This window comes from Cryptomeria japonica, chromosome 2 (assembly GCF_030272615.1).
Source record: "Cryptomeria japonica chromosome 2, Sugi_1.0, whole genome shotgun sequence".
NCBI lineage: Eukaryota > Viridiplantae > Streptophyta > Pinopsida > Cupressales > Cupressaceae > Cryptomeria > Cryptomeria japonica.
Genome location: NC_081406.1, coordinates 569,598,743 through 569,670,831, shown reverse-complemented (window position 1 = coordinate 569,670,831; position 72,089 = coordinate 569,598,743). Strand labels below are relative to the sequence as shown.

General features: G+C 35.7%; 1 protein-coding gene across 1 annotated transcript; it reads right to left on the bottom strand.

Moving 5' to 3' along the window:
• Positions 1-27,670: 27,670 nt before the first annotated feature.
• LOC131043538 (tobamovirus multiplication protein 1) lies at positions 27,671-61,371 on the bottom strand. Its single transcript, XM_057976750.1, has 11 exons — positions 60,831-61,371; positions 46,106-46,196; positions 45,967-46,019; positions 40,619-40,711; positions 40,434-40,505; positions 40,269-40,341; positions 40,028-40,073; positions 39,871-39,934; positions 28,848-28,901; positions 28,662-28,739; positions 27,671-28,486 (listed from the first exon to the last, which is right to left on the bottom strand). Exons 1-11 carry the CDS (start codon positions 60,969-60,971, stop codon positions 28,394-28,396), a joined length of 858 nt encoding a protein of 285 aa, XP_057832733.1. The 5' UTR covers positions 60,972-61,371; the 3' UTR covers positions 27,671-28,393.
• Positions 61,372-72,089: the final 10,718 nt, after the last annotated feature.

Here is a 72,089-nt window from a genome sequence, read left to right as displayed (position 1 = left end):
CCGCTGAGATTGGGCATCACGCGCCTACTAATAAGACCTAATAAATATAGCACAAACCTCAAGATTTTTTGCCTCCTCTACATAGTTGGCTCTAATCCCATCCAGGTGTGATCCATAGGTAGATCATTCGTCCAGTATGCGAGCTAAAAATAATACTCTCCATCCTCTAGTTGTTATCATGGAATGACCCCTTTGATGGGAAATCACAAGATCCTCAAGCGTAATGGAGGCCTCTCCTGTAGGTAGATGAAAGGTACAAGTATCGCTATGCCATCTCTCGATCAAGGTTGAAATCATCATGTTGTGTGAATGCACATGCGAACACTCAGATACATAATCAAGTCCCATAACTACGAGCACCATCCACTCTATGAACCGTCATCTTTGTCATAGCATCATGGTCGGCAGGTAGTGCTCATGTGACTCGATCAAAGCTAGTGTCTCTTGCATCCAGAAAAACGCATGCCAATCCGCTCTTTTCTAGCTATTTTCCCTATCATGCCCGATGGGGCATCTCCTTGCTTTCCATTTTCTCTTACCCCTTCTTTCCCTTTCCATTTATCCCTCCTGGGCAGAGACGGTGTTTGGGTTGGTAGAGATGCTGAACCCGCGGTGTATGCATTGTTTTATAGATGAATACATCATTTTGTAATTTTTCCCCTATTCTACCCAATGTAGGTGCCAATCCTTGGACCAGCATTTGACATGCACCCTTCCGCCCTCGCAAACAGTCCACATCTATGCAGGCATGGCTCTCTAGGAAGAGACACTGCTAGAGGGGCACAGATGCCAAACTAGCAATCGACGTCTTCACCCCTCGTTGTTGCCTACCCTAGTATCTAGTATTAAATGCATAATTAATGCATCCAAGCTACCAAATCACAAAGGCAAGATGAGGTACTCACTAGGTCTCTATGCTTAGATGATCGCTACTAGCTCTCCTCGCTGAAGGTGGGGAGGAATGATAGGTATTATGCTCTAAAGGCTCTCTCGCTTGTGAACTAGGTGTGTGAAAGTGACCCTTCCATGGGCCCTATGTGGCCTATATATTCCCTTCCTCCGCCCTTCTAACCCATGTTCTTCGCTTCATTTTCCTTCTTCTTGACTTGTTCTTTCGTCATCCTCCTCTCTTTCTTTTTCCTCCATTTTTCTTCTTTTCGAGAATTTTCTCGTAAAATTTAAAAAAATTTATTAAATTCTTGAGGCGGTATCCCTTGCCCGCACCCTACCTACGGCACTCCATTTTCCTTGTTGGGGCATATTCTTCTTTTACCTGTCACCAATTTATTTCTGCCATATAAAAGAGCGGCAAAATGTAGGCACCTAAATTAATATTTAATTAATTTATCCCTTTTCACATAATTAATTGTATTAATTATGTTAGTCTTCATTCTTCTTGAAATTATTTAAATTTTATTTAATTAATTTTATCCCCCAATGGTATAATTAATTTATCACTTAATTATATTAAATCCATAATTCTTCTAAAATGTGATTTAATCCCCAACCTTAGACAAGTTCTTCAATATTTCTTCTAATCCTAATTAGTTAATTAATGTACAATTAATTAACTAATATCCTGATTCTTACTAATCCTCCATTTAATCTCCTTCATTAAGCCTAATTAACTCAAGCCTAATCATCATTAGCATTTTCCCCAATTTTCAATTCAACCCACCTACCTAGGTCCACATGTGACTCCTCCTCATAAATGAGCTTTCATGCAAGGGTTGCTCTCTTTTCCACCTCATCTTTGACCCAAGGGTGCTCACACATGTGAGAATTCTCTTCCCCATAAGAGCCACCCTACACTTTCCCTTTCCAGCCACATGTCATCTCCTTCAAACTTAGGATTCTTACACTTTTCCAAAAGTCTTTCCACTTGTCATCTCCATGTTCTACCCAAGATGTGCTCATACATGTGTGACCACACCTTTCCCTCTTCCCCATGCCAAGTATTCTTCCCAAGACATTTCACCTTGTGACACGTGTCACACGGCTAAGAGCCCAAATCACCTCACCTCCTCACATTCAATCCCATCCCTCTGTTATCTTTTGATCTCAACCATCCATTTCAAATTCTAAAGTCTATAAATTGGAGTCTCCTTCGTTCACAATTCATCCACTTCATTTGCAATTGCATGTTGTTAGTTGGCATCCATAATCTCCATTTTTCTTTCTCATTGTCCTAATCTCATCACTCAATTTCTCCATTCCATCATCATAATGTTTAATTGCCATTTCCATCCTTCATTGTGATCCATTCATCCCTCACATTCCACATCAAGCTTCCAAAAGATAAAATCAAGTGGAGCTTGGGTGCATCCACTTCTATCTCTATCTGAGGAGCTTGGAAGGTAAAATGTTTAGTTGATTTTGGATGTTTTTGGATTATTTTGTTTATTTAACATGTTCAACTAGCTTCTTACTTTTATTTGCTTTCACTAGAAAAGTATGTTATGTTGTGGGTTCATGGGAGAGAGAGGAAAGAGAAAACATAGACTCCATAGGTTAGAAAGTTACGTTATGCTAGGTGATCCACGAAAAACGTGAATTCTCATGGGAAAACAAGTTGTGTTATGTTTTGTGATCCATGTAGGAAGGTAGAGTAGGAATAGTCTAGCAATTTGTGCTATGCTAGTTCCACTCATCCTAAAAAATTGTGCAACAAGATATCTCAACAATGCATTATGCAAGGAAACATTGGGATTTGAATTGAAAAAGGATAACCAAGCAAATCATTATGCAAGGAAATTTACAACTTGAAAAGGATAACCAGGCAAAGCATTATGCAAGGAAAACTGCAACTTGAAAAGGATAACCAATAAAAGAATTATGCAAGGAAATCCACAACTTGAAAAGGATAACCAAGCAAGGTATTATGCAAGGAAGTCTACAACTTGAAAATGATAACCAAGAAAGGCATTATGGAATTAAATATACAACTTTAAAAATGATAACCAAGCAAGGCATTATGCAAGTAAATTCGCAACTTGAAAAGGATAACTAAGAAAGGCATTATGCAAGAAAATCTACAACTTGAATTGAACATATGTTACAAGGAGGTCATGATGTATTCCCCCCCTTAAGATGTCAACATATCCCTATGTTGATGTCTTAAGGGAGATATAAATAAGGATACACACCTTCATCACCAAGGAGATATCCTTTATGCAACAATGTACATAATTCCAAGCTAAAGAGGCATAACTCGTATGAGCAAGGAAAAAATGGTTGTAGAAGAAATATCTTGTAACAAGCGTAAAGGGATCCTTTTGAGAGATGCATGGTTGACAAAGGATGAAGATATTTTTAGCCAAATACATACACCTTCAAAAATAGAGGGGATCTTTATAAAGATTACATCTTTGAAAGGAGGAGACTAAGAATACACACCTTCTCCACTTCTTAAGAAAAGGTGGATTCTTGTTGAAGGATTGCACACTTTCACTAAGGAGAGATTGTTCATAAAAGATGTATCATTTCAAATAGAGAATAGGTCCTCACCAGGTAACACGCATGTGCTCACATGGAGGATAATTCTATGCAAGAAGTGACATCAAATTATGAAACATGCAACTCAACAAAGAAATGGTGAATTTTTAGAATAAGGAATGATTGAAAAACTATCCTTCCCCCCCAAGCATATAGACAAGGATAACTATCAAGGATTACACACCTTCAAAAGAGAGATTTTTTGTAAAGTATGTACCATTTCAAGCAAGGAATAGTTAATAACCAAGGAACGCACATGTACTTGCATGAAGGATAATTCTATGCAATAAATGACACCAAAATATGAAAGATGCAACTCAACAAAGAAAAGGTGAATCCTTAGAAAGGAAATATGACTGAAAATATTCTTGCCCCCCAAACATGGAGACAAAAAATAAATAGACTATTATTTTTCTCAGCAAGAATGATTGCACATGAAATTGTACCACCATAAATGAAAATAAACCACCCAATAGGTAAGCTAACAATGTCACATAGTGATGAGAAACATAATAAGAACTTGAATATCATTTGAAATGATCATGAGAAATATGTTATTCATTGTTACCTGTTACTTTGGTGATATCGGAATCAATGAATTGTTGAATTTTTGTTTGCAAGATTTGACATTCAATAGTGGAACGGCCATGGATTTGATGATACTTGGAAAAGGTATAATTCTCAAGATGTTGTCTATGTTTGTTTCTTCATTTAGGCCAAATAAGAGAAATCAAGTTAGGCTAAAGAAGATCAAACAAAACATTTTCTTGTTGTAATTCACTATTGGATTTTAAAGACATGGATATACTTGACAATGGGGGAGAGGGTGTTGACAAAGGAAGACGTTGATAACTTCTCTCTTCATTGGAAAAGTGTGATTTCTCATGGTTTTCAAAACTCTATTGCACACATCTCAAAAAATGTCCATTGTATCCATGTGTAAGATTAGATATAGGTGTTGCAATGTCTAGAGGAGAAACCTCAATATTAGGTGGGATTGGATTGAAGTTTGAAGAGGCCCAATCAACATTTAGACATGCATTAGGATAATAATTTTGAGTGTCAAATTCAAGCATCTTATATTTGTTGTGAAAAGAGTGTAAAATATAATATCCCCCAATCATCCTCCAAGAGTTCTTCTTTAGTAATATCTTTAGTAGGAGATGGTGCATTTGTTCAAATTGGAGAAAGGATTGTAGAAACCAGAAGAGTATATTGTGCTTCAATTTGTGTGTTCTTACTGGATTCCAAAGTAATCACTTTGTTGTTATATGTGTCAGTTATTACATGATAATCAGGTCGATGATTCACTACAACTTTAACAATAATTTTTGGTTTTTGTTGAGGATGAGGAACATCTTGACAAAGATAGGCAACAATTTTATCTTCATCTTTGGGAGATAGTTCATAAAGAGGCTTATCAAACATTTCTTCATGAATGGGATTGATCTTAGTTTATATGGAAGGGGAATCTTCATAAAGGGGATTGTTAATAATATTAAACCCTTGTAGCCTAAGAGTGTCCTCTGGTACCAAAGTATCCTTACATGGGAGGTGCATTTTAGGAGAAATATCAACATCATTCATTTTTTGCAACAACAATGAAGGAAAACTAAGAGGTGGGGTGAATCAATTTTCACCAGATTAGACAAATTAAGCACAATCTCAGATCTGATCAACTATAGCAAGAATAGAGATAAACACAATAACAACAACACACATAACACCAATATTTTTTACGTGGAAAACTCAGTTAAGGGAAAAACCATGGTGGGAACCTACCCACAATAAGATGATATTATGTAGTAGTATGTCTAAATATTACAATGGGGAATGCACATGAATTCAGGCACACTACCTAGAGCTCACTGCTCAAAATATAATGACCCGGAAGGCTACAACCCTCAAGGAAAGTTCACTACCTTACAATAATATTTAGAGTACAATCCAGTTTGGATGAACTGAAAGAATAGCATCTACAAATGTCTGATGACAGTTCCGGTTAAGCACAATTTATCTGCCATGCAACACACTCTGCTCTACAATTCACACTATAAGTTAAATTTGTTTGTTCGCTCATACACCACTCTCTGACAATGCAGACACAACACCCATACCCAAACTACATGAATATAACACCTATTTATACAAATCATCAACCTCGACTACAAGGTCGGCTCAACCCTTAACACCTAATTACCACGGGGGCTTCACTAAATAGGCAATATCATATCACATGCGTTCATATTGGGAGTTTAATATCCCAAAAATGAGGGTACAATATATTTCCCATCGGTGAAAATAGGGGGATTTTAATTCGAGCTATGAAAAAAGCAATATTTTGTGCAAATAGGGGGGCTTTTAATTCAGGCTGTGTATTGGGTGGGGTGAGAAAAAATGAGTTTAGGGCAATTTTTTTTTAAATAGGGGGATTCTTTAGTATGTCATGAATGCAGGTGATATAACCCAGGTTCACTAAGTGAAGCCTGTTAGGTCCCAGAGACAACTGAGAGGGGGGGTGAATCAGTTGTCAAATAAATTCAAACCAAAAACAACTTAACCAACCTTAATGCTTAATACCGGTAAACCAAACTTTATGCTGGTAGACAGTTTATCAGTTAATTGCAGTACCAGTAAAGATTAATGCATGAAACAGAAATACAATAACATCCACAACACATAACACCAATATTTGTACGTGGAAACCCTATAAGGGGAAAAACCACGGTGGGAAACCTTACCCACAATCAGATGATACTACTGCAAATAATATGTGTATACAAATGGGATCTGCACATGCAGAAAGGCCAAGCACCTAGAGCTCACTGCTCAAACACAAATAGGAGTCACACTGACTACAATTGGATGGTTAAATCCAATAATGATGTACTGCTCAAAATAGCATCTTCATATGCTGGATTTAGTACTGGTTCAGTTCTGATATGCCTTCACAAAAACCTTGCTTCACCTTCAAATGATGTCTGCATGTATAGCTCTACTTATTCTCATATATACCTTCTTACAATTCCTTTTCCCAATCGCCTATCGATCTTACAACTAAGATCTTACATATATACCATAACCTAAGACCAATTTTAGTAGGTCGGCTCTAAAAAATATTACAATAAAAACAATTTACAAGTAAATCAATAATCAATGCAATATCTGATTCAACATGTCGGCTTAATGCATTTACAATAACAACAAAATCATCTCCAAAGCGTATCGTGCTGATCTGGAATAGATAAGTCTGTCGGTCCTTATTCTGGAGCTATTTGTCGGTAACAGCAAATATGCAGACACAAATATACCAATGAACAAATCTCCAAGACAAAGTATCCAAACGATGTCTTCGACTTAACCAAGTGTTTTCCATATCATTCCAAGTGTCGATGAACAATATCTCCTGTCGATGTACCAGATACTGGTGATTGTGCATAAAGTCACTTGCTTGTCGGTGAATATTGTCAATCCTCCAAAGTGCCAGAGTTGATAAGTGTTAATAGGTGTTGACATCAATGACAAAACCATATCAACATATCCAAAATACCAACAATCTCCCCCTTTGGCATTGATGGCAACACAAGATGGAAAAACCATCAAAGTGCCAAAACAGAAATGTCAAATATCAAAAACCAACAATCTCCCAAAAGAGATCATAACCAGAAATCAAAATTCAGATACAAAGAGTAATCAATCTCTCCTAAAGTAACAATCATGTGTTATCCTTGTGTTTTTCCATATCAATCTCTCCCCCTTTGACATCAAATGCCAAAGCCAATACAAAACCAGGTTCAAATACAAAATACCAACCAATTCAGTATACCAACTACTCCCCCTGAGAAGTAGCTTTCCTCATCAAAGTCGGAGTAAAAGATTTCTCTGTTAATTTTGTCGGTTGATGACAAACATCAACTGTCTAAGTCTCTACCGGTGGGGGTATGACCCCAAGCTGACCTCTGAGATATTCAAAAGTCTCCTTAGGCAAAGGTTTAGTGAAAATATCTACAATCTGCTCTTTAGTATTCACATAAACTAGTTTTACTTCTTTTGCTTCAACATTCTCTTTCAGAAAAATCAGTTTGATAGAAACATGTTTAGTTTTAGAATATAGTACCGGATTCTTAGATATATCAATTGTTGTTGTGTTATCACAATAGATAGTTATAGGTTCCTTGCATTTTACCTTTATGTCCTTCAACATTTGCTTAAGCCATAATACATGTGTACAGTTAGTTGTTGCTGCAACATATTCTGATTCAACTGTTGATAAAGATGTGCAACTTTGTTTCTTACTCAACCAAGAAATTAATCTACTTCCAAGAAAAAATGCTCCGTCGGTGGTGCTTTTTATGTCATCCACATCTCCTGCCCAATTTGCATCTGTGTATGCACATAATTCAAAGTTTTTATCTCTAAGATACCATAAACCAAGATTTGTAGTGTCTTGTAAGTACCGGAAAATCCTTTTTACTACTGATTCATGATTTTCTCTAGGATTACTTTGAAATCTTGAAACAATACATACTGCATTCGTAATATTAGGTCTTGTTTATGTCAAATACAGTAGGCCTCCTATCATAGATTTGTACATAGTCGAATTAACAGATTTAGATTCATCCCTTAGTGATAATTTGTCATTTGTAGTCATAGGTGTGCTTAACGGTTTAGAGTTCTCCATCCCAAATTTCTTTAGTAACTCTTTCAAGTACTTGGATTGACTCAAGAATATACCTTTATCAGTCTGTAAAATCTGCAATCCTAAAAATAATGTTATCTCTCCAATCATAGACATTTCAAATTCGTGTTGCATTTCAATAGAAAAGTCTTTACATAGTCCATCTTCTCCTCCAAAGATTATATCATCAACAAAAACTTCTATAACCAAGATGTCATCATTAGTCACTTTATAGAATAAGTTATTGTCAGCATTACCTTTAGAAAAAACAATTTTCAAAAGATATTTATCCAATCTAGCATACCAAACTCTTGGAGCTTGCTTTAACCCATACAAAGCTTTCCTTAACCTGCAAACCATATCCTTGTTATCTGTCAAAGAAAATCCATCAGGTTTCCTAATGTAAACTTCTTCTTCAAGATCTCCATTCAGAAATGCACATTTAATATCCATTTGATATACTTTGTAGTTCTTGTGTGTTGCAAAAGCCAAGAATAATCTGACTGCCTCAATTCTAGCTACCGGTGCAAAGGTTTCATTATAATCAATTCCTTCTTTTTGAGAATATCCCTCACACGCTAGTCTTTCTTTATTTCTGATTACCTTACCATCTTCATTAAGTTTTTTTCTGAATACCCATTTTGTTCCAATTACATTTTTGTCTTTAGGTCGGGGAACTAATGTCCATGTGTTATTCTTCTCAATTTGTTCCAGTTCCTCTTCCATAGCTTTAATCCAGTGCTTATCTTCACGTGCCTCATTAATTGATGATGGTTCAATTTGAGAAATAAGACATACCTCTTCATTTTCAAGTCTTCCTCTTGTCATAACTCCTTGGTACTTGTTCCCAATTATCTGATTTTCAGAGTGGTTCAATCTTACATACCGGGGTGTCTTCGTTTGTTGTTGTTCCTCAGTTACAGTGGAATTTTCAGATGATACCGGTGTAAATGGATCTTCATTCTATACCGATGGGTTCAATGTAGGTTCATTTGTCAGTATCTCTGTTGCCGGTTCAGAGTAACCAATAAATATTCCTTCATCACTTCTAGGATCAAATTTGCCAATATACTCATCTCTCCTAATATAGCATTCACTTCCAAATATTCTGAAATATTTAAGAGTAGGAGTAATGCCAAACCATAGTTCATGAGGGGTCTTACCGGTTTCACCTTTGATGTGAACTTTGTTGAATGTATAGATCGTTGTGCTTACTGCCTCTCTCCAGTATACATGTGGTATATTTGCTTCTGATAACATACTTCCAGTTGCATCCAAGATAGTTATGTTTTTCCTTTCTACAACTCCATTCTGTTATGGTGTCTGGGGTGTTGATAACTGTCTTCTAATTCCATTCACTTCACAAAATGTATTAAATTCCTTAGATGTGAATTCACCTAGTTGATCTGATCTCAGACATTTGATTTTCTTGTCGGTTTCATTTTCTACCATCACCTTGAATAGTTTGAACTTCCCAAGTGCTTCTGATTTTTCTCTGAGAAAAGTAACCAAACACATTCTAGAGTAGTCATCAATGACTAGCATGAAATATCTATCACCTTGTAAGCTTTTAGTTCTAGCTAGACCACATAAATCAGTATGAATTAAGTCAAGAGCATTATTGGATTTTTCTGGAATACTTTTAAAAGATGCTCTAACTTGTTTTCCAAATTGACATTCCTTACATACCGGATTGTGAGGTTTAACAATCTTAGGTAAATCTCTAACTGCCTTAATAGCACTGATTTTCACAATGCAATCAAAATTTACATGACTGAGTCTCTTATGCCATAGCCAACTTTCATCAATATGTGCAATCAAGCATGTCTTTTCATCGTTATTCAAATGAAATATGTTACCTCTAGTTTGATTACCGGTTGCAATTTCCAAACTAGTTTTGTTCATAATTTTGCATTTTCCATTATTGAATTGTAACTGAAATCCTTTCTCAACTAATTGACCAACACTTAAAAGATTATGCTTTAAACCTTCAACATAGTAAACATTGTCAGTATTATGCTTACCATCAAGAGATATAGTATTTTTTCCTTTGATTAAACAAGCTTTATCATCTCCAAATCTTACCAGACCTCCATTATATTCTTGAAAGTTCAAGAATTTACTTTTGTCACCAGTCATATGATGTGAACATCCTGAATCAATGATCCATTCATCCTTAACTTCAACTTTAGTTGCCAGGGCCTGCTCTACCGGTTGAACAGTAGGTGTCGGTTGATCTTTTGTTATAGCAACAAAGACCCATCCATTGTTTGTCGGATCCTCATCAGAATCATCAGTGACTCCTTCATCGGCAAGATAACAAGATTTATCTTTATTCTTCTTAAATATGTATCTCTGATATTCAGGGTTAGGCTTATATGTTCTTCTAGCTTCTTCTCTTAGTCTAGCATGTCTATCAGGGCATCTTGAAGCCATATGACCAATCTTATTACAGTTAAAACATTTAAAGGGTGCTTTACCTTCATACGTACTTCCAACTGGACCTTTAGGCATTTTCCTTGCAAATAGTGCTTCAAGTTCTTCAAGTTCTTCATTTTCTCTCCTGCTTTCTTCAAGTTGTCTTGCATAAAAGGCTTTCCAATCAGATTTGTCAAATGATGGTGCAGATGATGTTGATACCTTAAAAGCTAAATTTGTCTTTATAGTAGCAACAGGACCAAATTCCTCAATTTCAAAAGCTGAAAGTTTTCCAATCAATGTGTCCCAAATTACTGATGTATTAGGCATTGTTCTTAACTCATTTATAGCAGTAACTTTTATTTTATATGCCGATGGCAATCCTCTTAAAACTTTTGAAACAATTCCATCCTCACTTAAGGTTCCCTCCACAACATTTAATACCCAAAACAATTTCATTAACTCTTTCCATAAAAGCAGAAATCCTTTCATCTTCTTCCATTTTCAGATTTTCATACCTGACCTGGAAGCTTTCAAATTTTGCAATTTTGACTGTGGAATCTCCTTCATTCAATGTTTCCAAATGATCCCAAATATCTTTAGCAGTAGATCTATCTGATAATCCCATTATTTGTTGATCTGATAATGTGCTCAAAAGTGCTTCCCTTGCTTTGCAATCATTTTCTTCATCTTTTCCTAAGGTAGGTGGATTAGGTTGACTTTGAGTAGGAGCAGTATAGCCATTCTTTGTAACATCCCAGATGTCCTTTCCAATGCAATTTAGATGTGTCTCTATCCTGATCTTCCATATGCCATAGTTGGTTCCATCAAGTTTAGGACTGTCCTTCCTAAAATAGTTAGTAGACATTGGATCTCCTCAAGCTATTAAACTTCTGCAAAAAGAAAACTAGGCTTTGATACCAATTGTTAGGTCTCGGAGACAACTGAGAGGGGGGTGAATCAGTTGTCAAATAAATTCAAACCAAAAATAACTTAACCAACCTTAATGCTTAATATCGGTAAACCAAACTTTATGTCAATAGACAGTTTATCAGTTAATTGCAGTACCGGTAAAGATTAATGCATGAAACGGAAAGACAATAACATCCACAACACATAGCACCAGTATTTGTACATGGAAGCACTGTAAGGGGAAAAACCACAGTGGGAAACCTTACCCACAATTAGATGATACTACTACAGATAGTATGTGTATACAAATGGGGTATGCACATGCAAAAAGGCCAAGCGCCTAGAGCTCACTGCTCAAACACAAATAGGAGTCACACTGACTAAAATTGGATGGTTAAATCCAATAATGATTTACTACTCAAAATAGCATCTTCATATGTTGAATTCAGTACCGGTTCAGTTTTGATATGCCTTCACAAAAACCTTATTTCACCTTCAAATGATGTCTGCATGTATAGCTCTGCTTATTCTCGCATATACCTTCTTACAATTCCTTTTTCCAATCGTCTATCGATCTTACATATATACCATAACCTAAGACCAATTTTAGTAAGTCATCTCTAAAAGATATTACAATAAAAACAATTTACAAGTAAATCAATAACCGATGCAATATTTGATTCAACATGTCGGCTTAATGCATTTACAATAACAACAAAATCATCTCCAAAGCGTGTGGTGCTGATTTGGAATAGATAAGCATGTCGGTGCTTATTCTGGACCTATTTGTCGGTAACAGCAAATATGCAGACATGAATATACCAATGAACAAATCTCCAAGACAAAGTGTCCAAACGTTGTCTTCGACTTAACCAAGTGTTTTCCATGTCATTCCAAGTGTCGGTGAACAATATATCCTACCGGTGTACCAGATACCGGTGACTGTGCATAAAGTCACTTGCTTGCCAGTGAACATTGTCAATCCTCCAAAGTGCCAGAGTTGATAAGTGTTAATAGGTGTTGACATCAATGACAAAACCATATCAACATATCCAAAATACCAACAAAGCCCCTGTGCTAATTACAAAATTACATCACACGATACATAAATCAACCACCAGACCAATACAATGCAATGACAACATAGCATGAATCCAAATCAAATCCTCTAAAATGCAACAGCGCTAGAAATCTCGCCAAGATCAACCGCAACACGCTACACCATCAAAAATGCTGCATAACATGAAGAATAGCACTAGACCCATAAGATCTTCAATAACACGCATAATGAACAATGTGGACCACCAAAACAAATAGGACATGATTAGGAAACACCAACAACAAGCACGTTAGAATTATCTTCAATAGTTGCACCAACACCACTTAATTAAATCTCCATCGATCAATACATTAATACTCAAGAACACTTCAACAGTAGCAACTTGGACTAGAAAGATAACTTGCGGAGCACCAAATCACAAACCACCTGAATTGAAGATACACACAAACATCCCAAACACTCTCCCAAATCCGCAACTCAAGATATAATCATTTTGGAGTACAACAAATCAAACACCAGAACACTGCAACATTGAACACTGAAAAACCAAATCTTATATCGGAATCCACAACTCGATCAAATCACCACTTAGCATCATGAAATCAATATAGAATGAAATATCTCTAGTTGATTCGGAATATCAAATAAAATAAACCAACCAGATCAGCTCTCAGCAATCAAAACAACTCTCTGCAACACCGAAACACGGGAATATGACATCAATAACAACAACAAATCCTAGTAGCGGCAATATCCAACAATCTCCCCCTTTGGAATTGATGGCAACATATGAATGTGAAAAATAATAAGTGCAAATGAATAAATAAATAAACGCCAGCAATTTCCCCCTAAGATTGTGCAGACAAAGCTTCCAAGATAAGACATTTTTTCACATGCCTCTCTCCCCCTTTGACACCAATGCCAAAGACATTGAAATCATACATCTCTCCCTCTAAGAAGGACAAATTATCCCCCTTAGGATAAACTCACACACTGAACCATACGCTGACTACCCTGGCTGAGTAGTAGCACCAACTCATCAATCCGGATAAGAAGATAAGACTATGAAGTCCATCGGATTGATGCATCTCAATGCATCTAGTTCTCATCAGGAGGGTCAAAGACCCCTAATTTGTCTCTCAAATATACAAATGTATATGCAAACAAAGGCAGTAAAAATATCTGAAGTCTGATCCTTTGTAGATACATACTCCAATTTGACTTCTTCATCACTGACTTTCTCCCTTAAGAAGTGATACTTAATTGATATATGCTTTGTTTTAGAATGCAGTATTGGATTCTTGGAAATATTAATAGCACTTGAATTGTCACAATATATAATAGTAGGCTCATCATACACAACTCTAATATCCTTCAACATCTTCTTCATCCAAACTACCCGAGTACAGTTGCTAGCAGCAGCAATGTATTCAGCTTCAGCTGTAGATAGAGATATAGCATCTTGCTTCTTGGTCACCCCCGAAACCAACTTCTTCCCCAAAAAGAAAGCTCCACCGGTAGTGCTCTTTCAGTCATCAATATCACTTGCCCAATCAACATTAGTATAAGTACATAACATGAAAGCATCATTCTTCGAATACCACATACCATAATCATCAATCCCCTTCAAGTATCTGAACATCCTCTTCACAGCAATAACATGACTCTTTAGAATCAGCTTGAAATCTTGCACAAAGACAAACAACATGCATAATATCTGGTCTAGTCTGAGTCAAGTATTGCAGTCTACCAACCATAGATCTATACAATGTCTAATTAAATTTCAGAGTTTTATCTTGCTTAGCTAACTTTCATCTAGTCACCATAGGAGTTCCAACAGGTTTGGAGTCATCTAACCCAAACTTCTTCAACAATTCCCTCACATACTTAGATTAAAAAATGAAAATGCCTTTAACAGTTTGTGTAATCTACAATTCTAAGAAGAATTTCATCTCACCTATCATAGACATCTCAAACTCTTTCTACATATCATTAGCAAACTTCATACTCAAATCATCATCTCCTCCAAAAATAATGTGATCAACAAAAACGTCAACAATCAAGATGTTAACATTATCAACCTTAAAGTATAGATTACTATCTGTAGTACCTTTACAAAATCCCAACTTCATCAAATACTTGTCTAATCTAGAATACTGGCTCTAGGGGCTTGTTTAAGTCCATACAGTGCTTTCTTCAATCTGCATACCATGTCTCCTTCATCTAATAATGAAAATCCATTTGGTTCCTCACTGTAAACTGTTAGAGTAATCGGGTCTTTACTTGATTAATTAAACAACATTTGTTTAATTATTTAAGTTCCCTTTATCTCTTTTACACTTAAGCTAACTTTAGGTGCATAATAATTAATTTTTTTATTAACTATTATGTGCAAGCCTAGGGTTTTCCCTTTTAGGGTTTCTTGACCTATTAGAGGTTAATTCTTTTCTTTGTACCATGATTTGATGGTTATCACATTACACATTTTGTGAATATTGAGCTCTCGTCTTTTTTAGCATATTTTATGTGTATTTGTTTTATCTGTTATTTGCTTCCTTGCTTCTCCTTGTAACAGGTTATTCAGCTTGCAGAGATCATTTGGGCTCCTGTGGTGTTGTGTTTCTCAACTCTCACATGGTATCAGAGCCTACATCTGCTGCTGCTTATTCATGATTTTTCAGAAGATTTTTTCGAGGAGGGTTTCAAGCTTTTTTAGAGCTTTTTTATTGGATCTGGGGTAGTTGTTTTGTTTTTGATTATTTTGGGCTCAAATAGATCTCACCATTGAGCTCAAAACGCCCATAAACCTCCCATTTCCACATAAAATTTGTCAAATTTTGACAAATTTGGATTCAAGACATTTTGGCACGAATTTCGAGAAATTCATCTAAAAAATCATTAAAAAAATTCAGAGCAGTTTAGGCCAAAAAAGGCCTTACCGTTGGCTTCTAAATGGCATTTCCAGTCATTTTGATATATAATTCGAACTATTTTGGTGACAAGGGCATTTGGGCCATGATTTTTTCATTGATCTGTACGGCTGTACCTGCAAATGCGTCAAAAAAATTTCATCAAACCTCTTTATGCCCTAAAAGAGGGATTTTTGTCTTTTGGTCGTAACTTGGTCATACAGAGGCTTTTTTCAACAAATCTTATATCGTCAGAAAGCTCTTTTCGAGCTCTATCCAAATCTAGAGGTTTGAATTTTGAATTTTGAATTTTTGATGACGTTTTTTTCTGCCAAAGCTAGAGGTTCTTTTTTGCACTCCGGGAGACATAACTTGAGCATCCGAACTCCATTTTTCAAAAACTTGATATTGTTGGAAAGCTTGTTCTATCTTTTTTCCATTCATATAAGTTTTCTTTCTAGATTCTTCTCTAGGTATATTTTATTCAGTTTTTTGTTTTTCAGCACTCTGGTGAATATCTTGGTTGTTTTAGGTCCTGGGATCTCTTTCTCTGAGTAGGATGTCTCGGTTTTGACTATTCTTTCCAATTCCAGTCTTCTTATCATTGTATCATTTTATTTATGCAAACGCACTGAGATAAAGTGTCATCATGCATTGTTTACTTGGGATCTTGCACATCTTGTGTCTTATTGTACATGCACTACTTATAAAGTGTCATGGGGGGGTTGATGTTTGCCTTTTGTTTGCCATCTGCCTTTGTCTAGTGAGTGTTCCTTCCACGACATTCACCTCATGATGTGTGTCAAGTGAGTGTTCCTTCCACGACACCATGTACTTTGTCTGCGCCTTCGATGTTCTTGGTTCTTCGTCGTGCAGTTCTTGTTGGTCATTCTTTTCTGTGTCCCTCTCTCTCTCCCTCTTCAGCATTATGGGGAGGTTTGACTTGTTGGTTCTAATGCTTTCGTGGTTCGATTGATCAGCTCTTCAGGCTTTGGTTTCTCATGCCATATGTATCTTTGATTTCAGTTGTTTGCCTTTGTTTGCCATCTAATTCGAGTAGTGTCATTTGAGGGCACTCATGCCGATTACAGTCTTCTCTACCTGGTCATGTTCTATTTCAGTGGAGCTTCTTCAGATCAGCAGCTACTCTTCAACAGTGTTTGCATCTTCTTCATGCTTCAGTGATGTTCTTTACTCTCTTTTTGGAGAGGAGTTTTTTCCCACTGGGTTTTCTCCTTTTTCTCTATTTCATAGAGATTTCCTTGTATTTGGGTACCTGATCAGGCCTTGTTGTTGGGACCCATCTTTCCTGCTTTCAATAGTTGTTCTAGGTTTTATCTTCTCCCTAAGTCTAGCTTAAGGGGGGTGTTAGAGTAATCGGGTCTTTACTTGATTAATTAAACAACATTTGTTTAATTATTTAAGTTCCCTTTATCTCTTTTACACTTAAGCTAACTTTAGGTGCATAATAATTAATTCTTTTATTAATTATTATGTGCAAGCCTAGGGTTTTCCCTTTTAGGGTTTATTGACCTATTAGAGGTTAATTCTTTTCTTTGTATCATGATTTGATGGATTATCACATTACACATTTTGTGAATATTGAGCTCTCATCTTTTTGAGCATATTTTATGTGTATTTGTTTTATCTGTTATTTGCTTCCTTGCTTCTCCTTGTAACAGGTTATTCAGCTTGCAGAGATCATTTGGGTTCTTGTGGTGTTGTGTTTCTCAACTCTCAGATAAACTTCCTCTTCAAAATCACCATTCAAAAAAGTTGACTTAACATCCATCTGATATACCTTGAAGTTCTTATAAGCAGCATATGTAAAAAGTAATCTAACAACTTCAATTATAGCTACCGGAGCAAAATTCTCCTCATAATCAATTCCTTCCAGCTATGAGCATCCTTTACATACCAATATTGCTTTTTTTCTAACCACTTCACGGGCTTCATTCAATTTCTTCTGGAACACCCATTTTGTGCCAATTGCATTCTTGTCTTTAGGTCTCGGAACAAGTTCCCATGTGTTGTTCTTCTCAATCTGATTTAACTCTACTTCCATAGCTCTTATCGAATTCTCATCCTTACAAGCTTCAGTAGCATCTTTAGGTTCAATCTTGGAAATCAAACATATCTCTTCAGCAGCAATCCTTCTCCTAGTCATCACACCTATATTTTTATCACCAATGATCTGATTTTCTGAATGATTTAATTTCACATAACTTGGAGTCTTCTGATTATTCTGATTCTCAAGTTCTTAACTTCTTCACCAATAGCAGCAATATCCGGATTAACTATCTCTATCAAATCATTCTGCTTCAAGTTCTTCATTTGTACTTTCTTTGAAATGATACCCTAATCATCAAACTCATATCTGCATGCTCTGATTTCCTTTCCATGACATTCATCAACCTTCACATTTGCACTTTTCACTATCTTCTTCAACCTCTTATTGTAACACCGATAGGTCTTGCTCTTAGTAGAATAACCCAGATTCCTTCATCACATTTGCATCAAACTTTCCTATATCCTCATCTTTTTTATATAACATTTGCTTCCAAAAACTTTGAAATATATAACTGTAGGAACATGACCAAACCATAATTCATAAGGAGTCTTAATGGAATCACCTTTTATATGCACCTGGTTGAATGTGTATACATCAGTGCTAACAGCTTCTCTCCAAAAGGTCTTTGCAACATCTCCTTCAATCAACATAGTTCTAGCAACATCCAAAATAGTTTTGTTCTTCATTTCAACAACTCCATTCTTGGTGCAATCAAGGTAGGGAGATCCAATGAAAGAACAGCCCTGCCTTGCAGCCTATAATGCAAACACCATGAAAGATACTGGTAACCAGTTGACGCAACACAAGATATAATCGGGGAGAACAAAAAATGGCAATCCTTATAATATTTTAATGAATTACATATGCCCTCAGGATTTACACATGCTCAGTCGTAGCCCCAGATTACAAAAGAATTCTTACAACTCAAATCTATGATCCGCAAATCATCTTCTCAGCAATTCAGCCTTCGGTAGTAGTCTGCACTGATTGAACCTCAGTCCCTCCGAACTTCAGTCCCCCAGGACTAGAATCTCTTTGGAAACTACATCTATTCTCAATCTCTTCTTCCTCGGACCTCTGTCGTCTCAAATCAATCTCCTATCTTCCTCTTTATACCATCCGCAAGAAACAACAACTCGATCAAGTCAACCAAAGATCCATCGGTTCATAATGAAACGTGCAAACAATAAGAAGTTGGCCCAGATCATCAAGAACATCTCCAAAATTCTTAGAACTTCACGCGGACCTCCAATAACATCGGTCAAGCCCAAAAAAACATCTCTCAATGATCCACAAGTTACGAAAACCATCTACAACCCAATTATGCTCCGCTCCACACACTCCAAGACAAACTGGTAAGAACACACCAATACCGGAATAGTATCAGAATCGATATCTCACCAGAATCAAACGTAAAGGCCATGAATCTTGAATGTGTTTAAGACAACGATTTCTAGGTGCTAAATCCAAATCTGCAACTCTAAATTATCAAACATGAAAAAAATGCAACGATCTCCAAGCAACTCCACTGCTAATTGCTCCAACCGGTTGAGCTACTTCGGTGCTCCTACATCAGACTCTCGAGGTTAATTGAAAAGTGATTCCCATTAGGTGATAACCAATGCTACATCAAATATGTTTTGGCGACCAGTTCACAGATACTTGCAACTGCCTCAAGTTCGGCGATCTAACTACAAGTTCCATTTGTGTCTCCTCGACGATCTACCGAACAACCTCGTAGCCTACCTCAGTTCGGCGATATGTTCAAGTCCACCTGTCAACTGCCTCAAGCTCATGCTCCTAGGTTTAGTTGTCTTCTTGCAAACCTTGTATTGCCTCAATGCTCGGCGATCCGAACAAGTTTTCAAGCTGCCTCAAGTTCTTTTCATCCAACCGGTTCACAACTAGCTCTTCCTCCATCAACAGGTTCATAACCAGCTCTGATACTACTTGGTGCAGTCAAGGTAGGGAGATCCAATGAAGGATAGCCCCACCTTGCAACCTATAACGCAAACACCATGAAAGATATTGGTAACCGATTGACACAACACAAGATATAACTGGGGAAAACAGAAAAGAGCAATCCTTATAATAGTTTAATGAATTACATATGCCCTTAGGCTTTACACGTGCTAGACCATATCCTAGGATTACAAAACAATTCTTACAACACAAATCTATGATCCGCAAATCATCTGCTCAGTAATTCAGCCTTCAGTAACAGTCTGCACTATTCTGCACTGATCTGAACCTCAATCCCTCTAGACTTAAGTCCCCCTAGACCAGAATCTCTCTGGAAACTACATATGTTCTCAATCTCTTCTTCCTCGGACCTCTGTCGTATCAAATCAATCTCCTATCTTTCTCTTTATACCATCTGCAAGCAACAACAACTCAATCAAGCCAGCCAAAAATCCACCGATTCATAATGAAATGTGCAAACAATAATATGTTAGCCCAAATCATCAAGAACATCTCCAAAATGCTTAGAACTTCGTGCGGACCTCCAAGAACATCGGTCAAGCCCAAAACAACATCTCTCAATGATCCACAATTTACGGAAGCCATCCACAACCCAATTTTGCTCTGATCCACACACTCCAAGATCAACCAGTAAGAACACACCAATACCGGAATAGTACCGGAATCAAATGCAAATGCCATGAATCTTGAATATGTTTAAGACAACAATCTCCAAGTGCTACATCCAAATCCACAGCTCTAAATTCTCAAACATGCAAAAAAAAATGCAACGATCTCCAAGCAACTCCACTGCTAACTGCTCCAACCAATTGAGCTACTCTGGTGCTCCTAGATCAATTTTATTGAGGGGTTCCAAGAGCAAATGATTGTCTTCTAATTCCATTCCTCTCACAAAATGAATCAAACTCACCGGATGTGAATTCTCCTCCTCTGTCAGATCTCAAACACTTCAGCTTCAATTTTGTCTCAGTCTCCACCTTAGCTTTGAATATCTTGAATTTCTCCAATGCTTCTTATTTATCCCTTAGAAAAGTAACCCACATCATTATAGAGTAGTCATTAATCAACAACATGAAATACCTGTCACCCTGCACACTTCTCACTCTCGTAGGACCACACAAGTCAGTATGCACAAGATCTAATAATCCATTAGATGTATACTGCTTACTCTTAAATGAAATTCTTGTTTGCTTTCCCAACTAACATTCTTCACATACCAGATTAGAAGGCTTCACAATTTTAGGCAAATCTCTAATAGCTTGACAAGGAGTGGTAGGCTTGACAAAGGGAAAAATAAGATGAGAACTTTGGAGCCAATGCTAGTGACATTGGAATGCAACACATAAACTAGCAAAATCATTCCCACTAATACCATAATAGAGCAAGAGAACTAACACACTCTTATTGTTAGTAGTGATGAGATCAATAAAATGTAAAACATGATAAACTCGTGTATACTATAATATATATACTTTCAACTCCCTTGCCTAAATAGAAAAGTGCAAGAAAACTCCATGCCTTGATTTTTTGATTGAGGATGGATAAAAAGATGAGGATGATGAGGAAGAGGGTGAGCAAAGTCATTCTTTAGATGAGGAAGAAGAAAATTTCATCAATATGTGGTTGGAGGCCACTTCTGATCATAAACTTGGCAAATATTTTGGGTATTAGAAGGATATGTCTTGACTTGCTAAAGAGGCAAAGGAGAGATCTGCCGTGGAGGTTTTAAATGGCTTCGGTCTTGTTGTGGGTGAACAATACTACCATTGGGTATGATTTAGGGTAGGGTTTGTGGCATGATTTCCTCCTCCCCTCTATTGACCCTACATGAGATGCCAATAAAGAAACTATACATCTTGATGTTGTCCATGCATGCACTAAAAAAATTTCAAGTTTTGTTTATCAACAAGGTGCTATAACTACTAGAAATAAGGACAGCATCCCTCATCACTTTTTGGTGGTATCTATGGAGAAATGTGATATCCCTAATTCCAATGGATCTATCTTTGGTCTAGCCAAAGGTTTCAATTCAAGAGCTTCTAGTATGGAAGCAAGGGAGATTATTATTGGTGGGGACCCTAGTATGCCTTCCACTCATGTTTATATTGAGGGAATGAGTAGTGAAAGGCCTTCGTGCCTTACGAAAGACTAAAAATATTTTTATAGGAGGTCAAAGGTAAGATATACTCCAAACCTACTCTTTGGAAATGGTTGTGGTTGACAAGGATATTCATCTTAGGGTTCTTGATTTAGTTGTTGAAAGAGCATCATTCAAGCTAGGAAATTCTCTTGTTGGGAATCTTCTAGCATCATCTAATCTAGAAAAATCTCTTCTTGAGAAGCTTACAAGTTCTAGACCAAACATAGATGTCATTAAAAGATGGGGTCAAAAGAAAATGAAAAATGAGTGACCAAGTTGAAATATTTGCTTTTATTAATGGCTTCTTTATCTCATTTTAAAATTATTAGGATTATGTAAAGACCCTCTTGGATGGTCCATGGTTTTTAGAAAATAGGGGGCTTCCTCAAAAAATGGATAGGGTTTTCTTAATAAAATGAAAATTAGTCTTTGACTCTAAGTGCATTAATAGGATCCCTAGTTGAGCTAGGCTTTAGGGATTATCATTGGAGTATCGGGTGGATGAGGTTATGAATGGTATTCCTAAAATGATTAGACATATTTAGACTTTTATGTAGCTACCAACTTAAAAAGAAAAAATTGTTGTATGTTAGATTTGCTTAAATATTTATATGGATAAAGATCTTTTATCTTTGATCACTTTGTCCTCAAAATATGATATCTAGATGTAATATATTAAGTATGAGTAAATTAAAGAGTTCAATCTTCCTCAAATAAATGAAGAGCTCATTTTCTTAAATCTAACAAAGGCTAAAATAGATAGCTAAATATTGGAAAATAGAATAATTAAGTTTAACATTTAAAGAGAAGTTTGTAATTCTATCTTGTCAAAGTGTATTGACCTTCTTGAAAAAGATTGCCTCTCAACAATTAAAAATAACTCTTAAGAAAATTAATAAAATTATTCTTATTTTTCTTCAAAATATATATATATATATATAACTATAACTTCATATACACTTAGTTAACTATAACTTCTTTATAAGCTTTTATTAAACCAAAAAACAAAAAAGTCAAACCCTTAGAACTAGCAAGCAAAGAAGGGGGTCTCCTTTCATTGCTGTATAAGAATGTAATATTAGATGAGCTCAAAACTTTTTAAAGCATTGTGTCTGTGGTTGTGTTCTTCCGCTTAAAAATAATATTACTTAATAGGGTAAGGAATTATTTATCTTGTATTCTCCATTTTCTTAATGAATAAGAGGAGTAGTAATAAGTCACCTAGTACTTCACAATCTTATGTCTTATTAGTGTCCTCCCCTCCAAGGACTTGTTAGGAATTTACCAGGAAGAAAATTAAAAATAAATGGATTTAAAATATAAATACATTCTAATTATAGTTTTTAATGTCTTTTAAAAAAATCATTGTTCTAAATTTATTTTCCATGCACTCTAATTACTGTTTACAATTTGACACATAAACATGTTTCATCCCATGGTTGATCTTAGAATTTGCATTTCACATTGTGAAATAATTTAAGCAGCTTCAACTTTCCTTTAACTTCATATTTGATAGGAAGTTTTTTAATATTCATATCAATCTTATAACAAGTTAATTAAAACATTTTACTTTCTTATTTAAACATTAAATGGTAATATGTATTTATTTGTTTTGCGTCGAGGGGTTGGTATGTATGTATGTATGTATTGTATGTGTGTGTGTGTGTGTGTGTGTGTGTGTGTGTGTGTGTGTGTGTGTAGCTTTAGATTAGTTTTATTTGTCAGACATTGATATTGTTGACATTATTATGCTAATAAATGTGCGTAATAGGGATCTATAACGTTACAATTGCCAACTAGGTACCAGGGAAATCCTCTATTGATCAGGCCAATCATCTCTCAGCGAAAGTTGAAGCGCTTAAGAAGATGATATCCCAGGTCACAATAGAGTTGGGACATCTCAAGATTAATCCCCCAGTTGCGCAAAACCAATCCCAACCTTATAATAATCAACATAACTACCAGAACCCGAGTCAAAACCAAAGATACAATCAAAAGACTTACAATCAGCCCTAGAACACTAGCCCTAACAATGGTGGGGTTCCTCATGATCACCCAGATGCATGCAAAAATTCGAATCATGTGCACAGTGTCAACCTGGCTGACATGAACCTGATGACCAACTAGTGCAGATTGCATCACACTGCATCACACTCTAAAGTAAATTGCGCCCAAATGGAGAAGGCCATTCACATAGCTCAAGTTGACGCATAACCGAGGGGGCAAGGTGAAATGATAGAACCTGACAAGATCAACACTACTACGCTCGCAGACACCTTTATTTACATTATGGGACCTTATAGGTCCTTTACATAGCCTCTCATGAGACCATTCTGGCCAATTACAATAAAGATACAATACAATATGCATCTTTCAATTATTACATATATTTTCCCTGATTCTCTATCTTCGAATGTGTCGACTCTATTGCCATCAGACTCACCTCTAATTGCAATTTTGGAAGACGGACATATGACCCAAGCGTTTTATCCGCCCAACCAAACGAAGCTTACGCTTCCCAGATGCTCATGATAAGCTCTCATCCCTCACGACACAGTATCCTAGCAAACCAGCATCAATGTCAGGAATGGAACCTATGCATACATGTAGAACTAACAACCAACCTGTTGAACAAACTACATGTGTTATCGAAGGGAAAAAAATTAATAATTTATTGGCCAATTTAACCCTATTGGAGTAGGTGAAAGAAAAATCAACTTCCCAGGTTAATCCATAATCAAGCACACTTTTTCAGTCATCCATCATAGACAAAAAAAATTAAATTAACACACACACACACATATATGATCTCTCAATTTTAAATTACTTAATTTATTTTAAAGTTTTTTATTTTACTTTAGATTTATTATATATGTGAAAACATAAATTTCGTGTGCAAATTATTTAGAATTATGTTTAATATTTAGTATCAATATCTCGATGTGTAATTCGTTGTCAAATTTAATATGAAAGATAAAAAAAAAAATTGTTGACATGCACACCCATTACACTCCGCTCCACCCCTTTCTGAATATATAAATATATATTTAAATAGATGAAAAAAAACAATTATTTTATTTATTTGAGATTTATTTTATTTCTTATACTTATTTTATTTATTGCATACCTTTAATTTAAACAAATAAACTTTAATTTTAATTTAAGAATTATTGTTACATTTTAAAATTCATTTTTATGTAATACCATTTTTAACTTGCGTATAACTCTAAAATTTTATATTTAAAAAGTCAGCATCCATCGTTTTGATTTTTTTATTTTGTTTTTGTTTTTGAAAGAGTTGTAAATTTTAGTTATTATATATTATTTTTTTATAGTTTTAATCATATACAACAATATAAATTTTAAAATTTTAATATTCATAGAATATTACAATGATTGTCTGGTAAATTTCTGAGATATGCTGGGTTTTTTAAAAATAAACGTACACTTTAAATAGATTTTCTTTTATTTTTCTCTCTGTCACATTAAATATTTCTAGGAATTTTAATATATTCTAAGCACCAATTAATCAAAACTCAAACAAAATTAATTTGACAATTACCGAATAGCTGAACAAAGTATACTTTTAATACGACTAAGATCTTGTACAAAATGGTCAAACTCTATACAAGAGGCATATTGCTTTTTATATAATTGAAAAGCTTCAAATTCAGCTATAGCTTAGCTATTGATAAAAAATATAAAACTTACTATAAGTAACAAATTATAGTTAGTAATAGAAGCTAAAATAATCAACCTGATAATGACACTTTTTAGTTTAATCAACCTGATAACAATTTTTAGAAAACTAACATGTTTGGAATTATTTAATTTTGATATTCCTTAGTTATCAAGATCATACTCCTATCTCCCATTACTTATAAATCAAATGTCTATTTATAAATTGGAAATATTAGGTCATGAATTAATGAATCCATGTTAAATCATAAAATAAGATTGTGTCCAAGTTTTTTTATCAACATTCTGAATCACATTCATACTTTAAAACTGTCCAAGACTGCCACTTCGATGACTTGAGATGTTTTCTAGATCACTTCTATTTACCTGGGTTTTGTCCTATGAGATACACTTCCTTTGTGTAGCGGGCTTCATTTCATTTCTTTGTACTTTTTTTTTTTATTGAAGGAAGCTGAATAGAAAGTACATAAAAAATAGCAGCCCACAGAAGGAGCTGCAAATAAGAATAAAACAGCAACTAGCAACTAAATACAAGAAGACCCACTGACATAGGCAGCCCAAAACATGGCTGAAGAAGTTTTATAAAAATAAGACTAAGACCAAGAACACAAATACATATGACAAACCATTACATTCTAACTTAATAATATCTGAAGTTGTCTGGCACACCTAATATCCAAACTGATACTTGATCACCTCCAACTGCCTGTGGTAATTGTTATCATCGTTTCATTTCCTTGTACTTTTGTGTTTCTGGCTCTTATTTGTTATGGGGATTATTTTAACCATGCAATGCCATTTTCCTTTCAAAACCCTGACTTTGTACAAACCAGTAATCTGTTTATCGTCAGCCTTATTGCATCGTTCTCCTACATGTAGCGCTGACACCCCACCTTGCTATGACCCTCTACGACTTCTATTTGACCTCTCTGCCTTGCATTCATGGGGTTTAGCTTTAAGTATTTATGCAGGGTTCTCTCTATCTCACAAGCTTAGCTTCTGTAAAGACGGTGCCCCATGCCTAACAACTCCTTGAATCATGCCACTCCAGCTAATGTTCAAAATCATTAAAACAGTTCTGGCTAATGGAGCAGTCATAAACTTGAAAATTCATCCAAAGAGGTTGCAAGTTCATGCCAGTAACTTCTAATCTTTAGCATAGGCTGTATGACCTTTAAAACAATCTAAGTTTACAAAAGCTGTCACAAGAAAGCGCATCGCGAGGGTTTACAACAGCTCTTTTAATTTAAGGAAGGCACGTCTAAGTATTTACAACAGCTCCGTCACTATAAGGAAGGTACATCGAAAGGCTTATCTTGAGAATATGTTACCAACTCTCAACAATGAAAAATCATTTTCTGTTAGGTGTGAACTGTACCACAGAACTGAGAGAAACATTGATGCCTGAAGTGAAGATGTTACATAGAGGCACATTTCTTCTTAGCTTAGTGATCAAATACGTAGTTCAAAAAGAGCCGATATGTCACAGCAGAACTGCTGGACATCTATTACAGGAGGTCACCAAGATCCAGCTAAACTATTTCTGATATCTTAAGTTTGATTAGTTAGACTGCATGATTAAAACCGCCTGGAGAAGCGTATCTGTACATATGAAATAAGACAAACTCTCTTTGATGATCTAAGAGAACTCATATTGCAAGCTTACTGATGTGATCATCCTTCTTTCAGTTTAGTTTCCTTTATAGAATTTAATTTCCTATCTATGCATATGGAATAAGATAATCACTCTGCTGCTCTCAGGAAACTCCTGATTAGAGGATTTAATACAAAAATTTACTTTATTTTAATTTACCAAATAAAGAATGATGGCAAGGCCATCATTTATTGATAAAAGTGATTTACTTAATGTCCTTGAGGCCAATTCGTGTGGAATATTTTCATAGGAGTTCTTAGACTTCGATAGGTGTTCTTAACCGATGATAATTTTTTTGTTTTTGAGAGAACAAATTAGAACCACAGAATTTATGTACAATTATGAATAGCAAAGTCAAGTTGAACTAACAAATAAGAGCGAAAAAAGTAAATAGGCAAATGACTAAAATCATCTGCAGATATAAAGCAAAGATGCACCCTTCTTACCTCTCGGAGTCATATTATTAGACACAAAATCACTAGTTTATTTCATCCCTTTATATTGATGCAAAGTTAAGGGATTCCCAAACTGTTTTGTAGCAATTGTGATTTTTAGATATGGTGCCATGCAGTAAACTGTGAAGTTATGACAAATATCTGGCTTATTTAGCAGTTGTCATAAGATCCAATTGCAGGCCCTATGGAAAAATCGTGAAAATAAAAAACCTTTGCATGTATATATGAAATCTATTCAAAATTCATACCAGGACACGAGAACTAATTAGTTCAAATTCAAAACAACTAGAAAGCCAGCCATGCAAACCAGCATTGCAGGTTTTCCAGGGCATTTAAGTACAAAAATTCAACCATCTTCTTCTTATGGCAGTGTCTACTGCTCACACAAAGAGAAGAGGAATGCCACTTAGGTGGAAAGAATTTACATTGAATTTTCTCAAAGAATATGTTGCAGTATTTGCTTCCTTAAAAACTTTCGTTTCTCCTCACATTCTTTCACGTAGGTCACGTCTATGCTGATTATCTCTTTGAATAAGTTCCACGCATTAGCTATCATGTTAACCTGAGCCTTGCACCTATGTAAAATATACTAAAAAAAAATTCAAAATCACAACTCCCACGTTACATATCCTTGCAAAATCAATTCCTAGAAATAGCACAAGAATTGACTAAAAAACTACTATCGTACACAGCCACAAAAGACCAGAGACTTGAACATTGAATCATAGACCATCCATTTCATACTGAAATCTCCTATTCAGCATCATGTTAAAAATTGCCATAGTACTTGGCAAAAACAAATGACAAATAACAGCCGGTTGGTGCTTGAATTCCACATCAATCACTACCAGGAGGTTGATAGCTCCATCCTTGGTGTTTGTGCCCCAAACATAATTTTTGCTCCAAGATTTGCAGTATTTCATCGGATTGGGTGATACTGACCAGACATTCTTTTGGGCGGCAATTTACGAAGGATGAAAAGAACCAATGCTGATGGAAGAATCTCTACCAGCTACAATATCCAGAGGAGACAATACACCATCACAAATGCATTCAAAATCATGTAGGAACACCACTTAGTTTGGGAATAAAAAATCTAGAAACTACAGGTAAACAGTTATTGGTGAGATATATCGCTATGTAAATGTAGTACACAGATTATTCAAACTGAAAACAGAAAATATTACCATATAGTATATGAAATTTAAAATAGGGTGGTTCAATACATCTAAATCAACATCTGCATCAAAAGCAGATAATGCAACCTGCACATAGAAATATAAACGTGGAAGCAAAATGTAAGAGAGCAAGTGAGAGTTTGGATAGGTAAATTACAAAGCAAATATATAATATAGAACTGCCAGTATACTCACCACTATGCACCGTATCAAAAAACAAGTAAAGCATATGGCCGTAACACAGCCAACCTGAAAAGATTCAAAGAACATAGTTTAGATTTAAAACCATGCATGAAAACAAAAACAAATTGATAAGTCACATAGATTTCCAACCCAGCATGGAACAGAAAATTGTGCATTTTGTACTCAACAAAATGTTTTTAATTTACAAAGAAGCCATTATACAAAACAAATTTATCAAGTGAGAGAAAGACAGACCAAAAGTCATCAAGTGCAGCAAAGGAAACTTCTTAATAACAGATTTATTAATGCTCCAAATCTAATGATATAAACAGAAAACAAGTAATTCTCCGTTACAAGGTAACATATGAAAAAGTTGATACAAATTCAATAGAAGGATTAAGGTTGATTTTGGAAGGTAAAATTTCTGATATTAATAAAGTTGATTTCTTCCTTTCATCTAATTGAGATTATAATATCTTGATCTTATTCTCTACATATGCTGTTGCTCACAGGCAAAACAGTGGAGTTCTTTGTGTATTTCATTTCTTCTCACTCTTTTTTGCATGTCAATATAAATTTCAAGGAGTTTTTATGTACATGTAATTCCTGACTTTGCTGCAATTGATTTGCTGTGGTCTAAGTTTTTGACTATTTCTTGTGGGCTTCGGTTTCATATTGTTTTGTTTGGATTTTTTATCTTTTAGTCCTCCTATTGTATTAGGATTTTGATTCTTTTAGAAATCTTTCTTTTTTAATAATATCAAAGATATTGACAGTTGCATATCAAAATTCTGAACATTTTTTATCAAATTAATGTTTTATTGTTTAAGTTTTGATAAGTGTAATTTGATAATTATATCTGCCTCGGAAAACTTCAACAATAAAACTGTAATTTGTAAGTGTGCAATTTCATATCAGACTTCTGAACAATTTTTATCAAATTACTGTTTTATTGTTGAAGTTTTCTGTTTCTATTTTGAGTGCAATTATAATCCTTTTTCTCAATACTGGAAAGCTTGCAATCAAAATAGAAAGGAAGTATTGCAGCAAATGATTTATGGCATAGGATTACCCCTCTTTTCTGCATACTTATTAAGATCAATTTTAATAGAACTGAACTGGGTATTTTACTTTATATCCATGACAATCAAGAAATAACAAAGGACATTCAGAAATCTGTTTCAGATTGAAACATAGGAGATATGTGACGTTAGAGACAGATAATGACTGATGACAAAGTGACTCGAGAATAGCACACTTTTGTTAATAAACAGAGAACATAAATATGTACTTAAATAAGTTCTGACCTTATGCACTGATCATTGCTCATGCTGCAATACAGCTTGACTGTGCATAATATTTCAGAAATCCTTTATCAAGCAAATCTCTAGCATTGCAATCAATAGGACGCCCATCATATTTCAGAATTAGAGTTTAGTTCAGTTGAGCCTAGTCATGAGCCAAATTTGCATGGAGTATTTCAGTGGTGGAGCACCCATTATATGTCTTTGATTTATAAATCCATGAGAAAATTGATTTCTTATTTTATACTTGCATTTATATGTTTTTGTTTTTTCGTTTCATTTACATTCTTACAGTGTAGGCAAATACATGATTGTTATGAAGCCTTATGAGTTATGATTTGTGGGATTGGTTGTGAAAATAGCTGTACACCTACATATTTTTTTTGGCATCTGTCCATTTTTCAAATTAGTGAGATTTCTTGCTGCATTTTTGTTTCGGTGTTCAATATGTTGTAGGTGTTCACCACAAATTCAATCTTAAAAAAAGACAAATTATGACTGAAAATCAATAACAAAGTTTAGAAATGAAAGGTAATAATGATGCAATAGGATATTGACGTAGTTTAGAAATAGAACATTGAAAGGGAAGAAATGCATTGGCAAGTGATAATCAATCAATAAAAAAACTTTGTGATGTGAAGAGTGCCCCATTTGAAATCATTTATCTAACTTGTTGGGGAGCCATGAAATATTGAACTAAAATGCTTTTGTAGATTTGATTCTTGATCACAATGCCACATCAAAAAAACTTTGCATGGACACATTGCACACCAATTGTTGGTAGCACAAAGATTAAATGCAATTGGTGTCAAAATGATATCAGTGGTTGAATCTATCATTTCAAATGGCATTTGGCAAAAGAACGAGGAAATAACACCAAGATTTGCACAAAATGCCCTGCAGTTATCATGTATCAGGTAAAGCAATCTCTTGATGGGATTGCTGAGAGTAAGACCAAAAAGGCAAGAACCAAGGTTGAAATAGGTTCTAGCTCTGCAAATTCTAGGAGGAATCATTTGGGTTTGGATGGTGAAGAAGGAGGTTTCAGGGAATCTAGGTCAGCACCTTCTTCTACAACACATGGACCAAACACAGGTGGCAGAAACATTAATGATTTCTTCCAACCTCGTAATGCACTAGGATAACAAACCACTTTGAAGAGTACAAGATGGAGGAAAAATGTCCATAATCAAGCAAAGAAGGCAGTTGCTAATTTTGGGCTATCTTGTCATTCCATGCTATCAGATCTCCATATTGGCAAGGTATGGTAGATGCTATTGCATTTACAGGTCCTAGGTTTCAAGCCCCATCTTATGAGACATTGAGGGTTGGTATGCTCAAAGATGCAGTATGGGATGTTGAAGATGTTAAAGAGCATCGATTACAATGGGCTACTAGTCGTTGCAGCATTATAACAGATGGATGGACAGATAGAAGGAACCAAACCCTCATTATCTTCCTTGTCTCTTGTTAGATTGGCACTATTTTTTTGAAATTTGTAGATGCATTAGATATAATCAAATCTGCAACTACATTGTTCAAGATGTATGACATGGTTGTCATGGATGTAGGGCCACAAAATGTGGTTCAATTTATCAAAGACAATGTTGCTGCTTGTGTTGCTGCTAGAAGACTCCAAACAAACAAATACCCCTCTATGTTTTTTACCCCATGTGTAGCACATTGTCTTGATCTAATCCTAGAGGACATTGGAAAAATTGACATACTTAAGGAGGCATTGCAGAAGGCTCGCACGGTTACCAAATTTATCTATAATCACACGAGGGTTTTGTCTATAATGCGCTCTTTCACAAGGGGCAAGGAACTAGTTTGACCAAGGGTGACAAGATTTGCAACACACTTCCTTGCACTACAAACACTATGTGAACAAAAAATTAATTTGAGGCAAATATTTGTTTCAACCAAGTGGATGGAGTCTAGCTTCACAAATCAATCAGATGGCATAGCAATGGCAGAGTACATGTATTCTGCCGATTTTTGGGATTCGATTGAACAAATTGTACAATTTTCAAAGCCTCTAGTAAAAGCCTTGAGACTAGTGGATGGGGAAAAATCTCCAATGGGATATTTGTATGAGGCCATGGATAGGGCCAAGGAGGTGATGAGTAGACTGGCAAATAATAGGGATAGGTATATGCCATTGTGGAACATAATTGATAGGAGATGGAATGGATAGATGCACTCTCCTCTCCATGTGATACTTTCTCAATCCATTATTGTTCTACAAGACTCCATTCATAGATATTGATGATAAGATCATGCGAGGCTTCTTCAAGTGCATTGACAAAATGTTTCCAAACAAGTATCAATTTAATGTTACTATGTCATAGATGCAAATATACAAGCATGCAAGGGGTTTTCACTCTTCTAAGGCTGCCATAGAAGGAAGAACGACCTTCCAACCAAGTAGAATCTATAAATTTTGACAATCTCTTTATCTTGTCAACATGGTCATTAAATTTGTTGATATTATAAGATATTCTTACAATGTCATCTCTATATAATGTGTTTTTCAGCTCAATGATGGCTTGTTTTGGTCATGACTGCAAAAATCTTAGGTGGATGGCGATGTGCATTTTGACCCAACCATGTAGATCATCTACTTGTGAGCGTAATTAGAGAATTTGTTAACACATACATTTCAAGAAACACAACCACCTAACAACAACGGATGAATGTCTTGGTGTTTGTTCACCACAACCTCCGCTTGAAGCTAAAGAAAGCTCAAAGTAAGAATATTAATACATACTTGCAAATAGTTGAAATTATATTCATTGTATTTTTCACTTGTAAGGGAAAGACTAATTTCTACATGGGCAAAAACAGGAACTATTGAGGAAGACAAGCTAATTGACCTCGACGAGATAGATCCAGAGTTTAAGTGGATTATTGTCGATGATGATTATTTTCTTGGGCCTGATGATTTTGATGTCATGGAGCAAGCCAACTTGGATCCTCATATTATTGAACGAGTTAGGACAGACTCTCACCTAGAAGCTTCATCATCAAGGCCTTATGCCCTCTAACATGTCATTGGCTACATCTGATTTTTTGGAATTTTGTACTTAGTTTATAGGTTGACTTTGCAAAAAGTCACAAACCATATTGTAATTGACATTTTGACAAATGTCGCCATCTAGTTGTTATTTATGTTGTGATATGTTTTGTGCAATGTAATCAGCAATATGAATATAAATAACGAAAATCTATTTTCTACAATTGATCTGTTGAAGTCTCTATTTTATTTGCTTACAATATCTCTATGCTATGGAAATGCCCCTAAAAAAAAAAACTTAAAAGTAGATTTTGATTGTTTTCTGCAATTTTTAACATTTTTTTGTAAATCCGATTTTTTCTAAAAATCTTATACTTTTGTTTTGTCATTTAATTCCCCAAATGATTAATGTTGCTATGGTTTGGACCACTCTTATCATTTCTTGTGCGACCCTTGGTTTTTGGCCTAACAAGCACAGATGTGTTTAAGAAAACCAATATCATCCATTTGTGGGATGATACAACCTCCGATGAAACTTCAAAGATCTAGGATCAATAAAGAGAATTCTCTACGGTTTGAACCTCAATAGTGAGAACCAATGTTCACGAACAGTGAGATTTTTACTATTCTCACAACTTGCCCAGGGATGCTATGACATGATGAAGGGAGCAAATAAAGGGCATTTTTCTCTAAGAAGCTAATGACACTATTCTGTCAGTAGATATTTTATCCAAGTAGTCAGTCCTAGAGTAGGGAAGTGTTGATGTGTGTTTTAGGCACATAACATTCAGAATAAAATACCAAAGCACTTTACCCTCTCTTGAACAAAATCACCTCAAATGCTAAGGGTAAGATCAACTAAAATGATTCCAAGGTTTCTACATGTCAGGTCTTGACAAGTGGGTAACTCAATGGTCGATGTGAATTGTTGTTTTCACTTGGGGACTTACACAAATGTTCGAATTAACTTCATAGATCATGGATATGGAATGGATGTGCCGATAACTTAGGATATGGCAATGTAGTTCTAAACTCAAGACTTACTAAAAAATGGGCAAAACGAATAGGGTTTAGGAAATCTATTCTAAGCCTAGGAATGTAGGAAATGATGAGCAAATTTAGTGGAATCAAACTAGGCAAGGTCTCACCATCAAATCGAATAGATTTTGACACGAGCTTAGTGCAATCATTTAAGGTATACTTATAGATTTTCAAATTATCACCATCAAACATTGACACCACCCAAGTTGATACATATCAATGGACACATAACAATTGAAGTGAAGCTTGCATAAATTTCCAGTTGACCACGCACGGCACACTTACAATCAAGAGGCTAGTGGTATGGAATAAGGATTCCACACAAATTTATTCAACCAATCTTTCACTCAATCTAACAAACATAAAAACAAATTCTAATCTAACTTGGAGGAATTGAGAATCTCGAATGCAAAACAACACTTGAAAAACAAAATCACCATCAAGTCAAACAATGATTTATGTTCAAATAGCTGCAGCATATACCAACAATTCTACAAAAACTCTCTCTTACAAATGAGAGGCAATGAGGTATATATAGAATCTCATACAAAATGGATGGCCAAGATTAAAACTAAATCAAGGGCCAAGATCATTCTAACAAAACCCTACAGTTGCCCTAATTAGGGTTTACATCAAAAATGGAGCCACCAACATATAGCCCAATAAAAAGATACCTAGTCATCAAATAAGGAATCTTCTAGAAGATTCTTCCCTGCATCTCTCTCTCTTAGCATACTCCAAGAATCTAGCCAATACAGAATCTAACTCCTCCATGGAAATGCTAGGTAAGGTATCATGTTGTAAATCAATCACGTCCAACACATCCGAGCAAGCATCCAAAGTGTTCTCCCAATCTGGCATGAGCTTCTGCAAACCATGAACATGAATCAACAAAGAGACCAAATCATCTATTTGACTCTTCTTCAAAGAGTCCAACTGATTAAAATACATGAATTTCATTTTGTCTCTTAAATCTGCTAAGTGTAAACCACTTGCCTCACTGACATCAACCCCCAATAACTCCTCAATTGAGGCAAGGATCTTCAACTGAATATCATGAATTGATCATTCCATCTCTATACAACTCAATTGTGTGCTCCCATAAGTTGATTTCTTCATGGCCAATGAACAATACCAACCATGGAAATCGTATCTATCTCCACTATGCACGACATTCTCCCTAACCAATGTGGACTTAAGAATCCTCTTCAAAGCTATGAGGCATGAATAGTCTTCTCCTGAATAGGTCTGAATTCTTCCCAAACTCCTTCAAAATACTATATTCTGAACATGAGCCCTGTTGTCCTATCAAATGCCTGGACAAACTGAGTAAAGAAATCATTCGTCTGTCTCTTTGTATTCTCAATCCATTTCACCACCTCCGAGAGTGTATCTTTCGCTGCCTCATAATGTGAATGTAGTCCACGATCAATTGCAATAGGGGAAATAAGGGTGGGATTCCCACGCCTTATCCCTACAATGTACTCTCCAAGTCTGATATTCTCTTCTTTGTACTTCTCTTTTTCTTCAATCTCTCTATCCAATCTCGCAGTGATTGCCCTAAGGTTATCACCAACCTCCTGAAATTCCTGCTCTCTTATAGTATGGCCAAGGGCAACTGAAGTAGTCTAGAAATCCATAGGAGTAGCAATGTTTGTCGTCACACCTGCAATAGGAACAGCCACCTGAGCAATCCGCATTCTTGTCTCATCTCTAGCTATGTGTGACAAAATCTCAACTCTCTTAGGCTCTTTCTCCTTATTGCTCCTAGCTAAGTAGTCATCAATGTCATCAATAGGTTGTGCCTCTATCATTTTTTTACTTTCATACTTTTCATCAGCCAATCAAGAATAGTGACCATCTCCATACCATCATCGAGACACATATCTCGATCAAGCTCTCTCAATGCCGAGATAACATCATCATCATCAAGATTATTCTTGGTCAAATCACATACATTCTTTCCCAAACTAACCTCCAAAAGGATAGTAGGGGATCCCAACTGATCATCATCCTCATTAGGTGGAGCAAATGTCACTGCGGCATGTAAATCCTGAATATTCTCTGGTAGTATCATTGTGTTGGAACATTGCTCGAACTCCCTGTTCTGTTCTGGCATTTCAACTTCCTTAATTGATGAGACACAGAGAGGTGGTGAAGGAATGATAGGCGAAGAAATAGTCTTTTGTTTCTTCTTCTTGACCTCCTCAATCTTCTTCCCTCTAGCCTTGACTTCTCTTGGTGTGTCCTTCCTTCTCTTAGGAGCTTGACTCTCCTCGTCCGCATGAATCTTGATATCACTGATAGTCCTTTGATCATCTTCGGAAGCGGATTCCTCATGTTTCATCTTTTCATAAGTGAAGGTGACACCCATATCAACTAACTTGTTCATCTAAATATCCACCCATGCTCAGGAGAAACTCAAGACCTCTCTCATCAATACATTCAAATCTATTTCTTTTGATTCTAACCAATTAGGCAATAGAATCGTCTTCCTCATTTCATTTTCATTTTGTGGAAGCCTATGATTCCTGTCATCTAACACTTGGTTAGGAATGAAAAAAAGTTCACACTTCCTCATGAAATCCACTGACATTCTGGACCACATTCTTCTCTTTACTGTCTGCTCGTCCATCAGGTTGGCCGAAAAATCTTCTATGTCTACCTTGTGGATGAACTTTTCTCCCCTGATCCTTCCAACTTTCTTGTCTGGATCAAATCTTTCTCTTTTCTTGTATGTTGCAAATCGATAGAATGCAAGCTCTTCACCTGTTGTGCTAGCTGCTAAGGCAGACTGGCAAACCTTCAATGTCTTCCCAACTGAAATAGGAAATGACATGCCCGTTTTGTGCTTTTCTTTCTGGATAGAATCAAACTCTAGAAGTTGTCTCACCACTTCCAACAAGATCACTCTGTCAGAAGGATACCTAGGAAGCCTGTAGGATTCAGATTGAAATCCATGAATCCTAAGGTATGTGAAAGTGGGAAACTGTATATACCACGATCCATATTTCTCTATCAGCTCTGTTGCCTCCTTGGACAACCTCCTGTGGACTCCACCTTGCAACATTCGCGTTATGTACATTGTGAATACATCATTCACTCTCTTATAATCTTCAATTTAATACATGTTCAGCTATGGATAGCACTCATAACTCCTGAATTGTCCTTGTCCATTCCCGACTTCACCTCTGCATATCAATCCCTTGTAAGTAACAAATTGTGCAAGCAAGTACACCAAATAGGAAGTCATGGCGAATGACCTGGACCGCTCCACATTCCTCAACTAAAAGTCCAGATTGTCACTTATGATTCTAGACCAATTTATCAATGTTCCTTTTAGACAATCCTGGATGAAATAGAACATCCATCCATTGTATATTGCACCCTACGACATCCCCATCACTCGATTAAGCAAGAATACTAAATCACTATATTCCTCTTTGAAGTTTGTGCACATGAGTGTCTTGGGAGCCTTGGAATGATGAGGCCTAGGCTCGATCATCCACTCCTTGTTTACTATGGTCTTACACACATCCATCTTCTTCTTCTATCGGTCTTCATATTCATCATTGGTTATATCTTTCATGTCTGCTCCTCGTGGAATTCCAAACACCTCAGCAATCGCATCCTCAGCAAGGTAGGCAATGATGGCACCCTTAGGAGTCTTGATCATTCGGGAGCGAGGATCATAACATCGTGCGCACTCTAGGATAAGCTCATTGCACTGTATGGATTGCGGAAATCCAGTGGCTTGATAAATGCCACCCTTCATAATGTTCACATAGGCTGGGGAAGGAATCTGGCTTCCAATTCCGAACATACGTTGTCACATCTAGTTCATGTTCAGGAAATGCATGTTCGTGTCTATAATCTCCTTCCATCTGGATGACATCTTGGATTCTAGATAGAATCTAGTCTCAACTATCTTCTGTTGTTCTCTCCTTTCCTTGAGTCCGGACTTTTACATCGTACCTGTATGAAGCTAGAAGTTAGAACTTAAGAAAATATTCCTGATAAAAATTCTGATTTCCTAATGATTTAAACTAATTTGGGTATGGAAATCAAGAAAATAATCCACATTCTCAATAGATTTCAACAATTGAATGCAAAAATGTGACAAGGTTAGGGTATAAAACCCTCATTAAGTTCATTAAAATCAATAATTTTGAGACCAAAGTCTGAAAACACCTCCTTATACTTAGAAATTATGTTCAAATTAGAGTGCAAAGGAGTATACCGGATTAACAATGACTAAGGAAAGGTGTGAAAGGTTGTGTTTTCACACAAAACTAAGTGTGAAAACACCTTCCGAAGTCAACAATGGCTGCTAGCAAATCTGAAGACAACTTGCAACTTCACAAATTAATCTCTAAAAATCATGTTGTAATCACCCAAAATGTGCACAAACTTGATGAAAATCACCCTTAATGATGAAAGCAATCATGTCCAGGAATGTAAGTATGACTGGTAAAAATAAAGTTTTTTGAGGATAAGTCTGAAAATTAGTTACTTCAGACTTACCAGCACCTTGCAAAGTAGTGAAAATCCCTGAAAATGATCAAAAAATAACTAAGGAATGAGCTCCAAGCAAAATCGTCAAAGTGGGTAGGTGGCTGGAAATGAAGATTTCTGAGGACAGCCGCCTACCATGGAGTCTTCAGACCTGCAACAGCTATGAAATGGTCTGAAAAATGCACTAAAACTCCACAAAATACCTCCAAATGCAAATCGCTTAGGTTGAAATTGGCTAGGCAGTGAAAATTAAAGTCTGGGACTACTATGATCAATACCCTCTGATAAAAATATATCTGGAGAAGACATTTAAAAATATACACATTGAACTATTTATACATCAAAAGAAAGAAAATAATGTTAAAAGCATTTATTTCTATGTATCTATATATATTAGATTTTTATTTTTTTATCTTTATGTTAAATTTATGTTGAACAACTTATTTGAAGTTTCATTTTTCCAGTTTTTAAATTTTTTTATAGCCCAAAATAGGTACAGTTCCAGATAGTGTGGTAACATATTCAATCAAACTGGATATGATCCAGATAAGGGTTCGTAAATGGATAGGATGCAAATGCAGTATCTGTACAGTTTCTGTGGTATCTTATCCATATCTGATATCCAATACATGGACAAATATATCTAGGCAAATGTAACAGATAGCAATGGGATGCAAATGTAATGTACTGCACAAGAGAAAAAGTTGTTCGTACATTCACTAAATCTATTGTCAATAAATTTGACAAAAAATCAAATCTCAGTATCATGATAACATATGTAACTGAATAGAGACTTGGCGAATCTTAATATTATCTTGTGAATAAAAAAGAACCCAAGGGCCAAAATTGATTAAACAAGTCAGGTTTGTGCACATCTTAGTACCCTTCACAGCAAATTATTTCTTTGTACCCAAAAAGAGTGTTTGATCCATAAAGTGGTTTATTCTTTACTATAATTGAGACTATACTGTCTTCATCTGATTTTCTGTACACAATGCCTATGTCTCGCTTTGTTAAACTTTCAATACTAAATGTAATTTGTTCCTCCACATCCTATTGAGACACGAAGATAATTAAGTTAAAGAAAATAAATTTTGTTCTTCAACCCTTATTTCCTAATATAATATCATGAACCATATCATCGAATATTAAAACAAACCTCACGAAGCTTTTTCCTGCGACCTTTTGACTCAATTGGAAACCGCCTCAGCATCAGGAAAAGCCTGTAAAGTTAAGATTTGCCAAAAGTAAAATATCTACACACACAGATAATGCATGCAAATATAAACTACAGCTGCACTGAAAAAGTGAATTACCTTCCTCCATAGAGTATAAAACTGAGTGCTGCAAAAAATGATATTGCTGCAAAATCATTGATCGTGCATAACAGACGCATTAGTAAAATTATTCTCGAATTAGATAATAAATCAAGAAAACTAAACAGAAAACTTGTAAATAAATCAAAATGATTAGTTGGCAAAAAAAGTTGAAATAGGATGCTTTTTTAATAATAATGAAAAATAACAATATATTTCATTACAAGGTGGGGACAAAAACCTGCAACAAATAATTTAGCAATTGCCTCTACAACACTGCTATCATCTATCCACAGGTATATCCAAATGCACACCTGATAAGAAGAAATCAAAAAATTTAAGGCATAAATAGTAACAACTATATTGTCAGAATAACTACTTGACTCTACACTATTTAAGTCATTACCTGTATAAAATAAATTACACCATTTACAATACCATATGCTGGCCGGAGTTTCTCAGTGGGAAGGCTTCTTGCCTGAGAAGAAACATGACAAACACCAATTGAAACTTAAGATCCTTTTTAAGCAAAAATGAAAAGCTAAAAATCTATATAATAAACATGGAAAACTTACAAAATGATCAACTTACTTGATGGTATATCTCTGCCCAAAATAGAACAAGTAATGTATATGTTGAAAAGAACAATAATCCTGGGAGATCTAGCAGCACTATTGCGAAAACCTAAATCATCAAAGAAATAAGGTCAATAAAATACAAAACTTTCACAACTCTTCCAAAATGGTAACAACAATTCATTGAAGTTTCCAAAAGCATTCATTTTAAATAGAAAGACAAACAAAAGAGGATGCCTCCCCGTGATGTTGAAATAATTTTCTTCCCAAAAAGGAAAACAAAGCTGACACAATTGAAAGCTTCAAACAGAGGAGAAACAGAGAAGAGAGCTACAAGAAGAGAAAGGTGAGTAAAATTACTTCCAGTCTCCTATTTGCAGGGTTGTGTTAGTTACACGAGGTTCATCAGAAACCAAGGAAAGGTTTGAAAAGTATTGCAAGGGCCTTGACCTTATGGAAAAGCATCGAGAAGTTATAAGTGTCACATTGATGATATGCCAGAAATGAAAGGCAAGTTTGAGGTGTAACAGATTCTGTTTGTTTTAAAAACACTTCAATAGCTGGATTAAATGTTGTTAATGTAAGCTGAACATGTTACACTACAAGTGGATGTATTTGTGGTGGTAGAATTTACATGATTTATTTCAGAAATGAGATGACATTAAGATATTACAGACAGTGGTTTGACTTTATCGAAAAATATTTTAGGGGCTTAGGGGCTTGTTCAGAAATGAGACAACATCACAACATCAAGAGATCTTGCCAGGTCACCATTTGACAGGTTTTCCCTTGATCACCAGACTCTGATTGGGAAGACATTCAAAGAATGTAAATTCTTGTATGGAAACTCAACTTCTAGGTCAACCACTATGGAAGTATTTTGCAAGAATTCTTAAAAGCATCAGTATGATATTAGAGTGGGTTATAACAATAAACTGCTTTCCATAAATCATTTTGATGGGAGTTTGTGGTCACAAGTGAACTGCATGAAATTATCTTCTAATCAGGTTTCCAACTCACTAAAACTAGACTTTGATTAGCAAACTTCTGCACGCTCTACATCTATATTTTTAAACAAATTGCATTCAATGCCATAATGCTTTGAGTACCACATGTCACATTGTCCTTTCATATACTTGCATTTATTGATGCTAATGTAGAATACACAAGTTATGTTGCAGCCAACTCCAATTCTCTCTTCCTATAATTTTAATTTCACATCACTTGCCTATTATGGAAATCTGGAAAACAAAACATACTTGTCACATCAGGTATGGTTTGGTATCATTACTGTCATTTTCATGAAACAATCCTAATTAGATTGAAAACAGCATTTATCTACTTTACCACTGACAAAATGAAAATCTTTTTCCTAAACAATCTCACAGGGAAAATACTTCAGTTGAAGCTGGACCTGTAGATATTTCGATTTTACAGCAGAAAGATAACAACTTAAAGCTTTTGTTTGGCTAGTTTAGAACTGTTGCTCTGCCCAGGAAGTATTTTGTAACAAAGATTACAGTCTAGTATCTTCTTTTTTTTTTGTCTCTACAGCCAATGCATTTTAGATTAGAAGAACTGTCATACGTTTATACTCTTAGACCTTGTTCTTTGTTGAAGACCTTTGATATTCTCTTGTCGACTTTTATCATGAATTCAATTGTTGGAATTTTATGTAATAACAAAATTATACCCAATGTTAAAAAGAAAAGAAAACAACTAAATGATGAGACATGCTATATGATGATGAATTTATCTCTGTAGAGCAGTATATTTATTCAATAAAGCACTACTTACACAATTCTCAAGATGAATGATTTCAGGAATATTACATTCTGCATTATACCCAAAATGATGTACCAGCTCTACATCATCCATAATCAAGTGTTAGCCAATCCCAGTCATTCCAAACCCAAAGCAAAAAATTACAGCACCCGTGATGTGAACCCCTAAACTCATACTCGATCTTGTACCTAAACAAGTAACTTAGCTTGTTCCCTTGCTAAAATACTATACTTGTGCAATGGTCATACGACTGTGCTTGTTCCAGGCGATGATCTCTAGACATTAATTTGTAGTGCCCCTCCCGTATTTAACATTTCAGCCTTGAGGTACGAACCTCGGCATTGTTTTCCAACCATGTGTCGAGTATTGTCTTTGTGATTGTGTTTTTTGTTTTAAATGGGCAATGGTGGGTTCAGCTTCATCGTTTTTTTTGGCATGTCGGTTGTTGGTGTTCTGCAAAATTAGATGCATGATTTCTTAAATGCTTCAGATTATTGATGTGTGAAATGTTATTCAAGTGTGGATTAGATGTGATTATGATGTTTCAATACTTTGAGTTAGCTATACATATAATGAGATGGATTGTAAATGTATATCTATATATATGTATAGCTAACTCAAATTAGATGGATTATCTATATACGTGTAATGAGATAGATTGTACATGTGAATGTATATACATGTAATGAGATAGATAGTAAATGTGAATGCATCATGGATGATAGTGAAATTGATACCACGTTCACATGTCTCAACACTGGAGTTGAGCACGATTGCACCATGTTATACTTCGATGCTTAAGTGTTGTATGGTAAAATGAACTTAAGCACTTTTTGATTTGGGTATAAAATGAACTTAAGAATATATTTAAGTTTAAAATAAACATAATGCATCTTGAAATGGTTTAGGATGGTGTTGCAATTCTGTCATGTGGTTTTCAAGTCTCTAGACATTCGTCCCTAGGAAGTTGAATCATTTCGGGTCATTTTGGGGCCTCTTGCGAAACCTTGTAAAAGTGGAAACGGGTTATATCTCATTTCCATGGTGACTTCTTGCTTAGGGCAATGTGTACGAGCGTTGAGGAGGTCCTTGTGCTCCTCCCTACCTTCTCCCACAAATGTCAATGGTGTCTAGTACCCGAGAGAGAGAATTTTACCTGACCTTGTGTCATTTTAGACATTTCTACGTTCATTTTTGTTGCGAGTAATCTTGGGTAGTTCCAAGGTGTTTGGCAATTCTTGGGGACCCAACCCTAGCTTATTTAGTTCACTAGTCTGGACACCAATGCATTTCTTCAACTACAACACTAGAGTTGGACTCCAGCACCAAACTAGGACTCAAACACTAGAGTTGAACCCCAACGCCTTGGCACTAGTGTCCTCTCTAGGCACTAGTGTTCCATCTAGGTGCTAATGTCCTCAATTGTTCAATTTTGCTATTTCGTCTTCCACGAGTGCTTTCCATTCGTTTCTCGAGATAAACCCGAAATACAAAAGTTGGTCCCCTACACCTTTGGAGTCTTCCCAAGTCATCACTTCATCAATGAGTGTCTTGCATCATGTTTTTGGGCATCTCCTTGCCATGGGAAGCATGTTATTGCTTGTAAGTGTTTTATCATTGTGCTAGCTAGTGGAGGGTTTGTACTTCTTGGCTAGGCAACCTATTGTGTAGGTTGGCCTTTTTGTTAGAAATAGTTTAAGGTCATGTTGAGTGGACTACAAAAGAATGTGCCCTCGTCCTACTCCTTTTTCTAGAAATTAACAATGTCGTCGTCTAGTTAAGCAATGTTGCCTACTAGACAACTATCATTAGTGTTGGTTTCTAAGTATGTCATAAGGGTTGTAAAGTGTGTTTTGGTATGGATTGGAGGTTGATGGTTCCCTCATCATATCCTTGTGTGGTGTTGCGAGAGAACACAATCATGGGTTAGTACCTAAACGTTGTTGGGTGTTTCCCCTCTCTCGTAGGTTATCATGGTGAATTTATCCCATGAGTATTAAGTCTTCTGCTCATTCCACCTTGCTTCTGCAATGGTGAGATCATTCTTGTTGTCGTTACTTTGTGACATTGTGTTCCATACGACACTTGTGAGCACGTTTAGTGCAAGTGCAACATGTCGCATCTTCATGATTGTTGTTTTCAAAAAAAGGTTGTTCCATCAAGTTTTGCCTTAGTCCTTTGGACGGGGCATTACATAATATACTAGAACCTTTCTTTAATTGGAGACTAGTAGAGGGAAATGAATATCACCAAAAGAATAAAACTGCCTTCTTTTTTAATCCTTCCAAATTTAGGCAGATAAAGAAATTTTGTGACTCCCATCCTCTTTGATATCTGGAATAAAGAAACTTTATGACTCCCATCTTCTTTGGTATCTAGAATAAAGAAACTTTATGACTCCCATCCTCTTTGATACCTGGAAGACATCCTAGATAATCATCCTTTTTTTTAAATGGTACTATTGCAAATTAAAGAGCATTACAATAACAGATAGTTTTGCATTTACTGTGAAAATACAAACTCGTGAACCATTGGACAAGAAACCAATTTAAAAGTTCAAATTAACTGGATATTACTGGTGCATTTGGAAGCTGCAATTGATCATTCCACCACCTGGCTCTCATTCCACCTAATCCCATCAATACTTGCAATCGCAGTTACCATGTTCTGAAACTACAATAGGTTCAAGGAGGGAAGGTTCACTTAACTCCAGGACTTCAAACAAATTTGAGAAAAGATCATTGAACACAAAAATATTTACATATTACTGAGAACAGCATAAAATAATAATAATAGTAGTAATGATAATTATAATACACAGTAATATCACATTTCAACATTAATAAAATCATGAGCAAAAAAGTCAAGCAGCAAAAACGTTGGGAAGGTAGGCTTTTGTTTTTCATTTCATGGGTAGCACCGTAGCACCCATGAGGAGAAAAAATAAATAGGGATTTTATCAGAGATGTCAGCTGATGACAAAACCCCACCACACAAAAGTGGTCGTTGCTCCATTTGACTTGACCCTGTCTCAGTAATCTCTCATCAAATATTCTAACAATACTAAAAATCTTAATTTTGCTACAACATTGCAAACAGGAGAAATTTTGAAGACAATTTTGGACAGGAAAGCTAAATTGCCTTATGCACACTAGCATTCTCCTGATGACAAGTAAACAAAAGAATGTTATTTTCATTTACATAAATTTCCTAAGAACTACTAATCATATTTCTGTCTCAACATGAAAGTATTAATCTATTTACAGATCAATACCAGTGAAAACACATGATTCTGAAACAAATTCACCATCCAGCTGCAATCCTCTCTTATTAAACTGCTTATTTCAGCTACATAGCTGAAAAAGAGGTTTTGAGCCAGATTTTCAACTAAAATATCTAGTGTACTATTTGAAAAAAAGTTTATTCCTACAATCAACTCTCTTGTCAATAGTCGAAGTACATGCCACCATACAAACAGACCAACAAGGAAATTTCATCTCTTAATTAGCATTGCAAAGCACAATTATATATACATATACAAAGAAGAGATAGTCTATAGCTATCAATCATTTAACATACCCTTGGCTTGAACGCAAACACATCTTTATGAAATCCAAAGATAACGGCCCTTACTGTCATTGAAGCAGAAACAGAAAAATGTATTAATAAGATAACTGCAAGAAAACAGACTTAAGTTTACACAATTATCCAAGCTCACCTCCATTGACAATAAAATTCATGAGATGGAAAACCTTTTGTGTTGTCCAGCCATATTCTGGTACACGCAGCTCTATGCGAATAAGTTGTATCTGACATCCATACACAATAAGAACTTCAGTGACTCATCCATTTATGGAATCCAGTAAAATATTTAGTTATTCACATTTAAGAGTCCATTGCCATCTGATTTCTATGTTCAGCAATGATGCAGAGTGATTTTTTTTTCTTTCTTTTTGGGAGGAAGAGGTGAAAGGGTTAGAAATTTCAAAGACATTTAAATAATGAGTTAGACAGGGTAATGTGGGACTACAAAAAGGAAACACCTAGAAGTACCCCCAAAATCCTTGAAACGATCTTTTAATTGTAAAATAGAAACAGGTCAGGAACGGATGAATGAGGACAGGAACAGAGGAATGGGGACACAATATCCATGGAACATAGGCGCCCACCAATTATACATTATAGCTTTTGATAATTGTGTATTTCAAATACACCCTCTTCTTGTGTTTTTGTGGCATTAGTGTTTGTAGCTTTAGTCCTAGTCACTTTTCAGCTTCTATGGTTCTTTTCTAATGTAGTTATTGTCTGTAATTTGTAATTGGGTGTGATTTCAGGTCCCACTGAACTACTTCAATCACTCATGGACATTAATATAGTATCTTTCTAATGTACCATGTTAATTTGTGTATGACAATTATAAAGATTATTTATGTAATGTCCCCTATTAGGAGATAGCCTATTTTCCAATAATTAAACACATCTCATCATACTTATTATATTTTATTATGCATTTGTTAGCTCTAGGGAAACATTAGCATACATCATACAAGGGATAATCAACATAGCCAAGTCTAATCCCTAATCAATCCTAATGATCAATCTTAGCAGAGATTGGGAAGTATCTTTGTTAGGGCGCCAGAAAACCATCCTCCACAAGTAGTGCCTTTTTATGATGTAACATATGCCCATTCCACCGCAGGCCTTATCCATTGTGTTTCTATGATGTAGCACATGCCCATTCCACCGCAGGTCTTATCTATCTTGCGAGGTATTAATACCACCTTTCCCTAACAATTCCACATCCAATCCTAGCGTATGCATTAGCAGAAAAGCAAGGATTAGGCTATGAGTATACTAACTTATCATGTATTATGAATATATATGAAATTAAGTAAGACTGCCATATATATTGAAGTCTATATTAATATTACTATTAAATTTTGCATAAGAACATTATCAAGCATCGTATATTAAGCATACATATTAAGCACATCCCCATGCATACCACCAAGAACAAGGATGTTACAGCCTATAACTTAATAACAGTTCTGATCTGATCTGATCTGATCGATTGTGATGTCACTGGAGGTTTCTGATCCCTTTCCTTTATATCTCTCAATGTGAGGGAGAGGTCAAACCTCTTCATCATGTATGCCCTTTGGCAAGAGACACCATTTCACCATTAGCACCCTTTGAAAGAGAGCAACTCTTCATTATTTCTGCCCTTTTGAAAGGGACACAACCTTTCACAATCAGATCTGAACTTCTGATTATTGATTATCAAATCATCCCCCTCTCAAATGAGGTTCTCTTCTCCCTTTTATAACTCATGTTTGAGGGAGTCACAACTTTTCATTCCATGTCTTTTGACCATTCATTAACTTCATTAAATTTTTATTATATTTAATTGAGTTCTTTTATATTTTAATTTTAATTTAATTTTTACTCTTCTACATTTTAATTTCATTATTATTATTTGCCATTAAATTCTATTTCAAAGTGGGGACATTACAATTTATCCTACCAGACAATTTCAAGTTATGAATTTGACAAAAGTGAATATTTATTACATGCTTTAGCGTTTGAATATTGCACACTTCAAAATTTGTCTTCGTATCTACTAATATAGAAAAGTTAGCTTTTTAAATATGTGATAACTATAAGCAATGTCTCCTACGTAAGACAATAAAACGTTGCACTAGCTATATTCAGTGATCCTTTTAATTTTAGCATGTTTTATTGCTTTGTAGGAGCAATGTGTACAAAAATATGTGGTAACATGTCTATCATTTTGTTGTTTTCCATCTCTCCATGCAGATTTGTGTTCTCTCCAAAATATAAAAGGCCCAACTTCTGGTGCATGGTATTTTATTGTCATATAAATTTTTCAGGAGAATTGTCCTTGACATAGTTTTCCCTGTTTTCAATCCAATTCACTTGTCAAACCCAATTAAGATTAGTTAAGCTTTCTATGTTTGCAAGTTATCCTTTTCCCTTTAACCACTTGCCCTCATCTTTGACTGTGATCTCTACTATTCTACCTTTCTATGCCCTCACTTTTTGTCTTTTAAGAAAATCTATGTTTTCAACCAAGTTCAATCTTTGACATTATTTCTATATCATAACCATCATGAATATCAGTTTTATTCAAACGGCCCTTGATTTAATTCATAAGTAAAACATAAGTTTCCATTTCCTTACCATCAAAACTATGTCGAACAGGGGAGTATCCCCTACTTTCTGGGATTGTCCCTTTTTTTCCTGAATTTTTTCTTACATAATAGATGTTTTTTTTGTTTTTTTTTGGCATCCCAAGATATTTCCTGCTTTAGATGGAGTAGATGTCAAACATCGCCAATATATCAAGGGACATCGCCAATATATCAAGGGACATCGCCAATATATCAAGGGACATCTCCAATATGTTGGGGGCACACCAAGTGCCCTTGATCAACTCCCTAAGTAAAACACCAATTTCTATTTCCATATTCCACAAGGATCCATCACCTGCCCTTTGGGGTCGTCCCCTTTTTTCTGAATTTTTTTCTCACACCCCAGGGATGTTTTGGATTTTTGGTAACTGATGTTTCCTGTTAGAAGAGTTGTGGACATCCACACATCCCCAAGATCTTAAAATATGCCCAAGAAATCAAGAGTCGTCCCCAGTCTACCAGAGATAATGAGAATGACCTGCTATCCCATGTTGACAGTCATTTACAAAAAGGCAAAAAATGCAAAAAGAAAAGGAAGGACAGGAGTTGGGAGATTCAAACAATTATTTTCATGATCATCTACAATATCTATTTTCAATCATCTACAATATTTATTTTTGGTCACCTACATCATGTTTAAAGACATTAATAGCTCTCAAGAGGACTACTGCTCTTTTTAAGCATGGAAGTATATGGCCTTCTGGCTCTCAGCACCAGAAGAAATCTAAATAAACTAGACGGCAAGGGTAAGGCACAGTTGAACTTCACCATCAAACAACTTACCCCAGTACTAGGTCTAAAGAATGATAGATCCTGATCTTGCTGGGAATGCAGATTTGCAGTATGTATTATAAACTGTGATTACAATTGGAGAAGGAAAACATGTTCAACCAAGTTTCAGATTGATTGGGTGGGATTTCAGAATAATAGGATGGACTCAGAACCCCAAGAGGAGGAAGGAGATTGACAGCAAATTTGTATCTCCATGGATGCACCGTGCTTTCCCATCAAATTCCTATTATGGTTGGCTGTTGGAAATATGCTATGAAACGGATCCAATGCATTTAGATATTGCATTCTCAATAGAGGATTATTTACTTGATGTTAATTAATTACAATCTTCTCTAAGTTTAATTGCAATTATGTAAACTTAAATAAGTTATATTGTTGGAATTGTTATTTTTGGGCAAAAATCAGGAATATCCCAAGGGTATCCCTACAATTGGTATCAGAGCATTAATCCTGCCAGCTTGGAGGTCAAACCTACTTTAACTGCCAATTCAATTAGGTTAAATATTCAACCCTCTTCTTACTAAATCAAAAATAAAATTGAGTAGGCCAACATTGCACTTCTATATGTGTGTGCCTTTTACATGTCTGCTTTGTCTCTAATGTTTTTTCAGCATGCTTACTCCATGTGTGTTTTATATGTCTGCTTTCCTCATGTATGCCTTGTGTTGCTTCATGACTAATGTGTTTTCAGCATGTTTACTCCATGAGTACCTTTCTCATGTATGCTTTGTGTTTGTATGCTTTGCATCTTACGTGTATTTATGTGTTTGCTTCATGACTGGTGTTTTCAGCATGTTTACTCCATGGGTACCTTTCTCATGTATGCTTTGTGTCTATATGCTTCGCACCTTACGTGTATTTATGTGTTTGCTTTGTGTCTGATATGTTTTCAGTGTGTTTACTCCATGTGTGTTTCATGACTACTTCATGCTTAACAATTATGAAAATGCCAAATCTATAAGAGCTTTCAAATACTGCCATGAATCCTGATCTTATTGAGAAATTTATTAGGCACCTTAAGGTTGATACCTCATAGAGTTTTACAGAAGTTTAAGATATCTTAACTTTCCATGATATTTCCGGATAGGGATGAGGGTGGTGTGTGTATCAACTGCAAGCGCAGACTTGTTATAAGACTTATTCATGTGAACTGCATGCCCTTCTTTTCTTTTTCTCATTATATGTAAAACTCTCAAGCCATTGAATGCATAAGCCACACTGACAAAACTACAACTCTGGCAGAAAAAAGAAATTGATCCTCAGTAAATTATTATAACGCTGTTCCTAGCATGGCCATCAATTAAATATTCGCGCAATTGCATTCCTAATTATGATGCAACCAAAAATATGGGTGACATTTTCAAAAACGGCCACTCTCCAATCTGATGATCTTTGAGTTACTGTGAAGGGCCATCTCCCAAAAGGATTGGTGTCAACACTCTTGAGTCAAATCATCAGCTAATCGTTGATGAGTCTTTGTCATCTTTGGTGCTTTCTCTAAAGAGGTTGATTAAGTAGTATTTTTACTGTTACAACTAATTGATCATTCACCAAGCTAACACACAATTCATAATGCTCTGAAGCAACTCTTCCTGACATTGGGAGTGTATCATAAATCCTCTTTGCTCTTCCCCCTGCCACACCTTGCATTCATGTCCATCAACTTTTCTTATTCTTGGACACTCTTCTGTTGGACCATTAACCTTTCGATTCTGAACATCATATCCTTGAACATATGATTATTCGTTTCCGAATTCTTACTTTTACTTCTCCAAGGATCCTTCAAACAAAGGACTAAAACTGTGTCCCTAACCATTAGACCTTGGTTCGGTATCTTGCTAGCAAGGCACACTGAGTTACTTCTTACTCTAGCAATTCATTTTCACACTTTCTTCAGATTGACTCAGCTTCAGCAATTTTATCTACTCAGCACTCTCCCTATGGATTGCCTATCAATCAGTGGCTCTACATTGGTTCTATCTGCTGATCAACACTGCTCTCTACTTGATGCTTCCTGACAGATTGTGTCATAGACGGCCTTTTAACAACAAAGTCAATCCAACACCACAATATTGGAAGACATCTTGTGAGCCACCTACAGTGCAATACACACACAAGACTTCTTTGCTTTGGAGCTTATCAATGACCAACCGTGTGATCCTAAACCTTAGATCTAGGCATCCGATGCTTAGATGTAATCAAACAACAATCAATTCCAGTACATAACAAAAGCAGATAGACAATGTTGTATTGATCTTGTTACATCCCATTTGTGCCCTAGTTGTTTTTTATGCTACATTTACACCATGTTGTTTGTGCCCAGTGGTGTTATTCTATAATTATGAGATGTTAAATTGTGCCCTAGATGTTACATGTTTTAATTGAATGATCGTGCCCTAGATGGTTCATGTTATAATTGAGTGATGATGCCCTAGATGGTATTTGTGCTCAGTACAATGAAATGATGACTCGCAACTTTTAAATTGATGTTTTGATATTTAACATGATGACATTTAAGATGTTTTACTTTTGTTGATAATATTTTTGAAATGTCAGAATTATGACAAGATTCCAAGCTAATTGTTTGAACTGGCCAAGTGTGTGCAGAAGTTCGTCATCCTTCAAAAGGGAGGGGAAGTGTCATCAGGTCGTGATGCAAGGACATCAGGTGGTGAAAGGCAATCCTACATCACCCAAAAATATTTCTCTTTAGTTAGTTTTCTTTTAATGTTTTTGCATTTCTGGATACCCATTTGGACGAATAAGAGATTCTAACCTTTAGAATTGACAAACTGCTTTTTCTAGCCAACTGTCAAAAATAGAAAGTTTTTATTTAAAGGCATATGGAGCCCAAATTTTGGGGGAAGCTTGAGAATGGAAAAATAAGCATTTTGGCGAAAAAAATCGGGTTTAAATCATTTATGGTTTGAAAGTTATTCAAGTTTCAGTTTCTCAAAAAAAATTCTTCCAAGTTAGATTTGAGGCATTAAACGGTCCCAAATGACCCCGAAAATGGCGAGAATCGGTGGAGCGGATTCTTAGCATATTCTTCACTCGGAGAGCTTTCCGACGATACAAACGGAGCGTCAATCCGATTCACGGATCAAAAGTTATGGCTGTCAGAAGTTGGACAATTTTTCGGAAAGTTTCCAGTTTTAGAATCTGGCTAAATTTTTATATCCAATTTCAAGTTTTGGCATTTGTCTGCCAAATGGTAATTTCTAAATTGTAATTTTGGCTCCAAGACGGAAAAAGGCTATTTAGGAAACTTGTAGTCAGTTCTGGGGAGTTAGTTTTGGGGGTTGGCAAAGTGGGATTGTAAGAAAAGGGTTTTTTTCCAGAAATTTGTATAAGTTGTAGTTTATTACAGCCTACAAGGATTTTATTCCTCTTGATTGTATTTACATGTATGAAAGCTAGTTACAGATAATAATAATATAATCTTTATTGCAATTTGTTGTGTTTTCTTGTTTCTCAGGTTGTGCCCTCATCAGCTTGAGAGGTAAGGAAAGAGAACTCATGCCATCTGGAAAACCCTAACCGTAAGTTAAGTCAAGTCGTCTCATGTTGACCATGTCTTTCGTCAATCGGTTGTATCAGGTAACCCTAATTTGGTCTGTATAGGAGTTTTTAGGGTTTCACGACTCTAAGTCGTAGATTGGATTCCAAGTTAATTTATTATTATTATTTTAATTATGAAATTTAATCATTTTTATCGCTCATGTTTTAATATAATTTATACATGTTTATATATATATACACACGTATACTCTCATATATAAGTACGTATTTGTATGTATCCAGGACATTAATGAATACGTACATATAAGTGCTTATATAGAGAAATACGCGTATGATATATATGTATAAAAATATAAATATTACTTCACACACTTTTATCATATAATATTGGCAATAAATATTTTGACCAATCCTTTGATATGGTCTTTTATATAATTCATAAATGGGTGCAAGTCCAATGTAATTTTCAAACACCAAATATATGTACCTTATTTATATGAATAAAAGCTTTCTTTGAAAGCTTATCTTATTTAATTTATTAAGACTTTATATGAGGGCAACGGCATAAAGCCATATATATCGAATGGTGGAATATAAATGAAAAAAATAAATGATTTAAACACAAACATTATCGAGCATAAACATGGCATGGGATTGAGACCACTGTAGTGGCAAAGCAATACAAACGGCATGTATTTCATCTGACTTGAGATTCATTCAAAATGGAATGGATAGAGCCGAACTATTTAGAGCCGATTCTTCTATAGGATTAAAAAAGAAGAAGAATTCATTTGGCGTGATCATTTTATCTTCCCCATGAAGAAATAAGGCATGAAATTGGCGTGATCTTTTGGGGAATGAAATTCACGTTAAGGCAGAAGGAATCAGGGCGAAATTGTAAAACCATCTCATTTCATGAGAGGTATATAATTTATATTGGGGAGAACAGAAAATACTTCCATCGACAGCCTTGTTTGGTTTTGGAAAATACAGCTCTGCAACTGTTCTAAAAGGTGTCTTGGAATATAGATGAAGTCTTCTCATAGCAGCTTAGCAGCAACCCATGAGAGTTAAGGAACAGCACAGAGAACCCCCTTCAAGTCATATCTTCTCCACTTTTATCAGGTCATGTAGCTTATACCCAAGCCTAGCAAAACTTTGTGCAAACATTCTTTTCTTGAGTTTGAATTCTGAAAGGAAAAGGGCTGAAAGAAAGTGTTTAAAGTTCAGTATGACTGTGTATTAAGTAAATGGCAGAATGATATAAGTAAATTTCTAAAGCTATACTAAGTATGGCTGTAAGTTTAATTTTTACAGACGAAGAAATGCATGCACTTGATGTATACGTAGTAAGCAATTACTAATGGCAATTTGTTTAAGGAATTTACCACAGCAAACTGGATAATGACTGGTGGAGATATGAAGAATATACCACACTGTTCATTATACAGTATAGTTGTGTATGATTCCATGGACAATAGGAAAATGTTCACACTGTATGGTATGGTTGTGATTTAAGCTTGCTGGAAGTAGGAAAAGTTTGCATTCATAATGCTATTAAACGTACAGTTGTGTCTTCTTTCTTGTTGACATAAAGAAATATATATGCACACGATGTAAATACACAGCATGGCTGCTCATCCACAATATGGCAGATTTTAGTTCTTAATGGAATGGGAAAATTATCCAACAGCAGGGTTAAACTACAATTTAGTCATATAATTACATATTCACACACACACACACACACACACACATACATATATATAAATGGGTGTGAATTATATCCTGAAAATGATGGTGAGCATATCTGTAAGGATATGCAAAATAATACCACTCAGAATTGAGGGTATGCATACCAGGAAAACTTGTATCATGGAGAATTCGTCTTCTTATTTTGAGTTGTCTCAGAATTAACCAAAACAGAAAAATATTACAGCTGTGAGGCTGATTATTCAAACTGAGGTTAACCTTCACTAGCATGTGAATGAAACTAAACCCTAGCTTAGGAAAGAAAAATCGGTAAGAGCAGAATAGAAGTATCCGTAATGCAATTAGCATTTCTTTTTAAAAAAAAATACTCAAATGTTGCATGACATTCAGTCAAAACTTAAAGAGTACATGGGAAGCTAGCGGCTCTTAAGCCATTTTACCTTTCCTAATCTAGGGGTTAGTTATAATTCCTAATACTTTATGCAATGATTTATGAGAAGGATAAAACAAAAAGTTCATATGAGAATTAGTGTTGTTAACTAAAATCATATAACACTATTGTGAGACAATGAGTCTCCATGTGAATATAGATATGGTCAACTATAAGCTTAAACTTACTTTTTATAGGATCTATGCCCTAGAACCCTAAGTTGCAATCGAGAAAGGTGGAACATTGACATCACACTTAAGCGTGATTGCATCTATTTGAAAACCTTTGGCCAAGGAGGTGCTCATAACAAAGTGTCAGTTAAGATGGTTAATTTATCTTCATTTGGTAAGAAACGAGAGGCAAGAGTAGTATTTCAGTGCTCATTAATGCAGTTGGGCATAATAAATACTACAGGTGCACTTAGACATTTAGTAAACAATACCTTAGTGCGAAAAGATTTGATAGACAAGGGAGCTTATAGCACTTCTTAATGCAGATAGTCATATGTATAGAAATACATAGCTTCACTGCTTTCTAATGCAATTTGGCATTCATACAAAAATATATAGTTTCATCGGACGGTACAATAGCAACACGAATGCTCATAATACATACAGAACATAAAAGTTAATGTTGATGAGGGAGATAGCAACCTGTTGTCTATCTCATCTTTTCCGCACTAAGGTAAGTATATCGGTTTAAACCATGCTTCAATGAAACCTAGAAGGGAACAATTTACATCTTAAATAAAATAAGGCCTTAACCTCAGAATGAGGTAGAATACCGGCTAATTCAATCAACTACGCCAAACTATGGAGAACTATTGACTGTTTTGATATTTCATTTTATATTCATGTGTGAAAAAGGGCATCATATGTTAATCATTTGCAACTCAATGGCAGATACTAGTTAATAAAGGCCAAGTATGGGCTACTTCTCATGAGTAAATAGTATTGAAACTGTGTGAAATGTGAAATATTCAACTGTTGTACTTTAATATTGGCCAAATTGTTCAGAACATTGGTTCATTAAAAGAGGGACGGTGAATTCTGCATATTCATTAAGCATGGATTCATTCTTGTACTCGTGAGAGAGCAAGTTGCTAGCTCAAGGGCACAAATATAAACTCTGTATTAAATTAATCTAGGGTTTTGTCAAAGAAAGGTTACATTATAAGAGTATAAGTTGCCTCGAGTTTGTAGTCCAGCATGTGAAACTTGGGTCCGATCATAAATGAAAGCCAATGAGCCTCATAGAGTCAGTATGCAATAGCATAGAAACAGACATGATGACTTGGACACCTTTGGGAATGTAATTCAACCGAGTAGGGTGATGAACAATGACTTCAAGAGTTTGTGAGATTGCAATTACACTAAAACCTTCAACCAAGGTGATGTTACTTCCGTAAGCGCCAACCAATTTGTTACTCCAGATACACAACCCAGTCAGAAGTCATACTCATTAGGGGTAGCCTATGGTGTCTAACCGACTAGGGATCTGTGTAGGATTATACATCAATCTCAGATGGCATGAGTTCAACTTACTGTTACCTCCCTACGAAGGGTCGGGCCAATCCAATCGGATATGGCACGGGGGACTAGTAAGTCCGTGGTTGGGTAGAGAAGCATCCTGATGATACTTTCCCTCCTCAATAATCTATCGGTAAAGTTTTGAAAGATCAAAATTTTGGCATCTGGAAAATGTATCTTCTAAACCGCTCTATTTCATTTAATTTGAATTGTTAAACTTTTGATTTGTATCAATTATTTTGCTCATGGCATAGATCTCTATTCAATTCAAGTTTCAGCTCAATGTTGTAAACGAAGAAAAAAAAAAGGTTGCAAGTTTTTCCTTTCTTTTCTACTTCAAAGATGTAAAAGATGTAATTTAAATTTGCATAGGTTTTTGCATGTTACAAATCTCATTCACAATACATTACATCAACTTGCTAGGCATTATGATCAGGGCTTCAAGCCTCACAACAATCTCAAATTAAAAGGTCTTTTAGTCCAAGGCAGTAGACATCAATATAAATATTCATCCACGAATTACTGATCAAATCTGCAATATGAGCGCTACCTACCGCTTGTCTTCAATATTTTCCCTTCACCACAAGCAATGCACAGTCAGACATAAAGCAGCCATTTATAACATTTTATAAAGTGACTGGTATTCAATATTGTTGAATCTATTATTTGTTATTAAATCTGTTAGGTAACTTTAATTTATTTATTCAATTAAATTGCCAATTCATTAAGAAACATTAGTAATTATTCATTTGATTTTCCTACAAGCAATCATATCTAGGATTAGTGAGGAAACGGGATAGGGAGATGCACAAGTACTGGTTCCCTCAATTAAGTAGCCCACCCAAAGTTAGTTTGCTTGTGGGTCAAGGAGTCAAATTGACTTGGATGGTTGTTCTGCACTTTTGGGCTTAGCTGTGAGGGACAGTCTTTGGGCGTCCTACCATGCTTTCCCATCAAATTCCTAATGTGGTTGGCTGTTGGAAATATGCTATGAAATGGATCCAATGCATTTGGGATATTGGGCTCTCAATAGAAGTTTATTTACTTGATGTTAATTAATTAAAATCTTCTCTAAGTTTAATTGCAATTATGTAAATTTAAATAGTTATATTATTGGAATTGTTTTTTTAAGCAAAAATGAGGTATACCCCAAAAGGGGACACTACATAGCTTAACACTTAAAACATTGTCATGGCACTTTAATCAAATAATTATTCTATTAATTGCCACTAGAGTTACCCTGCAAACAAAATCCTTCTGATTACATGCAAGAAAATTCAGAGGCAAAATTGTCATGTCCCCTTTTGCAATCGCAGCTATTTAGCAGAATGGACTGTGAAGGTAGGATTAGCAATTAGATAAGATGGTAGTTACTTTCAGTTTTTAGTAGAAATGTAAGTTGCATCTTAAAATAAGGAGGTTGAGTCTTCAGTGCCTATCAAATAACCCCACTGACTGAGGGGTGGGCCAACCAGTTAACTGCCACCAGTTCAGGAGTGGCAGTTTTGTGGGAGTGTTGTTCAGTTAGCTGCCTACATTGGAGACAATCAACTGTGATTTAGTCACCACCTCTTGTGGACTAACTTCCCATGATTAAAGATCGCTGGGAGCTAGGTCTATAAAATAGACCATAAGGCAGAAGAGAAGACATTTTGGGGAAAATTAACAAACATTGTCAGTGTTAGTGGCATTGCTACAACATCTGGGCACATTGGATACAAAACCCTTCAGGCGTGAACCTGTCATCGTGGGGGCAGAAAACCTCAGGAGCAGTACATATCAGTTAGTATAAGGTTTGCAGGCTAGGAGTACCCATTAAATTGCATTAGAACGATAGACTTCCCTTTGAATGTATGTTGTTAGTAAAAAATTATAAAAATCTAAAAAAGTACAATTGCTGCCAGAGTATTGTGTCTACTATTTGCGCATTTAGTAGGGTTACTTAAAAAGGGTCATCATTACAACAAATTAACGATTTTTTCCACATCAAATCGAAGATGGACATGGATATCTGGGTGCCGTACAAAAAAAATAATTATATATTGTGGTGGTTGCAATGCTATTCACCCATGCTGCTGGTTCCTTTCTATTCTTTTACGAATATGAAAAGGAATAATTTCAAAGTGTGATACTATTTTTCCTTTGCTGGCAAAATATCTTTCTCAAAGGGATATATGATGGCATAACATGTTATTCTTCCGTTTCCTAATGCAAAATTTGATGCAATGGATTTAGAGGAGTGGTACTGGTAAGCCATCATGAATGATGCAGATACATGGAATATAAAATTTACAACGTTGGTAGGCTCATTAAGCATATTATGATGCCAAAATTGAGGCAGTGGCCAAAGAATTGTAAGAGAGGGAGTGTCCAGAATGGAATTTCTTTTCATGGTTTGAACTCAGAGCTATATTACACATTTTGAAAATCAACGCCAAAGTCAAGTTTCTCATTCTTTTCTGCTGACTTCACTTAAAAAATCTAAAATACAAATAAATTCAAACATAAATATATGATGGATCGACGGCATAACTACTAATTTGCTAAAATTAAGATCATGACATATACATAATGGAATCAATAAATTGTTTACAAGTTTCAATTTCAGGCTTATCATAAGACTACGACAGATCAAAATAAGTTCATTTTGGAGGTGAAGAAAGATGGACATCTGCTTTTTACACATCATTTCAAACTCAGCAACCATATATTATTATTCTGACACTCATACAGAAGACTCAAAACATTTTAAGATGAATAATTGAGCAGAAGCAAAAGGCTAAAAACTCTTCATAGTTTGAAGGTGTGAAAAAGAAGATGGCATTTCAAAGGACTGTGCATGTGATCGTGCAGTAGTTCAGAGTCGGATTGAAATCAAACGCATATGAAAGAACAATAAAGCCGAAGAAGATTTAACCTTATGTTGGAAAGGAGCAAGTTGCTAATTCTTCAAATAAAATATTGGTTCTGACAGAGATAAAAATAAAAAATAAGGTAAAAACTTGACACTTGTCAAGTGGAATGCCTACAAGGAGTTCATTTATGAACCCGACAGATTCATTAGTCAGTCCAAACAAGGCATAAATAACCTGGCAAGTGGTAAAGTTCAAGACATTGATGGGCTGCAAGCTGATTTTTTGACGTGAGGAAATGCACTTCTTGTTCTTCACATCAAAAAAAATTTAACAATGTCACTCAAAGTGGCATTCCAGAGTGGACAACTAGTGTGGTTATCCCTCTTCACAAATGTGGAGATATCAATAATCCTTCTAACTACCGTACTATCATGGTCAACCATCTTCTTGGAAAACTTTTTGCAAGCATGATAGAATGCAGAATCAACAGTTGGATAGAAAATAGGGAAAATGAACAAAGGGGCAGTCTGGCTTTAGACCAAGGCACTCTACAATTGATCACTGCATCACTCTTAGCAGCTTCATCCAAAATTGGGACACCCAGCGGGAAGAAGCTTTTTGTTGTTCTGTTGATTTCAAAAAAGCCTTTCACACTGTATCTAGAGACAAACTTTGGAACAAAATGGAGGAACTTGGAATTCCTATTGAGCTTAGACCTGCAGTGCATAAGTTTTGTGAGCAAGTTAGTGCTAAAATCAAAACTAAAGAGGGTAAGTTGGAATGTTTTGGTTTGACGGTGGGTAGTCTAAATGAACTACTTGTGAAGATAAGGCTTCACAATACTGCTGACTTCTTGATCAAGATTCGTAATAGAAGAGTCCACATTGAAACACTTCAAAATTATAAAGAATTGGACTCTTGATCCCTTATACTGCTGGTCTTGTAAACGTTATTAAAATCCCTTATGATTCATTCACAACTGGATTTAGTCAACTGACCATCACCAGAGAAACCCAAAATTACAAATCAAATACAGGAAAAGGGCAATGAACTCTTTTAACCTCGACTGATATATTTAATGGCTTGCAATCCACAGCGTTTGCTCGGGCGATCAATGCCTTAACTACCTGCTACACTTTCTAAAAATCTATAGTTTAACGCTATTCATTCTCGTTTCATCTTCCAAATTGTTTGAGATTGAAAACACAAGATAATTCGGCCGCGTGCAAGGCAGTAGATCAATATCTGAAATTGGGGGATCGAAAATGTTGATTTTACAATTCATTTTAAAGAGCACAAAAGTCATGCCCTAGTTGTCCACAAGCAGCGCCTTTGCTTAAAGCAAGCTGGGAAGAGAAAGGAAACAAAATAAAGAAATTGAATTGTTTACCAGAGCGACGGCAGCAACAATAGCATATGCCCCTGCGAGTGTGAAGAAAACGCCATCTTGCCATTCAGTGGAATCGTTCAGTTTCTCCCACCAGTTCCATGTGGATGTGGACAAGTCCGCCCAGGCGGTTATCCTCGCCATTATCACTGTCGACGCTCGCTCACTTCGCTACAGCTGATCACTTCGGTTCCACTAGTTGCCAACACACTCGCACTCTTGGACGGCACTGAGTGCCCAGCTAATCAATCAAGTAGATCGCCAAAGCAAAAGACAGGCCCACCCACCGGTCATAATTCCCACATACGTCCGCAAGTATTCCACCTAAACTTCCCAACACCCACCTGTAAAACTATAATTACTATTATTTTCTTGGTCTCTCTGACATCATCTGTGTGCCAATCTGCTTCCCTCTGCCGGCCAAAATATTTTCTATCAATAGAAGAATCTTCAATGATCAGCATGCCCTAAAATAATGAGGAGATTTATGGGATCAAAACAGCATCAATTCGCGCGGTGAACCATGCATATCGTTTTAGGAGCTTTCTGTAGAGTTAGTGGACTTTCTCGTTTTTTTCCTAGTAGTAGAAATGTGTGTTTTTTAATTAAAAAAGTGGAAAAAATTTAGAGGTAAAATTTGGAGGGAAATGTGAAAAGAGAGGGAAGAAAATGTGTGCAATCATATGGTATAATGTTTATTATATGATAATTTTATAACTTTAGCTTCATTAAATTATAGCAATTTCATCATCAGAATTAACGATTTTAAATCATATTTTATATTTAATTTAAAATTTGCATGGATTCATGTGCACTACTAAAATTTAAGTAGAAAATGTAGATAATAATGAATGGAATTATGTGTACAACTAAAATTAAAATAGAAGAAGTAGATAAGTCATGTGGGACCATGACTTTGAAGAGTGGGAAAAGCTATTGATTTTTTAAATCTCAAAATTCAAAATAGAAAATAAGGTTAAAATGGTATAAGGATGATGATTTTTTATGTTAGATGTTATCAATGATATGTTGAAAAATTAAATCTATTGGATAAGTATTTTGGAATTGAGAAAGTAGTTGTTCTTTATCCTAATTCACTTTTATGAATGTAAAATTTTTAATGATTGTAATATTAATTCATGTACATGAATCTAAACTTATATACAATTTTGAACTTCATAGATTTTATTATTTGAAATGTGTTGCTTTTAATATTAATCAATTTGTATTTACAAAAGGGTGGTGTCAAGAGACGTCATTGAGGGACTTCTTAGGTAGGGTGATTCTCTTTTGATCAAACTTGTATTACTAATTTAAATGTTTGGTAGAAACAATTGAAGGCAATACATAAATGTGCAATAATGCCTAGAATGTTGGTGTGAGTAAGCAATCCCTTGATTATACTCTCGGAATGATAGTGCAAATTAGAAAGAGAGTTTATCTATGGATGCAAATGAACTGGCATTTGTCCTTTTGTACAACAGCCTAGTGTGTAAATTAAAGTATTAGGTATTCTAGTTGCTCATAAAAACTAGTAGAAAAAGAGGAACATGAGCCCAATTTGAAATTTAAATATTAAAATTTTTAGGGTTGAATTCACACATAAAAATCTTAAATAAGTTCATTTTCATGCTCCTAAGGTAATGAAAGGTTAGAATAAGAAGATCATATCAAAATCTTTGGAATGTGTGAAAATGGAATTAGGCTAGAATTAGGAACTATTTGTCAACTTCCCGCAAGAACACATTGTTTTGCACACTATTGATTTCTTTAGGGACAAACATGTTAGTGTGAGTCAAAAACAAAGGAGAAAGGTGTAAGACATTAAATTTTGATGCAGGAGCATCTAAGTCCATAGATGATCTTGCATTGTCCAAAAAACTTACATTTTATTTTCTATTTTAGTGTGTTGTAGTTGTTTTAGGCACAACTCGGCATTTCAAAAGCTCTCCTCAAGTCAAAATTACAAAATTTAAAATTTTGTCGATTCATTATTTTAAAGGTGTTGTAAGCAGTTCACAAAGTCAATTGTTTTGAAAAATTTGAGGGTCAGATAAAATGATTTTACAATGATATTATTGAATGTATTTCTCCTAAAGTGGTAATGGTTTCATGATCAAATTCTTCACTGTTTGGAAGAATTTAATTTTCTCTACTCTAGCCAACTATTTTAAAAAATAAATAATCTCCAAAAAATTTAAAAGCTAGAAAATAATGTTTTTGTGGAAAGCTTAAGGAGCTCATTACACATCCTAATCCATTTTTAGATGATTTCAATCCACCAATAAAAATTTAATCAAATTTTTTATTTTAAGTCAAGTTGCCTATTTAAAAAGGAAGCATCGTGCATTTTAAGTTTGTAGCAACTCTTCCCATAAATGGGACATGTTGAATTCATTTGAATGCACTCTTTTATGGAATTGATTTCTCATAAATGAAAATTTGCAAGTTTTCAAGTATGAGACATGAGTAATAAAATAGTATATGGAGTAGATGGTGGGGGAGGGGCATTAGAATTTGCCCATGGCTAAATTTGAAACAATCATTTAAAGATTAGAAATAAAAATAAAATTAGTAGCACATGTGCATAAAGAAAGAAGAGGAGATGTTGAAGAAAGGGAAGCCATTGGAGTTAGAGAAGCTGAGTGTAATAACCCTCCTGTTTGTCAAATATGCATGAAAATGATAGCTTAATATATGTTATCCATCACTCAAAGTAATGTTAATATTTAACTTAGTAATCACTAGAAATAAGTTATAAGAAGGTGAGATTAAAGGGAAGGAATGTTAAGTAAATAAATTAATGTTATTCAGTGAACGATGTGGTTATTAAAGAAGATCATCTCAATGAAGGGATATAACTCTTTAAATCATATTTTCTCAATGCATATCAAGGGCATGGAGGACTTGTTTTTTATATTCAATTCATATTGAAATGCTCAAGAGATCCATTGATCTACCAAGTAAATTGATGGTAAAATAACATCATTTGCAAGGCCATAGACGCAAAGTAAAGAGAATAATAATCAGAGACAACGTAAAAAATTGCATGAGTATAAGGAATGAATTCAGGGGGAGTGATCATATATAGATACTTCTATTTTTATATACAACCAGATCCATAAATGTGGAGTTATAAGGATACAAATCGGGAAAAAAGCATTCAAGTTTCAAGGCCTCTAAATCTATCTTATATGGGTAGACCCATACAGGATTAAATGCATGGTTTTAGAATCATAAATCAGGAACAACAATATCTTGTATAGGAAAATCTTATGCAAATTAATGTGTGGTTATAAGGACAATAAAGCAAGAACAACAATAAGATTTGTATTGTGATTAAAAGCATATTCATTATGCATGCAAATCAAACATTATTCCAAAATTTCAGTTATAGAGAGTTATAGCAATATTTATCCATCTCTTACTATTCATCTAAGATTGCCTACTTATCACACATTGCAACTTTTATTCAATTTTAGTAACTACATTTCAAATGTTCCTATTAGGGACATTAAAGTGGTATCAGAGCTAGTGAACCTGTCAACTTTGGGTAAATGTTGAAAAACTTGATTAATCATGGCAATAAAAGATATCAAAAAGATCAGTATATGAAGGAGGCAACAAGCTTAGCACTCAATTGCAATCAAGGGATGATATCTTGAGCATGATTAAATTGGTATAAGATTGTTTGACTCGCATTCAAGAATCATCCTCCAAAGTGTTAGACGTGTCTCTAACTCCTACAATGACAACCTTAAAACAACACAAATGGTTGAGGCATCGTGATGAGGAGATCAAATTGTTGGTTACCTCTTGTTTAAGTAAGGTAAAAGAAGTTTTTGGCACCTCTAGTTTCTTATGAAAATGAAAGAAGTATTGCACCTGATTGTAGACAGTTTCACTGACCTAGATGACACTAATAGTGCACATTACTCTTAAGAAGGGTGACCACATTTAAGATACATGTGAAAATCAAGACGAGTAACCTTAGATTATGAACCTGGGGTTGCAAGACCTAATCTACAACATGTTCCATCATTTTTCCAATGCAATCAAAGACATGCGTGATAAAGATATTTTTGCAGCCATGAAAGATATTATAGTTCTAACTATCAGTAGATCTCTCAACCCACAATGTCTATGCTATGGGCAGTATGGAAACAAGAATGGACCCTATCTTCGTTCATGTATGCATTGTTCCACACAATGCGAGGGAAAATTAAAACCTCACTTGAATAAAGAAGAGCGAGAGAAAATTAATTCAGAAAATAAAGGGGAAGAAGCTCCTTTAGTTGTACATATAGAAAATGAATGCAAGGAAATACAAGATGTGGAAATTTTTTTAGGAGGAAGATGAATCTTCATATGTTTCTTCTATCACAAATGAAATGGGTACTTGGACTCATGAGGGTAATTAGACAAACCACTATCCAAACAAATTACAAAAGATTACAATTCATGACAGTTCCATGAGTGAGATTTACTCTTCGATCGACAACCAAATATCAAATGTTTAAGATTTGCTAAAAGAAAAAGTGTCGAGCTACAACAATACACGTACCTCCTATGAGGTTACATGATGATTATCATTACCCTTCTTTCTCTAAGTTAATACCATCATATTTTTATCAAGTAGATTTTAAATCGTTATCAACTTTGGGGCAAATAATAAGGAGAGATTCTTCAAACATAATTAATATTTTCACCTCCATCATAATAAACAGTGATTCCTACAAGTATTACAGGGTGTCACCATACAATACTTCTTATAACATGATGATGAGGACCATAGGTTGGAGTAATTGTAATTTTTCTCTTGACATATTAAGGGGAAATGTTGAGGTTTTATTTATATGGTTGAATGATGCAGAGGGCTATGGGATGTTCAATCACTTACTTTGGTTTTTGCTCAATAAGGGTCTCCACTAGGTGTCACCCAATGAACCAATGTCCTTAACCTTCCCAAGGTTATTAGAGTCTATCCTAGATCCTTCTCAAGGATCTCTCCACTCAATAAAACTCGCAATTGACAAGGATTCTCCTACCCCTTAGGTTCCAACCCTTCAACCAAAGTCACCTAACAACCCCACACCCCTAGCAACAGGATCTTTACTCACAAGGTGGAATTTGGCCTATGTGAATGTTACCACATGTGTTATATGAAATTTTCATAGATTATGACCCCTCATATGGGTGTTTATTAGAACCTTGTGTCGTCTCACCTATTAGACCTAGGAAATAGGGCTACAAGCAATCAGCCCTCCAATCGGAATTTTCCTAATTTGTCTCGCAATATACCTTAACAACCCCCTAAATAAATTAGCTATTTGGATACCCTTTTATACCTTATACCATATTTCAAACTTTTGCATCTGGGTTTTGAGTACGGATGGTCAAACCCTACTAACCCTATTTTGCTTCTTCTAGCCGGTATTGGGGTTTAGGCTCTCAAAAACCTCACTAGTCAATAAGAAATGCAAGAATTACACTTTCCAAGGGTATTCACCTATCCAAGGGTCCTTCACATGCCTATTTTTACCATGTACCAATCTGTTGTTCAAGCTTTCTATCTCCTTTTATACTGCTCAGGCTTGCCACATGACCGATGTCAAGCCTAGGGCCTCATCTTAGGGTAGTCAAATGATACCTCTTGTCTTCAAAACCACCAATAAAAATTAATATAAATGAAAAATCAACATACTCCCAACTTTCAAATCGATCCCATTGAGAGATGTTGATTTGTGCCCCTATTAGCATTCAAACCCTTGGTTTGAGGGTTTTACCAGACCAGTGGGATTGAAAATTCTCTTTCTTTCAAGCCCGAATGTTTCAAGGCCTCAAAACAACTCTAAATGATTTTTAAAACTCTAATACAACTTCTTAAATTCTCAACTCATTCCCACCAATCGTTAGGAATCATGCAAGGACTAGAATTCAAAGAAAATGCAAAAAAAACTCAGTAACCGTTTTGTTTGAAGACAAATATTTCATTCAAAATTACTTCTCCAACTTCTCTAACTGGAAGGCATCATTCCTTCAAGATTATATCATTCCAAGTAACTCCTCCAACTGCCTCAATGCATACAAGCAACCAGCCAACCATTGGGGTAACCACATTTGAAAATGTTGCAAAAAAATTTTCTTAACAACAATTGCAACTTTTGCAACTTTGGACATTTTTTTACAAATTGATATTGGCTTCATACCAAAGGTCAAGAATGAACATACTACACATTGTAGACCCCCAAACAACATAAATACCTATAGAATGTGCATTCAAGGCCTTTGACTAAGTTGACACACTTTGTAACCTTAGGGCTTATTACATTGCCTAGGCCTTCAAACTCACACACACACATTCTATTCCCAATACAACCATGAATCAAAATGATGTGGACACATGTCCTGGTGCTCCTGCACCATACTCCCCTAGACAAGAAAAATCAATTCCCTTGAGTTGCCAATCGGTTGATTGTAGTGCCATGCTTGAGAATATCACTTTCACTCATCCAAGTAGCTTCAGATTCAGGAAGCCCCTTCCATTTGACCAGGTAGTCTTTGTAAACACCTTTCCTTGTTTGTTTGATCACCTTGGAGTCAAGAATGCACTCCAATTCCAATGTCTTGCTAGGTGGTATAAATCCTTCATCCACTCTACATCCTCTTCCTCGAGAGATGAATCAGGGGTTGCATCTTGCAAAGATCCTTTGAAGGTTGTCAAATCGCATACATTGAAGATGGGAGATAATCCCAAGTCTGCTGGAAGTTCAACTTCATATGCATTGTTGCCAAATTTATGAACCACCCTGAGGGGACCTATCTTTTTCATGAGTAGTTTAGAAGGTTGGCCTTTGGGTAACCTTTCTTTCCTTAGGTAAGCCATCACTAAATCCCCTACCTTGAACTGAACATCTCTCCTTTTAACATCTGCTCTGAGTTTATATTTATAAACACTTTGTTGAAGTGAAGCCTTAACTTGTTCATGAACCTCCTTCATGGTGACAACAAAGTCTTCTTCTTGGGCACTTTGCTTGTCCATGCCTCCAAGATCTTTGAGTTCAATTATTCCCCTAGGGTTTAGGCCATACACAAACTCAAATGGACTTCTCCCAGTGCTCCTATTGACTAAATCATTGTATGCATATTCAACTTGTCCAATCACTAAATCCCAACTTTGTCCATGCTACTTGGTAAGGCATCTAAGGAGATTGCCAAGGGACCTATTAACCACTTCGGTTTTTTCATCAATCTGAGGATGGTATGCTGGTGAAAATGACAAATTGGTACCTCATTTCTTTTAGAGAGTTCTCCAAAAATGACCAACAAACTTCGAGTCTCTATCAATGACAATATTGAGAGGCAATCCATGGATCCTTACAACTTCTTTGAAAAAAAAACCTGCTATATGAGATGCATCATTGGTGAATTTACATGGCACAAAATGAGCCATCTTGCTGAACCTATCAACAATTACAAAAACACTATCAAACCCCCTAGGAGTTTTGGGAAAACCAAGTACAAAATCCATACTAAGGCTTTCCCAAGGCCTAGTAGGAATCGGTAAAGGTTGATACAAACCAGCATTGGTTGAAACACCTTTTGCCCTCTGACAAATAGGACAATGCTCCACAAATCTTCTTACCTATGCCTGCATCTTGGGCCAAAAATAAAACCTTGATACCTGCTCTAAGGTTTTGTCCAGACCAAAATGACCTCCAAGACTGCCATTGTGTTTTTCTCTAATGATATTCTCCCTCATAGAACATTAGGGAATGCATAACTGATGCCCCTTGAAGAGCAACCCATCCTGCAACATAAAATCAGAAAACTCAACATGAAAAGAGTCAGCAAACTTAGAACATACATCATATGCATCTTTGAAATCATGATCCTCCTTATACATGGTCTTAAGAGAATCAACACCAACACTTTGCAACTGAATTTCTTGAACAGTAAGGGCTCTCCTGCTTAAAGCATCTGCAACCTTATTAGTCACACCCTTCTTGTGCTTGATAGTGAATGTGTAAGGTTGGAGTTGTTCAACCCACTTAATGTGCCTTTGGTTCAACTTCTCTTGCCCATTTAGAAAACTCAATGCATGGTTATCAGTATAAACAATAAACTCTTTTGGAAGAAGGTAATGGCGCTACTTCTTGAGTGCTTGCACCATAGCATAAAGTTCCAAATCATAGGTTGAATACCTCTGCTTAGCCTCATTCAACTTCTCTGAAAAGAATGCCACCGGATGTCCTTCTTGACCAAGGACTGCACCTATTGCCTGCTTGCTTGCATCACATTCAACTGTAAAATTTGATCAAAACTAGGGAGTCTCAAGGTGGGAAGTTCTGCAATCTTCCTCTTCAAAATCTCAAAGCTTTGGGATGCTTTCTCTATCCATTCAAACCTACATTTGATTCCTCCTTTATAGTGTTAAGGATTGGAGCACAAATATGACTAAAACCCTTAATGAACTTCCTATGAAAGGTAGCCAATCCATGGAAACTCATAAAATCACTTACTATCCTAGGTGTAGGCCAATTTACAATAGCATCAACCTTAGAAAGATCCATTTGCAAACATCTATTTGAAACTACAAAGCCAAGATACACCAACTCAACTTTCATGAATTCACACTTATCTAGATTGATTACCAATTTCTCCTCATGAAGCTTCCTCAAAACCTGATCCAAATGCTTCAAATGCTCCTCCTTAGACCTGCTAAACACCAAGATGTCATCAAGATAAACAATAACAAACTTTCCAATAAATTTTTCCAATACCTCAATCATGAGGCGCATAAAAGTACCAGGTGCATTTGTAAGGCCAAATGGCATCACCATCCACTCATATAAACCCTCATTGGTTTTAAAGGTTGTCTTTCACTCATCACCAAGTCTGATTCTAATATGATGGTAACCTAACTTCAAATCAATCTTTGAAAAGTAGCATGACCCTCCAAGATAGTCCATGAGGTCTTCAATCCTAGGCATAGGAAACTGGTACCTAATTGTGATCTTGTTGATGGATTTAGAATCAATGCACATCCTCCATGTTCCATCTTTTTTTGGTGCCAAGATAGTAGGTACAACACATGGGCTCAAACTCTTTCTAATCAACCCCTTATCCAAAAGATCCTGCACTTGTCTTGCTATCTCCTCATTTTGACTAGGAGTCATCTTGTAGGCAACTTTATTAGGTAAGGTCACACCGGGTATCAAATCAATTTGATGATTGATTTCTTTGAGGGGAGGTAGGTTATTAGGCATGTATTTAGCTACAACTCCCTTGTATCTATCCAACATGGCTTGCACTTCCATAGGAATCTCTCCTTTCTCACCATTCCCTTTCTTGGTCTCATCTTTGGGGTGTAAGACCAAAGCATGGCCTTGGGTCTCTTCTTGTTTGAGGACTTCCAAAAACTCTTTTCCACTAAGTAACATGACATGTGGAGTAACAATCTTCTCTTCCCCTTGAGCAGGTAATGGGTCCATCCTAAACTGCCTACCATTCTTGGTAATGACATACATATTTTTCTCACCATCATGTTGTGCTTTGACATCATACTACCAAGGACGACCTAACAATAGGTGACAAGCATCAATAGGAAGGATATCACACAAGATCCTATCCTTATAGTCCCCCATTTCAAACTCTACCCAAGTGTGTTCATCTATCGCTACATGTCCCTTATTAAGCCAGGATACCTTATAAGGACTCACATGAGGCAACCTCTTCAGTTTTAACTTCTCTACCATTTCTAAAGCAACAATATTCTCTGTGGAACCAGAATCGACAATCACTTTGCAAACCTTACCATGAGACTTACAAGTAGTTTTGAAGAGTGACTTCCTTTGCAGGGGCTCTTTGCATTGGGGTACCTTCACCAATGTTCTCCTTAACATAAGGCTTTCTCCATCCAAGGTAGGACCTGCATTTCCCATGGGTGAATTGACACTTTTGTCCATCATCTTCTTGCACAAGTTGAGTCCTTTTGTTCGGTCCATGTGAGCTAGAAGCTTTCTTCGGGCATCTACTCATAGTGTGACCCACTTGGTTGCAATTGTAACATTTACCAGTGAAAACGCTAGGTCCTCTACCTTGGTTACCTTGTCTACCCCTACCAAAAGGTCTTCTTCCTCCTCTGAAGCCTCCATTCTTATTATTGAACTCTCTATTGGACTCTTGTTGATTAGAGTTACCATTTTTAAAAGGAGTATTCCTTCCTCCAAAGCCACCTCTACCTCTGAAATTTTTGCCACCTCTTCCTTTATTATTTTATTCTCCTCTCCTTTTGATCTTATCTTCCACCCTCAATGCCAATTGAAAGCATTTGTGCATAGTGTTCGGAGCCATGATGTTGATCTCATCTTGGATGTTTTGTCTTAACCCATTTAGGTATCTAGCCACCTTCTCTGCTTCTTCTTCATGCTTCTTGGACCTAAGGCTTAACTTGTGAAATTATTCAGTGTATGCATTCACATCCAACTCCCTTTGCCTAAGGTTTTGCAGCTTCTTATACATCTGAACCTCATAGTCTATTGGTAGGAATTGGTCTTTGATTTTGTTCTTCATCCTCTCCCAAGAGGATATCTTCTTCTTCCCTATGTTCACTCTTTCTTCCTGCAGCACTATCCACCACAGCAAGGCAGAACCTTTGAGTCTAGACTTTGCCAAACTCACTCTTCTCTCCTCTGGTACCTCTTTGTACTCAAAATGATTACTGAGTGCTTCTATCCATTCAAGCACCTCTTCTCCATTAAGGCTACCATTATAGATAGGTAGACTTTCCACATTATCCCTGTTTACTGATTTCAGGGCATCTAAAAACATCTTTTGATCAGGTTCCATATTCTAAGGGATGGCCTCTTTCTCTTCACTCTCTTCTTCTGATTCATCATCACAAATTATGTCCTTTCCCTTGGACTGTTTGGTCTCTTTGAGTTTCTCTTCTAGCAACTCTTCTACCATCTTCTTGATGGCCTCTGGGTTCATTGCCTTAGGAGGCATTGTAGTAGCCTCTTCTCTAAATTCTGAGTCTGACATACACTATTCCACCCTTGGTATAGCTCTGATACCAATATGATGCAGAGGGTTATGCGATGTTCAATCACTTACTTTGGTTTTTGCTCGATAAGGGTCTCTACTAGGTGTCACCCAATGAACCAATGTCCTCAACCTTCCCAAGGTTATTAGAGTCTGCCCTAGATCCTTCCCAGGGATCTCTCCACTCAGGACACTCACAATTGACAAGGAGTCTCC

What these genes read in the sequence shown, in the direction of transcription:
- LOC131043538 (XM_057976750.1), bottom strand. Translation starts at nt 60,971, where the DNA reads ATGGCGAGGATAACCGCCTGGGCGGACTTGTCCACATCCACATGGAAC. An exon ending in TTGTTGCTGCCGTCGCTCTG is followed by an intron (nt 46,197 to 60,830) that starts GTAAACAATTCA and finishes TATGGATGTCAG; the next exon opens with ATACAACTTATTCGCATAGA. An exon ending in GAATTTTATTGTCAATGGAG is followed by an intron (nt 46,020 to 46,105) that starts GTGAGCTTGGAT and finishes CTTCAATGACAG; the next exon opens with TAAGGGCCGTTATCTTTGGA.